General features: G+C 38.3%; 2 protein-coding genes across 9 annotated transcripts; both read left to right on the top strand.

The window, feature by feature from the left end:
* The first annotated feature begins 21,251 nt into the window (after positions 1-21,251).
* On the top strand, positions 21,252-43,715 carry LOC104223640 (aminodeoxychorismate synthase, chloroplastic). 3 transcript variants are annotated; one of them, XM_070174580.1, is made up of 14 exons: positions 21,252-21,464; positions 22,170-22,550; positions 28,912-29,043; positions 29,477-29,544; positions 32,141-32,205; positions 32,628-32,694; positions 39,209-39,463; positions 39,544-39,670; positions 39,995-40,269; positions 40,450-40,586; positions 40,703-40,802; positions 41,256-41,338; positions 41,773-42,390; positions 42,807-43,715. In XM_070174580.1, exons 2-14 carry the CDS (start codon positions 22,214-22,216, stop codon positions 43,315-43,317), a joined length of 2,775 nt encoding a protein of 924 aa, XP_070030681.1. In that variant the 5' UTR covers positions 21,252-21,464; positions 22,170-22,213; the 3' UTR covers positions 43,318-43,715. The 3 variants fall into 3 exon arrangements, with proteins under 3 accessions (XP_070030681.1, XP_070030680.1, XP_009773413.1); XM_070174579.1 differs by having other exon boundaries at positions 21,252-21,576; XM_009775111.2 differs by having other exon boundaries at positions 21,253-21,576; positions 40,507-40,586.
* Positions 43,716-45,678: 1,963 nt separating this feature from the next.
* Positions 45,679-50,592, top strand: LOC104223639 (uncharacterized). Of its 6 annotated transcripts, none has more exons than XM_009775104.2 (11): positions 45,679-45,915; positions 46,181-46,290; positions 46,412-46,507; positions 47,633-47,689; positions 47,825-47,977; positions 48,093-48,177; positions 48,443-48,533; positions 48,629-48,790; positions 49,018-49,128; positions 49,211-49,668; positions 49,800-50,592. In XM_009775104.2, exons 1-11 carry the CDS (start codon positions 45,870-45,872, stop codon positions 50,450-50,452), a joined length of 2,022 nt encoding a protein of 673 aa, XP_009773406.1. In that variant the 5' UTR covers positions 45,679-45,869; the 3' UTR covers positions 50,453-50,592. The 6 variants fall into 6 exon arrangements, with proteins under 6 accessions (XP_009773406.1, XP_009773411.1, XP_009773409.1 ...); XM_009775107.2 differs by lacking the exons at positions 45,679-45,915; positions 46,181-46,290 and adding exons at positions 46,949-47,217; positions 47,323-47,542 and having other exon boundaries at positions 46,419-46,507; XM_009775106.2 differs by lacking the exons at positions 45,679-45,915; positions 46,181-46,290 and adding exons at positions 46,949-47,217; positions 47,310-47,542 and having other exon boundaries at positions 46,419-46,507.
* Positions 50,593-72,089: the final 21,497 nt, after the last annotated feature.

Here is a 72,089-nt window from a genome sequence, read left to right as displayed (position 1 = left end):
AGCCTCTAAAAGAACATAAGTGTTGCAACATAGCCGGAACAGGGCCCCGACATACCCATAATGTCTATAACAAAAATTGCATACCAAGACCAAGGCAAGTCCGGAGAAGGGATCTCACCAATCACCGCTGAACTGGACAGTCTACTGTGGTGGGGGAGCTGCACCTGCCTGTCTATCAGGACCTGCAGCACGACATGCAGCGTCCACAAATAAAAGGACGTCAGTACGAATAAAGTACTGAGTATGTAAGGCAAGGAACCATAAATACGATCAGTAATGTAAGCAAGGATAGAGAATATACAACCTGTAACATCTTAGTACCTCTGAGGGCTACTTACATGAAATGCATGATACATATGTATAAATACATAAACCTTTAAAGCATTCGCCTCTGTGGGCATCATCATCATCATATCGTACCCGGCCATAATAGGCTCGGTAGAATCGTACCCGGCCACGTGGAGCTCGGTAAAACCCAACTGATCAGTGGTTGCACAATAGGTGCCGTACCCGGCCAACTATAGCGTGGCTCGGTAGAGTAAAATAGATACATATATATAATGCATGCTCGACTCATGGAATCACATTCTAAACCTTTCGGAGTGACGTAAGGTCGGTATCCTCTATACACGTTATTAGGACTAACTCTTCACTATGAACCTTATAAGATTTAGGAAGTACGAACAACATTGATAACATAAGAATAAGAGAAGTAACATTAACATCAATCGTTCCATAAGAGGGAAAACAATGTAAGTACTGCTAGCTTCTAAGAGTAGAGTATCTTGGAAGATCGTTCATTACATTATGTGCAATCGGAGTCGTGCAAAAGAAGGAAAGGGATAGCCTCACATACCTTGTATATACTTCCCCAATCTCAAGCTATGCAATTGTCAAAACTCCTTAGTCTACAATAAGAGAAACGATACTATCGTTATCATTTAAGCGTCATAACTATTATGTATCGACCACAACCTATTTTACGATGAAACGGACAGCACCTCCCCTATATATATGACCTCACACCATTCAAAACAATCACCAAACAGCCCAAACAACATCAATAATAAACATATTGAGCCTCCCAAAATAGTCCACACACAGCCTAATCACTCCATACATACGACGACCACCGTAGTCGTGTCAAACAACCTGGAAATGTTACGAATAACTATCAGCCCATAACCCTACATATATATGGTGTTTCTCCACACCCTTCCTCCTCCAAAACTCCACAAGATAGTAGTAAAATACGCAGCCCAACAACAACGCAAAACAGTCCACAAAACAATAACATTACTTCCAAGCCTTTCGATATATATTTCACAAGTTCTAGCTTCAATGGCTTAGCTGCAACTTGGATAATCTTAAATACATATAGAGTAAGAGGTTCCTTACCTTTATACAGAAATAACAACTCCAATTTGACCTTAAATTTCCATGAAATATCCCTCCAATGCTGCCACAACAACAAAAAAGCGAAACTAGCGATCAATTAGTGTTTTTCGGCACTAGAATCACTTTAGAAGGCTTGAAATCACCTAGGATTGATATTAAGAACATGAGGGAGTATTTACAGAACATAAACCCTTTAAAACAACCTCCCACACGAGCTGGAACGACACAAAAATGAGCAACAACAAGAAGAACAAGAGACTTACTAGCGCCACGGAATTCCCGACACTTGATTTGTGTTGTTTGCCCTTTTTTGGGTCTTGAATCTTGAGAGAACCTTGAGAGGATGTTCCTAGGGTTCTAAGGTCTGAAAATAGTGAAAAGAAATGACTTAAAACGGGTTGGAGTCATCCTATATAGGTCCAAATATCTTAAACCGACTTAGTGGGCCCCATAGAGAGGTGCTTGGCGCAGTCTCGCGAAAACGCGAATATCTCTCTACTCCGAGATCGTATCGATGAACGGTTTAATGCGTTGGAAACTAGACTCCTAGATCTTTAATTTGGTTGGTAGATCACCCCATAATTCCTTGTAAATTATGAGAAAAGATTAGAAACATTTGACCCAATGTTTAAGTAAAATTATGAACCTAAGTTGCGACAACTTTTGTCGACTTTTGTTTCATAACTCGTTTGACTTCAAGACTTATGATACAGATATTATATGATTAAAATACCTTAATAAATGACCTCTTGAGTGTATTAAGCACCGCTAGATTACCTGAAAATACGAGTTACAACATCCTTGATTCGTTTAACTTCTAATACTGGTTAATCACCCTTATACACTCTTGTATCACTTAAGACCAATAGGATTGACTTCTTATCATCTAAAAGATAATTCCTTCTTGGATTTATGTTAACTAATATATGGCATGAACTAACACATGTGGATATGGGTTGTAACATAATATCAATAACACTTCAAGTAAATAATTCTACAAATAAATTCTAAGCTAATACGCGAAATTAGGTAAAATGACCAAAACACCCCTTGGGACCACATCTCGGAATTGGGTAAAATTTACATTTTCAGAATCTTCGTACTCTCACGAGTCTATATATATCAACAACACTGAAATCGGAGTTCAATTGGCCCCTCAAATACTCATTTTAAGGTCTCTAAATCTCAAGCCCTAATTACCTATTTTGCACTGATTTTTCCTAATTTTTCACCACTAATTAGACCTTTAATCACATATAAATAAGTTATGAAATTTGAAATGTTACCTCCAAGTGATTCCCCTTTGGTTTCCTCAAAAATCTTCTTCAAAAGCTTCAATCCCGTTCAAAAATGGTGGAAAAATAAAGAAGGATCGCGGATTGGCTATTTAAATACTGCCCAGATATTCCTTCTTCGCGAACGCGGAAGGACCCTCGCGTTCGCGAAGTACAACTTCGCTTGGGTCCAGTTTCCTTCACCGCGAACACGATTACCACGCCACGAACGCGATGCAACATCTCCTCCAGCTTCGCGAACGCGGGAGAACCGTCGCGAACGTGAAGCATTAAAACTCCCCCAGCCCCAGCTCCTCTTCACGAACGTGAGACCCTACTCGCGAATGTGAAGAAGGAAACCAGAACTGTGCTGCTACAATTTTCTGCAATTTCCCCAAGTTCCAAAATGTCCCGTTGAGCACCCGAAACACACCCGAGGCCCCCAGGACCTCAACCAAACATGCCAACCAATCCTAAAACATCATTCAAACTTGTTCCAATCTTCTGAACGCTCAAAACAACATCAAAACACCAATTTTACATCGAATTCAAGCCTAAGAATTCCAAAAACTCTCAAATTATGCTTTCGATCAAAAAGTCTATCAAACCTCATCCGAATGACCTGAAATTTTGCACACACGTCATATTCAACACTACAGAGCTACTCCAACTTCTGGAATTTCATTTCGACCCTCGGATCAAAATCTCACTATCGAACTGGAAACTTCAAAAATTCAACTTTCAACATTTCAAGCCTAAATTAGCTACGAACCTCCAAAATACAATCGGAACACGCTTCTGAACCCGAAATCAACCAACGGAGCTAACGGAACCATCAGAATTTCATTCCGAGGCCGTCTTCACACTGTTCCAACTACGGTCAAATTTCTAAAACTTAAGCTCTCATTTAGGGAATAAGTTTCCCAAAATTCTTTGAAACTCAAAGCCAAGCATCCCAGCAAATCAAAATAGCAGAAACAAATACGGAAAAATCAGTTAATAGGGGATCAGAGCGTTAATTCTTAAAACGACCGGCCAACTCGTTACAAACAGAATGCCATAGTTACCGACTCAATCAAAGACAATAAACTACTAATGATATTTGTTAGTTAAAGTAATTAAGAACGTACGAGATTTTTAATTATATAAGAATATGGAAAATAATTTAACAAAGCAAAGGGAGTTTTATTGTTGTCGATGGTAAGGAGGTGACAAAGATACTATGGGTTTGAGAAAAATGGTCAGGGAATAAAGTCATGGAAATGGTTAGGTTTTTATCACGGAAAAGGTATTTAAGGGATAACAGAAAAAAATAACAATAAAATAATATAATTGTTGGTCAAATCAAAAGATTTTATAAGCGGTAAAATTCTAAGTTGGGATGACAACTTATGTCTTTAGGCTGATTTTGGCTTATAAACAATGGCGGATCTATGTATTTAGTTATGGGTGCTTGAGCACCCATTAGTTTTGCAGCCGCACACTATTACTTATATAGAAAAATTAATAATTAATATAAATATGTTAATTGAGCACTCAGTCTCAGTAGTAATTTTCAAATTAAAGATAATTAAGCACCCATAATTTAAAAAATCTGGATCCGCCACTACTTATAAACATTTGATTATAAGCACTTTTGATCTTACCAAACATGTAAATAGGCTGAAAAATGCTTATAAGATAATTTGACAAGCTTATAAGTTTAGCTAAAATACCATTTATATATACCGTATGTGCATGTATAATATCTGTGTCTAAACGCCTTTCAAAATTAAATTCAACATTTTTAGCTAGCGTTTGACCACAGATTCCCAAATTTGTTTTCTCGAACTACATTGACCTGATTCCTGTTTAGCCCAGGATATGTAGGAAACCTTTGAAGCAAAGGTTCGGTCAAATCTTTTTCAAAAAATGCTTCAACGGAGTACTCGGATGGGCAAAAATCGCTCGCTTTATCTTTGCACGAAAACCCTTCGTGTCTCCGGGCAAAGAGGGGCAGCTGTAAGCACGTGATTTTTGCCCTATATGAGAATTACTCCCAAAAAATTCAAAAATAAAATGATTTTTCTTTGGTGTGCAATTTTGTGATATTTTGTGATATTTTGAATAATTATTTGTATTTGTCTGTGCGTGTTTATTTGCTAAATTAATAAAAAATACAAAAATATGTCGCATTTTGCATGTAGGATTTAATTCTACAATTGTTAGTAATTAAATTTGTTTTACAAAAATTAAAAATTACAAAAATAGGCATCGTTTGCATTTTTAGCATTTAATGTCCAAATATACAATTTTATGCTTAATTATTACTTAATTGTGCGTTAATTGTTATTGGGAGTTAATTTGCGCTTTTATAACTTAATTTAGTTCTTAATAATAGTTTAAGTATTTTTATAATTTAGTTTTAGAGAAATAAAAGAAGAAAAGAGAGCGAAAATATAAAGAAAGTCGGAATTGGGCCTCTTCTTCGATTTCAAGCCACAGGCCCAAAAAATGGCCCAATCTTCCCAAACGACCCAGTCCATTTCGAACTGGGTCGACCCAGTCCATAACCCAACATCCTATTATCTTACATTTTACAAAACAAAACAAATAAAAAAAAAGGGAAGAAGAAAACCCTAAAAATTAATCCCATCCGCCCCTCCCCCCTCCTCTCTCTCTCGTTTTCTCCCCACACGACCCCCAACCTCAAGCAGCCATGGCTGTTCCCCCCCACACAGCCGTCCAAGCTTCCAAGCAAACCCCACTCCACGTTCGTCACCTCCGAACAACCCCTCACCGCCGGACATAACCCCAAACGACCACAGTCCTTTAACACCAAAGCTCCACCACGAAATATGACGTCGTCCGCTGCTTCATCTTCTTCAGTCACTGCCCAACAGCTTTGCTACATCCAAACAGACCCCATGGCTACTGTCTCGTCTTCTCCGGCGTCGAGCTTGAAGCTCGACACCCATGGTAGCTGCTGTCTTAGCTTCGACCTCCATCGCACATGGCTGCTGCTGTCCGTTCCTTGGTGTTGCTTCAGTCCCTTCTCTGAAACCATAGCGTCTTCCTCCTGCTTCGCTACGTCCAAACCCGCCTTGTTTTGCTGCGTTGTTGCCACGACGAGCAGCTTATTTTGTTTCAGCTATGCTGCTGCCACCATTTCGTTTGGTCGAGTTTCAGCCGAGGTCGTCAAGCTTCATTTTGAGTTCGTCAAGTTTACAAGGAAGTTGAGTTCGTCGTTGAGCCCGGACAAATTTATTCCCATTCGAGGTTCGTCAAAACAGTCCGTACATATTTCGTTTCGATCCGGTTAGTAGATTTTGAATTTTATTTTGTCCGTATTTTGTTTTGATGTTTTCGAATCTAAAATCGATAGATATTTGATTTTTTGTTTTGAAATGTTCATGTGTTTTGTTGAATTAATTTTCAGATTTCAAATGGAAATTTAATTAGTTATTTTCATGTTTATTTCATGTTTGTATTATTGTTTAAGTGAATATTTGTTAGTTTGATGTTTGTTATATTCAAATTGAAATTTAATTAACTATTTCTTCAATTTGTTTCATGTGTTTATGTATTGTTAGAAATTGTTAATATTGTTAAGTTCAAGCTTAAGTTCGTAATTGTTTATTCGTCGATCTTGTTATTTGTCTAAAAAGAATTTAGTTGTGTTAAAAGAAATATATTGATTTAATCGTTTTAATCTGTCATGTTTGTTGTGTTAAAATAGATTCATTCATGTTCATACTTTGTTTGGATGATCTTGAATCCGAAATTTGTATAGTTTGATTTCTTGTTTATCGTTTATGATTATTTCTTGAATTTGTCTCACAATCTTGTTGTTTAAAGTTTAATATAGGAATTGTTGGTTGTAATGTTGTTAGAGTTGATTTTAAGTTCAATATGATTGAATTTAGAAATCTTCATACTTTGTTTGTTGTTGTTGTTGAATCCGAAAATAGGTTTGTTGTTGCTAAAATATTGTTTAATCAAATTTTAGTTGTTCTTTGTTGTTCAATTTGTGTTCATGTAATTTGTGGTTGAAATCATGTTCATGTGATTTATTGTTGAAATGTTGAAGAAATCATGTTCATGAGATTTGTTGTTTGAATTTGTGTAGAAATTGGTCATAATGGCTATATTTTGGTTGAGTGTGATTAATTGTTTGTTATAGCTGATGGGGTAGTTTGGTAATTTGTAGTACGTTCAGGGGTAGTTTGGTAATTTTTAGTAAGGTCGGAGGGGTAATTTAGGAATTGTACATTTTGTAATTGTTTATTTGAAGCATGGGGGACAAAATAAAATGGGGTGGGTTGTGATATGGTTATTTAATATAAAGGGGGGACAAGACAAAATTTAAAGGGGGAATCTTGCATTATTTTATGTTAGGCATGGGGGACAAAATGAAATGGGGTGGTGTGATATGTTTATTTAATGTAATGGGGATGAGTGAGAAGATAATGGGTTGGGTAGAGAAAAAGTATTGATTAAAAGATTTATGGGATGAGATTATATATATGAAGTCTTGAACACAAGACAGAAAGACAGATAGAGAGATAAGAGAGAAATACACAGACAGAAAAAAAACGGGAGAGAAACAAATCTGAAAATAAGAGAGAGAAAAGGGCTGAACATTTAAGAGGGAGAAAATTCCGAAAAATATTTAAGCTTTCAAAATAAAAATAAAACTAAAAAATCTACTGCTTTCTTTCTTTGTTTGAAATTAGTATTAATGGTTGTTGTTTCATTTAAAGCTTAAAGCTTTTGTTTTTGGGATTACTACTCCACCGGTCTGTTACTGGGTTGTTACTGTTGCTGGGCAGTTGTTGCTGTTGTACTGTTATTACTGCTGCTGATTCTCATCTTCATTTTCTTTTGCTTCCAATATCAGGTATATATTTTAGACTCATGTTGTGGAAAGCTTCAACATTGCCAAATAAATGAAGTTCGGAATTATAATTATGTCTTTTACTCGTTTAAATCTATTAGTTTAAATTTCAGTTTTGTTTCAGCTGGTTAATATAGTAGCTTACATTTGATGTGAGAACTGTTAGTTAATCATCCTTTGAAATTCGCATAAGCTTTGTAATAATGTTATTTATTTCAGAATTTCATTAAGTATAGCTATATTCAAATTATAAGATAGGGAACATGGCAGAAAGCTAGCCATTAATTAAATCTTATGATATTGTTGGCTAAGTATGGAATAGTATGGAACTATCAAGAAACTACATTACTAGCATATTTTGTCACAAAAGTCCGATTTTATTTAAAACTAGATTGATGTAAGTTGTATGTTGTTCGTACATGGCATGATAACAGTTACATGTATAACCATAAGTGAAAGGTGAGTTGATATAATTCGTTACGAGGTTAGAATATTAGGAATGGTTCAGACGTACAACTATATTGCATGTGATGCAATTTTATTGAATCAATTTGTATAATAGTTCTCTTTCTTATCAACTTGATTCTTATCTACCATTGTAAACAAATTAACCAAACAATTATAACTTTGGACTAAAAACAAGTATATGAGAAGGATATGGGATTTATAAGCACAAATTGCAACATTTTATGTCAAGGATATGTAGAAATAGAGTTCGCATTAAATATAACAATAAAAATTCTTCAGAAACTATTAATTTGTTTATCAAATTAATTCTTTTTCCAGTTTTAAATGTGATTCGATTTTTTGATATATTAATGTTGTATCCACAAAAAATGTTAGTTTTAGATACATATTGTCTGTTTTCTTCTTCACGCCATTAATTCTTTAAAATTTGAGATATATGATTCATATGTGTAAAATAAGGCTCGCGGTCAACACGTAATAACAATTTGTAGAGAACCTTATCAAGAATATTTTTGTGATTAGGGATACGTTCGCGTAACCTGATTATATTTCTAAAAGCAATTCGGATTATGCGTTCGCGCAACTTCGATCGAATATTTAATAAAAGGGATTCCTCGGAGAATATCATTATTAATTTCATAAAACCCCGAGATGTGAGGTTCACTACTTAATTATACAAAAAGGGCGAATGTTTTTGATTTTATTTAAGCACAATTTCGAAAATAATTGTTTTAATAAATATATTATCTATATTATCGTGTACACGTGCGCGTGACACAATTCTGCATGTTTTAAAAATATAATCTATAACACGAATATACGTACGCGTGATTCGATTCAAAGAAGGGTCTTTAATTATAAACAATCTAAACAGAAGCGGTAACAAAATCATGCAATAAAAATGTAAAATCGAGATAATTAAGCCAAGAATAAAAACAGTTAAGCGACCGTGCTAGAACCACGGAATTCGGAAATGCCTAACACCTTCTTCCGGATTAACAGAATTCCTTACTCAGGATTTCTGGTTCGCAGAATAATAAACAGAGTCATATTCTCCTCGATTCAGGGATTAAAATTGGTGACTTGGGACGCCTTAAAATTCCCAGGTGGCGACTCTGAAATAAACAAACAAATCCCGTTTCGACTGTCCTTTAATTGGAGAAAACTCCCTACGCCCCTCGCGGGGCGGAAAAAGGAGGTGCGACAGCTCTGGCGACTCTGCTGGGGATATAAGTGCTACCCAGAATCTCTGGTTCAGGGTTCAAGAATTCGAGCTTAAAATAATTGTTATAGTTGGCTTTATTTATTATCTGATTTTTTTACATGATATATGCCCAATGTGCTAAATGACACTTTTACCGCTTTAATATTATTTGAATTATGAATATATACAACTGCTACGAAACCCCCTTCTTTCTGAGTCTTCTAAATTTATGGTGCACACGTGCGCGTGGCCCACCTTTCTGTTAAAGTCATACCAAATAAGACGAAGTTGGGACAAGTAACTAGGCCGGGTAGACTTTCGTGCTCCCGGTACGTTGCCCCCGCTTCGGCTCAAACTGTCCGTTTGGGTAAGCCAGGGCTAGATCAATATGCCTCAGGTTTTTTCACTTAGAATAACTCAGCTTCATGCCGGATCCCTAGTAGGAGCGTTTGTTTGCATCACGTGCATTTGACTTTGGAGACTCAACACAGGGGTTGGGTCTGTCTAGGACAGGTGTACCAAAAAATGAAAATGATCATCCTGATGCATCTTACTTGCTCCTACTTGCGCATTTATTTGATTCGTACTTGTGTGCTGATTGACTTTTGAATATCAGGAATAATATTTTAAAATTGAAAAAAAATAGCGGTTAGGGAATTGATTGTTTATTTTTGGAAAAAAAAAACCAATGCCCAAATAACTGTCAAAACTCTGCCGAAATTTTGAGAAAATGAAAAAAAAAATGTTTTATTAGTTTGTTTTATTAAAAGCAAAGGAAAAATAGAAAAAAAAAGAGTCGTTGTTCTGTCTTGTTTTTAAAAAAAAACAAATTAGAAAAAAAAATAGTTTGTCTTGCCATAAAAAATGAAAATGAAAAAGAGTCTTGTTTTTAAAATGGGTTTTTATTTATTTATTTGTTTAGATACCAAAATAAAAATAAAAATAATAAAATAAAAAGAGTTGGGCGTTGAAAGTGGTTTTATTATTTGTTGCAAATATATATATATATATATATATATATATATATATATATATAAATCCAAAAAGTTTTTCTTTATTTCCAAAAAATGTATATATATCTTTATTTGTTGCAAAAATATTTGTCCTGCCAAAAAATCTAGAAAAGTTTTTTTTTTAGACTCCCAATTTTCAAAACAAAAAATTCAAAAATATTTTCCATTATTGACTTCTTTAGAAAGTCTTTTTAATTATAAAAAAATATATATATAATAAAATAAAACAAATCCGAAAATATTTTCCTTCTTCTTTAAAAATTGAAAAGAAAATTCAAAATTCAAAAAAAATTTAGAAAGCATTTCTTTTATTAGAGGAAAAATTCCAAAAAAATATTTTCTTTCTTCTTTAGAATAAGAGAAAACAAATAAAAATTCAAACAAAAAAAATAAAATCTTCCTTTTACTTTTGAAATTATCAAAGTTCAAATCAAAAGAAAAGGAATTCTTAGAAGTCTTTCTTTCAAAAAGAAAATCAATCAAAAATTAAAAAAAAAAATACTTCCTTTCTTCTTTTAAAGCAGTTCTTTTACAAATTCAAAAAAATAATAATAATAATTTAAAATTAGTTTATTTACTTTATTCATGACCTGCCCGAACTACGCGGGTTTGATTCTCACCGGATGTGAGATACGTAGGCAACCCTCATCGGGTCCAACCCCACCTTTTTGCTAAAATAAGCCAAAAACCAATAAATAAATAAAAACGTGTCAAAATTTTAATTTTGTCATAAATAAGTCGGGTGGTGTCTAACCTCCCCTTTTGCTAAAAATAGCCGGAAAAAAAATATGTCAAATTTTAATTTGGTCATAAAGATGTCGGGTGACGCTGTTTTATCAAGACATAGCCGAATGTTCCCGAAAGGGACGCCGGAAGGCTGACTTTGCATAAACAGCCACCTTTGGGGCATTTTTTAAGATTTGGTCCAGTTGACCCACACAGCCTTAAAAATCTTCGTCCCCGAGACGTTGAAAGGTCGTGTTTGCAATATTGAGTTTTCTATTTTGAAAAAAAAACGATAAAAAAGAGTCATAAATAAGTCGGGTGATGCTGTCTTGTCAAAAATAGCCGAATGTTCCCGAATGGGACGCCAGAAGGCGGACTTTGCATAAACAGCCACCTTTTGGGTCATGTTTAGGATTTTGGTCCAGTTGACCCACACAGCCGTAAAAATCTTCGTCCCCGAGGCGCTGAAAGGCCGTGTTTGCAACACCCGATTTTTATTGTAATTTGAACCAAAAAAAAAACACAAAAAAACAAAGAGTCAACGGTCAGGTGAATATCGTTTGGATATTTGTTAAAATAAGTCGAGCCAGCTTCGGCCGCGTCTTAAACCGTTCTTGCCGAAATAGCCTTAGAATATCTTTCAGTTGTCGAAAGGCTATTTTCGTAAAAGAACGAACAAGTGTGTAAAGTGTATCAAAATAATCCTCTCCGGCCTCAAAATTTGGAAGGGCCACATTTGCAAAAATAACCGTTCGGTTGCATTTGTTAAACGGAGAAAGGAAGCTGACCGTTTGTTTTTGGATTTTTGTAAATCTTTTGATTAAAGTATGTGGGTTGTTTGATTTTCGAGTTTGTAGGTCATCTTCAAACCATTGAAACCCAGTTTGTTTTAATATGAAAATTGATAAAAAAATGTTTATTGTTTATCTTTTGTCGGTCCGAACTACGCAAGGTCTGATTCATGCGGGGTCATGATACGTAGGCAATCTCCATAAGATTCGACCACAACAAAAAATGAGGAAAAAAAATCGAAAACAAATAAAAAAAAAGAATGAAGGAAAAAAAATGAAAAAAAAAATGAAAAAAGATGTTATTAATAATGGGGACCGATTTAGTCCATTTTAACTTGTTGTTTCGAATCACAAAGAAAGAAGGTGGTTGGTTTGTGGTAAGCCGGACAATGACACCCAGAATATCGCGCAGAATCCTTTACTTGCACCTCATGATACACACTCGGCGGGGATCAGGCCTGATAACAGAAGCACTCGAATCCTATTGGGAATTGTTGACTAAGGTTGATGATGTGGAAGCTGATAATGGTCTTGGCAATACTAATGCAAAGCTTAGTGGCTAAGATGTCAATTTTGATAAAATGGGAGGACGCTCCGTTCCTTGGTTAGCAAGAGAGAAGCTGTTGGTGGTTTATTTTGTTGTCATTTCTGTTATCCGGATTATTCTGAGGGTTGTAATCCGAATATTGTCTTGTGTCAAACCTTCTTATCTTTCCATTTTTGTCGTATCAGTTTGTTTAAGTCTCGTTGAGGTTGTGTTAAGATTTTATTCTGGTTGTTTTGTTTGTTTTATTATTCAAACCATTTCGCCGGTAGTCTAATACAAAAGCCGGTCTTTTATTATTTCCAGTCATCTTTTTGTTTAGTCCTTTTGTCATTTTCGTTCAATGCCGATTCTAGGGACATGACATGCGCACACAGTTTGGGCCTAGTCTTAAAAGTTAATTATAAAACTCTGGAAAGGTGATCAGACCATTTAAAGGAAATAAGAACGGTGTGAGATTATTTGAAGCCCGAGTCATGCGGAACTGGGGCAAGTAAAACATAAAGAAAACCGTTAAATACATGATTCGCCAAATTGGCCAGAGGGTTGTTCATGAGTGTGAGAGTGTCGCCCAGCAGTGCTTTAGAAATGACAAATGAAAAAGCAAGTGTTTAACACAATTGTCAAGTCCAACACCATCGGAAGAGACTATAAATCTATGTTCAATTATGTTGTTTGCACTTGGCATGTTTTGAAGACTGAAATGACGAAGGCATTTTGTTCTGCTACCTAAACACTTTATCCTTCGTTAGCCCTTTTGAGCCTTATTTATTTTCTTTCATACCTCTCGTTCGGAATCAATAGCAACGACTAGGAAATACGAGCCTGGAAGGTAAAGAAAAAAAAATGAAAAAAAAGAAAAGAAAAGAAAAATGATAACAAAAAAAACAAACAAAGGAAAGTCAAATGAAAACAGAGGAATTGGGAACTACGTTTGACCTGATTCCTCAAAGAGGATACGTAGGCGCTTCACGGCTCGGTCATAGGGTGCATAATGGCCACAATGGTCACAATGTACATGGTGTAATAAAAATTAAAAAATTTAAAAAATATATATAATAATAAATAATCCCCAAGCAAGAAACTGGGGCAAGGGTTGCGCTTGTGGTAAACAAATATGATTTCGAAGGTTGTAATTTTGAACCCCAAATTTGATTTGTTTTTGAGCCTTTAATACCCTTTCTTTCTAAGCCTATCCAAAAAACCCACATTACGGTCCAAAGAAAGACCTTCTGATCAGTCTTCAAAAGATGTCAAGTCAGACAAATGAGAGTCTTACCGGCGAACATAACATTCTGTTCCACAGCAGAAAGGACTCTAATCTCCAGCAGAGAGAGTCATACCGGCAACACTCCAAATCCCCAGCTAGAAAGTGATACAAATGAGAGAGTCTTATCGGTGAAAATCTTCACGGACACCATAAGGCGATGAAAGTTGAGAGAAAAACCAAAATGAGAGAGGCTTGATAGTGAAAACCCTTCGGGCACTACAAGTTGAATAAGATTGGGAATCAGATGGGGAATTGCCAATTGAAGGTCTTGAAAGACGGTTGACGGCAGAGGATAGGCCACAGGTGCATGTCATGACCATTAGAGTCGGTATATGCGTTTGATAGGTTTTTATTGATAGTTTCTTTCAAAGAGTCATCTTTTTCCGTTGTCTTTTATTCTGTTTCCTCTTATCTTTTCCTTTCATAGAAATTTCCCCAGTAGAGTCTGTTTGGTCAGAACCAGTGGGAAATGACTTCAAAATAAGCCATCAGCTTTCCAAGATAAGATCTGACTAGTATATACAAATGGTATAGTCAGCAAGGAACAAGTGCGAGGCCAGTGTCAAGAAAGATATCTCCAGCAAAAGGGAATTGACAAAAGGATCAACGAGTGTCAAGAGGGATATCCTTGCCAAAATCAAAAGTTATTAAACCTCAAGGCCAAGGCCCGTGGACAAACAAGGAGAGCAATGAGCATGATTTGGGAAATTCATGCGAGACTAAAAGGTCGGGGGAAAAGCCAATTTCCGAGCTGTGCCACAAAAGAAGAGGGATATCCCCAGCAAATAATATCATCCCCAACAAGTTGTGGGACGCAGAGCAAAGAAGGAGAAAGAGAAAACCATCCCAGTGGAGTATCACAGCCAACTACAACGCTTTAAGCTAACAAATTTTTGATTTGAAACGGGTCAAGGAAATGGCATTGATGACGGAAAGACATGCCATAAAAAAAAAGATTATCAAACTGGGGCAGAAAATTTTCTTTTCAATTAGAAAATTTTCTGGAAATCAGGTACCCATCTGGGGAAGAATAAAGATAAAGGAAGTGGTCTTTGAACCAGAGTTGCCCCCAACATAATAAGTTTCCAATGGAGGAAGTTATCCCCAGCAGACAGAACAAAGGGATGACATTTGTGCTCAGAAAAGCAAAGAGCCATTATCATCCCCAGCAGCTTCCAAAAGAATGAAGCATCGATTTGAAGGGATAAAATTCCCCAGCAGCGTTATCCTCAACAACGTTATCCCAAGAAGATAACACTTTTATCCCCAGCAGTGTTGAAAAAAAAAACCAAAAACAAAAGAAAGGAGACTCCCACAGTGGTATTATCCCCAGCAAGCAAGAACAAAGCAGCGCAAAGGAAGGAGAAAAGAAAAGAAGAAATTACGAAGGTAAGTTTCTCAAATCATTGATCTTTACATTTTTCTCCTAGGATAAAAAGTCCTAGTCTGATGAATTTACCTCCCGATACAATCTTGGTCCGATGAAATTTTTCTCCCAAGATAAGATATCAAATCTTAGTCGGATGAATCTTTCTCCTAAGATCACAACAAAATGGACCTAGTCTGACGATTTATCTCCTAGAGTCAAAATCTTGGTCTGATGAAATTTTTCTCCCAAGATAAAATCTTAGTCGGATGAATCTTTCTCCTAAGATCACAACAAAATGGACCTAGTCTGACGATTTATCTCCTAGAGTCAAAATCTTGGTCTGATGAAATTGTTCTCCCAAGATAAAATCTTAGTCGGATGAATCTTTCTCCTAAGATCACAACAAATGGACCTAGTCTGACGATTTATCTCCTAGAGTCAAAATCTTGGTCTGATGAAATTTTTCTCCCAAGATAAAATCTTAGTCGGATGAATCTTTCTCCTAAGATCACAACAAATGGACCTAGTCTGACGATTTATCTCCTAGAGTCAAAATCTTGGTCTGATGAAATTTTTCTCCCAAGATAAAATCTTAGTCGGATGAATCTTTCTCCTAAGATCACAACAAAATGGACCTAGTCTGACGATTTATCTCCTAGAGTCAAAATCTTGGTCTGATGAAATTTTTCTCCCAAGATAAAATCTTAGTCGGATGAATCTTTCTCCTAAGATCACAACAAATGGACCTAGTCTGACGATTTATCTCCTAGAGTCAAAATCTTGGTCTGATGAAATTGTTCTCCCAAGATAAAATCTTAGTCGGATGAATCTTTCTCCTAAGATCACAACAAATGGACCTAGTCTGACGATTTATCTCCTAGAGTCAAAATCTTGGTCTGATGAAATTGTTCTCCCAAGATAAAATCTTAGTCGGATGAATCTTTCTCCTAAGATCACAACAAATGGACCTAGTCTGACGATTTATCTCCTAGAGTCAAAATCTTGGTCTGATGAAATTGTTCCCCCTGAAGAATGGAATGGCGATTATTTTCAAAGTTGTTGTTGAAGTCAGGAGCCCGCCTGAAGAGAGGAAAGGCGTTTTTAAAAGTTGTTGAAATATTGCCAACCTAAAGAAAGGAATGGCGATGTATTAGTTGAAGTCAGGAGCCCGCCTGAAGAGAGGAATGGCGATTATTTTCAAAGTTGTTGTTGAAGTCAGGAGCCCGCCTGAAGAGAGGAATGGCGCTTATTTTTAAAAGTTGTTGTTGATGTTGGGAGCCCGCCCAGATAATAGAGGCATACATTTCAGTCTTTACATTTCAGTTGTTGAAGTTCGGAGCCCGCCCATAGAACAGAGGCACACATTCAGTCTTTACATTTCAAGCATTGAAGTTGGGAGCCCGCCCAGATAACAGAGGCATACATTTCAGTCTTTATATTTCAAGCATTGAAGTTGGGAGCCCGCCCAGATAACAGAGGCATACATTTCAAGTCTTTAATTTTCAAGTATTGAAGTTGGGAGCCCGCCCAGATAACAGAGGCATACATTTCAAGATCAAGTCAGAGGACAATAAAACAGAGGGTTACAATAGGAATCCCCAGCAGGAAACAATAAAATTCCCCGGCACCGGGAAACAGAAGGTTGCAACAAGAGGTCACAGTACAAACTCAAGTACATGTGTCAAAAGAAGAAAAGCACCGGAAGAAATGCAAGCAGACAAGGAAGCAAGGCAACAAAAACAAATTGTACTCTAGCCTAGCTTCTTGTTTTCTTTTAAGCATGGTGTAACAAGGAGATCGGTAAGCAGTGGTAATAGCATGCAACAACAGTAACAATGCAGTCCCACGGTAGTCCCAGCTACCAAAATTTCCCGAACTACATTGACCTGATTCCTGTTTAGCCCAGGATATGTAGGAAACCTTTGAAGCAAAGGTTCGGTCAAATCTTTTTCAAAAAATGCTTCAACGGAGTACTCGGATGGGCAAAAATCGCTCGCTTTATCTTTGCACGAAAACCCTTCGTGTCTTCGGGCAAAGAGGGGCAGCTGTAAGCACGTGATTTTTGCCCTATATGAGAATTACTCCCAAAAAATTCAAAAATAAAATGATTTTTCTTTGGTGTGCAATTTTGTGATATTTTGTGATATTTTGAATAATTATTTGTATTTGTCTGTGCGTGTTTATTTGCTAAATTAATAAAAAATACAAAAATATGTCACATTTTGCATGTAGGATTTAATTCTACAATTGTTAGTAATTAAATTTGTTTTACAAAAATTAAAAATTACAAAAATAGGCATAGTTTGCATTTTTAGCATTTAATATCCAAATATACAATTTTATGCTTAATTATTACTTAATTGCGCGTTAATTGTTATTGGGAGTTAATATGCGCTTTTATAACTTAATTTAGTTCTTGAATAATAGTTGAAGTATTTTTATAATTTAGTTTTAGAAAAATAAAAGAAGAAAAGAGAGCAAAAATATAAAGAAAGTCGGAATTGGGCCTCTTCTTCGATTTCAAGCCACAGGCCCAAAAAATGGCCCAATCTTCCCAAACGACCCAGTCCATTTCGAACTGGGTCGACCCAGTCCATAACCCAACATCCTATTATCTTACATTTTACAAAACAAAACAAATAAAAAAAAAAGGGAAGAAGAAAACCCTAAAAATTAATCCCATCCGCCCCCCTCCTCTCTCTCTCGTCTTCTCCCCAAACGACCCCCAACCTCAAGCAGCCATGGCTGTTCCCCCCCACACAGCCGGCCAAGCTTCCAAGCAAACCCCACTCCACGTTCGTCACCTCCGAACAACCCCTCACCGCCGGACATAACCCCAAACGACCACAGTCCTTTAACACCAAAGCTCCACCACGAAATATGACGTCGTCCGCTGCTTTATCTTCTTCAGTCGCTGCCCAACAGCTTTGCTACATCCAAACAGACCCCATGGCTACTGTCTCGTCTTCTCCGGCGTCGAGCTTGAAGCTCGACACCCATGGTAGCTGCTGCCTTAGCTTCGACCTCCATCACACATGGCTGCTGCTGTCCGTTCCTTGGTGTTGCTTCAGTCCCTTCTCTGAAACCATAGCGTCTTCCTCCTGCTTCGCTACGTCCAAACCCGCCTTGTTTTGCTGCATTGTTGCCACGACGAGCAGCTTATTTTGTTTCAGCTATGCTGCTGCCACCATTTCGTTTGGTCGAGTTTCAGCCGAGGTCGTCAAGCTTCGTCTTGAGTTCGTCAAGTTTACAAGGAAGTTGAGTTCGTCGTTGAGCCCGGACAAATTTATTCCCATTCGAGGTTCGTCAAAACAGTCCGTACATATTTCGTTTCGATCCGGTTAGTAGATTTTGAATTTTATTTTGTCCGTATTTTGTTTTGATGTTTTCGAATCTAAAATCGATAGATATTTGATTTTTTGTTTTGAAATGTTCATGTGTTTTGTTGAATTAATTTTCAGATTTCAAATGGAAATTTAATTAGTTATTTTCATGTTTATTTCATGTTTGTATTATTGTTTAAGTGAATATTTGTTAGTTTGATGTTTGTTAGATTCAAATTGAAATTTAATTAACTATTTCTTCAATTTGTTTCATGTGTTTATGTATTGTTAGAAATTGTTAATATTGTTAAGTTCAAGCTTAAGTTCATAATTGTTTATTCGTCGATCTTGTTATTTGTCTAAAAAGAATTTAGTTGTGTTAAAGGAAATATATTGATTTAATCGTTTTAATCCGTCATGTTTGTTGTGTTAAAATAGATTCATTCATGTTCATACTTTGTTTGGATGATCTTGAATCCGAAATTTGTATAGTTTGATTTCTTGTTTATCGTTTATGATTATTTCTTGAATTTGTCTCACAATCTTGTTGTTTAAAGTTTAATATAGGAATTGTTGGTTGTAATGTTGTTAGAGTTGATTTTAAGTTCAATATGATTGAATCTAGAAATCTTCATACTTTGTTTGTTGTTGTTGTTGAATCCGAAAATAGGTTTGTTGTTGCTAAAATATTGTTCAATCAAATTTTAGTTGTTCTTTGTTGTTCAATTTGTGTTCATGTAATTTGTGGTTGAAATCATGTTCATGTGATTTATTGTTGAAATGTTGAAGAAATCATGTTCGTGAGATTTGTTGTTTGAATTTGTGTAGAAATTGGTCATAATTGCTATATTTTGGTTGAGTGTGATTAATTGTTTGTTATAGCTGATGGGGTAGTTTAGTAATTTGTAGTACGTTCAGGGGTAGTTTGGTAATTTTTAGTAAGGTCGGAGGGGTAATTTAGGAATTGTACATTTTGTAATTGTTTATTTGAAGCATGGGGGACAAAATGAAATGAGGTGGGTTGTGATATGGTTATTTAATATAAAGGGGGGACAAGACAAAATTTAAAGGGAGAATCTTGCATTATTTTATGTTAGGCATGGGGGACAAAATGAAATGGGGTGGTGTGATATGTTTATTTAATGTAATGAGGATGAGTGGGAAGATAATGAGTTGGGTAGAGAAAAAGTATTGATTAAAAGATTTATGGGATGTGATTATATATATGAAGTCTTGAACACAAGACAGAAAGACAGATAAAAAGATAAGAGAGAAATACACAGACAGAAAAAAAACGGGAGAGAAACAAATCTGAAAATAAGAGAGAGAAAAGGGCTGAACATTTAAGAGGGAGAAAATTCCGAAAAATATTTAAACTTTCAAAATAAATAAAAACTAAAAAATCTTCTGCTTTCTTTCTTTGTTTGAAATTAGTATTAATGGTTGTTGTTTCATTTAAAGCTTAAAGCTTTTGTTTTTGGGATTACTACTCTACCGGTCTGTTACTGGGTTGTTACTGTTGCTGGGCAGTTGTTGCTGTTGCACTGTTATTACTGCTGCTGATTCTCATCTTCATTTTCTTTTGCTTCCAATATCAGGTATATATTTTAGACTCATGTTGTGGAAAACTTCAACATTGCCAAATAAATGAAGTTCGGAATTATAATTATGTCTTTTACTCGTTTAAATCTATTAGTTTAAATTTTAGTTTTGTTTCAGCTGGTTAATATAGTAGCTTACATTTGATGTGAGAACTGTTAGTTAATCATCCTTTGAAATTCGCATAAGCTTTGTAAGGATATGGGATTTATAAGCACAAATTGCAACATTTTATGTCAAGGATATGTAGAAATAGAGTTCGCATTAAATATAACAATAAAAATTCTTCAGAAACTATTAATTTGTTTATCAAATTAATTCTTTTTCCAGTTTTAAATGCGATTCGATTTTTTGATATATTAATGTTGTATCCACAAAAAATGTTAGTTTTAGATACATATTGTCTGTTTTCTTTTTCACGTCATTAATTCTTTAAAATTTGAGGTATATGATTCATATGTGTAAAACAAGGCTCGCGGTCAACACATAATAACAATTTGTAGAGAACCTTATCAAGAATATTTTTGTGATTAGGGATACGTTCGCGTAACCTGATTATATTTCTAAAAGCAATTCGGATTATGCGTTCGCGCAACTTCGATCGAATATTTAATAAAAGGGATTCCTCGGAGAATATCATTATTAATTTCATAAAACCCCGAGATGTGAGGTTCACTACTTAATTATACAAAAAGGGCGAATGTTTTTGATTTTATTTAAGCACAATTTCGAAAATAATTGTTTTAATAAATATATTATCTATATTATCGTGTACACGTGCGCGTGACACAATTCTGCATGTTTTAAAAATATAATCTATAACACGAATATACGTACGCGTGATTCGATTCAAAGAAGGGTCTTTAATTATAAACAATCTAAACAGAAGCGGTAACAAAATCATGCAATAAAAATGTAAAATCGAGATAATTAAGCCAAGAATAAAAACAGTTAAGCGACCGTGCTAGAACCACGGAATTCGGAAATGCCTAACACCTTCTTCCGGATTAACAGAATTCCTTACTCAGGATTTCTGGTTCGCAGAATAATAAACAGAGTCATATTCTCCTCGATTCAGGGATTAAAATTGGTGACTTGGGACGCCTTAAAATTCCCAGGTGACGACTCTGAAATAAACAAACAAATCCCGTTTGTGATATTACTTTAATTGGAGAAAACTCCCTACGCCCCTCGCGGGGCGGAAAAAGGAGGTGCGACAATCCCAAATTTATTTTGACAAAACTCATGGCCAAACGGGTCCTTAGTTATCATAGCATGAGACGTACGTTACACAAAAAAATCTTATTAGCAGTTTCCAAAAAATTTTCCATTTAAAATCATAAATACGTGTGGGATATGTGTAGTTCTTTCCTTATCTAAATCTTTTTTTTCTTTTTTGTTTTGAGGGTAACGAATTTAGTGGGCACAGCGCCGCCTCAGCCTTTGAAATGTTGTGGTTGCACACTCACCAATGTCTCTCTTTCATTATTTGCTCAACCCCACCACCTCCTCCACCAACCCACCAAACCGGTAAGCGAAAAAACCAAAAAAAAACAAGAGATTTGAAAAACAAGTTATTGCTGCGGCACCATCAACATCCCAACCATAGGTATTACTTTTCCACCAAACGTTTTTGGATCTGCTAAGTCTATTGCATATCTCTGTGAGATCTACTTCTTGGGTTGATGCTGTGTATTTCAGTTGTATGCCTATGTGTGCATGTAAGTAAAAACGTCATTGTTTGGCTGATGTTAACGTTTCTATGAAAATGGTGTGTTCAGTAATGCTTCTTTTTGTCTATGTTGGGCTTAATGTGTTGTTTTTCTTATGTGTGGGAGCTTTAGTTATAGAAGATATTTGTGAACATGTAATTCATTAAATGGCTGACTCAGTTACTATTGAATTTTGCAACAGCTAGAGAAACGAAGTTGAAAAATTCTGCAGAGCTTTTTACTTTTTAGGAAAATAAAAGAAAAATGAATCAACTTTTGGCTGCTCTGTTCTTTTGAAGAGGTGGTCAAAATTGTAGACAGTTTAGAACTTAAGAGAGATCGTTTCGTTCATTAGTTTTGTTGTACTTGCTATAGCAGAATTGGAAGACTGAAAGTTATTTGGTAGTTTGCCTTTAGGGGCAGTGGGGATGCATTTTCAAGGGAGCAAGGGGAAAAAAATACATTTTTGGTTTATGTTGCCAAGGAAATTTGAACTTTGACTTAGTCATCAACCCTTTCTAACACACTGTTTATTTATCACTTGCGAAGTGACCGATTTAGGATTTTAGACATCTCTAACTGCCACATTTTATGTTTTGCAGAGGGATTTGATTGGTGAACCTGCGATTTAGTTCTACAAGCAAAAATGAATTCTGCCATGTGCTCATCATCATCGTCATCCACGATTGCCTCTTCCTGCTGGCAGAATCTTCGAAGCAGAAAACATTATCTGTTGGCACCTGAACCTTTTGCAAGGGTTGGTGACTCAAGTATGATAGATACACTGCGAAGATATAACTGTAAGGAAGGGAAGGTTGTGATTTCAAGTCATTTGGTATCTGGACATTTGGATGCATCGCGTACAAGAAAAAAGTTGTTAAACCAGCCAGTTCCGAAGTTAGAATTTGTACGCACTCTGCTAATTGACAATTATGACAGCTACACTTACAATATATTCCAGGAGCTTTCAATTATTAATGGAAGTAAGCTCCCTATAATTCTTTGCCTTGAAGTTGAAATGAGTTTTGTGCCTGTATTGGCTTGTTCATATAACTTAAATATGTACTCCTGAAAATGTGGTAGTATGTCTTTTTCTTATGCCTTCTTTGTTTTGTATGTAGCAATCACAGTAGTTGGGGGTTTACTAGCACCTCACTTAAGGCTTTAAACAGTATTCTTTCTGGTTAATTTGTTTGAACACATGCGATGTTCTTAATGTCTCTCTGCCATAGTACATTTTAAAAATTACCAATACTTGCTGAAATAAGTTGTACTTCTCTTAGACAAGAACTTTTCTTTCTGCAGTTTTAATATGTCATGAAGTGGAAATTACTATCTTGAGCAGATCTATCTATAAATTTATTGTTGACGTTCTGCCTTGACAGCCCCCCACACACAAAAAAAAAAACAAAGATCGTATCATTAGCATTGTGCGTATGCAGAAACTAGCTATCCTCAGAGATACAGTGCTTTTTTTTTTCCTTATTCTTTTCGAAGAAAACTATCCAAGGAGTAGATCTTTTTTGTGTCGAAAGTCTTGTCCACTATCCATAGAGTTTTAGCAAATGTGACGGCAAATATTATAGTAATGTCAGCTTGAAGTTGTAGGTGGCATGTTATTTCTTTTTTTGATAAGGTAAATTGTATTAATCAAAAGGGAGAGAAACTCCCGTATACAAGAAGTATACCAAAAAGTAAAGAATTTACATCAGAACATGATTCTCTACAAAAGACGCCCAATCTTCTATACAAATAGGGGCTATATGAGTGCACCAAAAAGCGATCAAAGATAAAAGACTATTCTTAAGATGTGAAAAGGGAGACTCAATCCCCTCAAAAGCTCTCCTATTTCTCTCCCCCAAACTTTCCACATGAGAGCTAACGAGGCGAACTTCCACGCCTTTTGCTTTCTTCTTCTACGAAAACCGGCCCAGCTATATAGCATTTCCTTTACAGTGCTTGGCATCACCCATTGAACACCAAAAAGGTTCAGGATCGCCCTCCACAAAGCCGAGGACACAGCGCAATGCAACAAAAGATTCTCCCCCTGAGCTTTTACACATATAGCACCAACTAACAAGTATAATTCCCCTCTTTCGAAGATTTTCAGCAGTCAAAATCACCCCCTCGACGCTAGCCATGCAAAAAAGCACACCTTCGTCGGCGCCTTAGGAATCTAGATGGAGGAGTATGGAAAAGAGGCCTCCTCTCTCACCAACATACTCTGGTAAAAGGACTTTACGGTGAACAGACCATCGCCACGTAAACCCTATCTCCAAGAATCACAAGTTAGCTGAGGCCTGTCTTGCCCATATAGTAGTGTCAGTAAATCTTGGAGCTCCGCAATCTCCCAATCTTGCATGTTCCTTCTAAATGAGAGGTCCCATACTACTCCCCCTTCATGCTCCTTATGAATCTGTTGGACCATCAATTCCATCTGATTTGAAACTCTGAAGGCGTGGGGGAAGGAGACCCTCAGAGTAACCTTTCCATACCACCTATGATTCCAAAAGCTGATTCTCCTTCCATCTCCCACCCTATAAGAGATGTTGCCACTGAAGGATTCTCAATTCTTCATGATGCTCCTCCACATGCCACACCCTAAAGGTGTTGTGATTGCCTTGGTCCTCCAACCCCCTCCCGTGAAATCGTACTTTTCTACTATGACTTCCCTTCATAGAGCACGCTCTTCTATCCCGAATCTCCACAGCCATTTCCCCAACAAAACTCTGTTGAATACCCTAAGATCTTTCACTCCAAGTCCACCCCACTTCTTTGGGGAAGTGACTGTCTGCCAATTCACTAGATTATACTTTCTAGTTTCATCCGCTGCATCCCAAAGAAAATTCCTTTGAAGCCGCTTCAGTTTTTCTGTGATGCTCACAGGAGCTTGCAACATGGATAAGTAATAGGTGGGCATACTCGATAAAGTGCTTTTAATGAGCACTTCCTTTCCGCCTTTTAGGGTTCAGAAAAGCGCCCGCTTCCTCGCTTTAAGCGAGAAGCGAAGCGGAGCGGGAGGTTGGGCACTACTTCAATTAAAAGCGGCTCAGGTAAAGAAAAGCGCCCGCTTCTCTCTAAAAAGCGAGAAGCGGTGAAGCGGATCGAAGCGGAAGAAGCGGAAGAAGCGGTCGCTTTTTGAATTAAAAGACCTAAAACCTTTTTTCAATTAAAAGACCAAATCGCTAACTTCTGTTCCAGACCCAGTAGTTTCTTCGACTTCTTCAGCAACAAACTAGGGTTCTAAACTAGCGATTTCTTCCTCACTAAAACGGTAAAACCAGCAATTTCTTCAAGCAAACTAGGGTTCTTCTTTTCTTCTTCAACACTACAACAACTTTCAAGTTTCAACAGGTATGTTTTGCTTTTGCACTTTTTATTTTCATTATTCTTTTTCCTTTTCTTTTTCTTTTTCTTTCTAAACGTCCAAAAAGCGTTGAAATGTTGGCGAATTTTTTTTAGAAAAATTCTACCCAAATTCTGCCCAGTTTCTGCCCAAATTCTGCCCAAATTCTGCCCAATGATAGTGGAATAAAAGAATTTGACAATCTTGTAGAAGAATAGGATGCTCATTTTGTGTTTTAATTGATGCTACTCTTTAGTTTTTTAATTGAAGTTTTGAACATTTGCTTACAATTACATGTGTTGTCTATGCCGTATTTATTTTAATTTTTTTTTAAAATTCCGCGTCACTTAAAAAAAGCGAGCGCTTCGCTTCTCGTGAAATGGGAGTTGTCACTTTTACTCGCTTCACGCTATTTTTAACACTGCCGCCTTTTGACAAGTACCGTTCCTGCCAGCCTGCTAATCTTTTTTCAACCCTTTCGATCATTAGATTCCAAACCGTAGTATCCTTATGTGAAACTTCCCAATGGAAGACCCAGGTAAGTAGTGGGAAGGGAGCCCACCTTACATCTGAGAACATAAGACAAAGCATCAATGTTAGCAACCTCACCCACCGGGAAAATCTCACACTTGCCGAGGTTGATTTTGAGACCTGATACTATCTAAACCACTCCAGGACCTGCTTCAGGTAGGTCAACTGATCCATATCGGCATTACAAAAAATTAGGATGTCATCCGCAAAAAGCAAATGAGAGACTCTTCGGGCACTGGGCATCCCGATCGGAGCTGAGAATCCTCTCAAGAAGCCTCCGCCCGCCGCACGATCCATCATTTTACTCAAAGCATCCATCACTAGAATGAATAGCATGGGGGATAGGGGGTCTCCTTGCCTGAGACCCCTGGAGCTGCCAAAGAAACCACACGGGCTACCATTTACCAGGACAGAGAATTTGACTGAGGAAATGCAGAACTTGATCCATCCCCTCCATCTTGCCCCAAACCCTATCCGCATCATAATGAAATCCAGGAACTCCCAATTGACATGGTCGAAAGCCTTCTCAAGGTCCAACTTGCATAGTAAGCCGGGATCTCTATTTTTCCTTCTGGATAAGTTCATTTGCCACCAAAGCGGCATCCAGGATTTGCCTACCTTCCACAAATGCATTCTGGGAGGACGAAACAGACACGTCAATAACCTTCTTGAGTCTATTGAAAAGCACTTTAGAAATAATCTTATAAATGCTCCCGACGATATTTTCGAAGAGTCTGAGCAACATAAATAGGCCTGTAGTCACTGATACAAGATGCACCTTCTTTCTTAGGCACAATAGTAATAAAAGAAGCATTGATACTTCTCTCGAAAACACCATTCAAATGGAAGTATTCAATGGCTTTCATCAACTCCCCCTTGATGGTGTCCCAACAGAGCTGGAAGAAGGCCAAAGAGAAACCATCAGGACCGGGGGCCTTATCACCAGCACAACTCGACACAGCCTCGTGCACCTCCTCCTCATCGAAAGCCTTTTCTAGCCTGTCACTGGTTCCCTCTCCTATGTGGTTGAACTCTATTCCCCCCAAAGTCGGCCTCCAACTAACTTCCTCTTTGTATAAGTTTTCATAAAACCCCACTATCGCCCCTTTTACCTCCTCCTCTCCCTCAATCCTCACCCCATCCACAACTAAGGACTCTGAAGTTTCTCTTTCGATTTGCAACCGCCACCCTATGGAAAAATTTGGTATTCGAATCCCCTTCCTTTAACCATAGCGCCCTCTATTTTTGCCGTCAACTAGTCTCCTGAGCTATTGCTAACTCGACTATTTCCTTCTTAACCCCCCAATCTCTCTTTCTCAGATTCATCTAACTCCCTCGCCCCTTCCCCTCTCTCTAGATCCCCTAATTCATACATAAGCTCCCTCATTTTAACCTCTACCCTTCCAAAAACCTCCTTATTCCGCCTAATAATATCTCCCTTGAGCAATTTGAGTTTCTTCGAAAGGCGGAATGAAGGTGTCCCTGATACCCTGTGGCTTATCCACCATTCTTTCACCTTGTCACCAAATCCTGGCACCTTCAACCACATGTTCTCGAATCGGAAGGGAGCACACACCCCCTCCCTCTGCATCCATCTAGCAAGATAGGCAAGTGATCCGAAGTCATCCTAGGTAAAGGAATTTGCAGCACGTTCAGCACCAGCTTATCTAGGAGGGCGATGTCAGAAATCTATCAAGTTTAGACCTTGAGTTGGAGTCCTCCGCCCTGGCCCAAGTAAATCTTTCCCTTAACAGAGGAAGATCAATGAGAAAGTGATCATTGATGAAGTCAGAAAACTCCTCCATGGCCCTCGAAATCATACTACACCCTAATCTCTCCTCCGGGAATCTAATAGCGTTAAAGTCTCCCCCCAGAACCCATGGAATGTCCCATTCCCCCATCATATTAGCCAGTTCCTCCCAGAAAAACACCCATAAGACACAATATCCCCCTTCTTCCCACCCCCTCTAACTGAGCTCCCTTCCTCCCTGTCACACACCCGGCCCCTTCTCTGGTACACCACTACATCCCCTAAATTATTCAGCAAATCAAGCAACATTTTACATTATTCCTGCTCCTTTGAGCTGTTTGTTCCCTAATTAAATAAAGTGAAGAAATAGAAAATTTTAAAAAGGAGCCACTCGTATAGTTCCCTTCATGTGAATACAATTTGTACTTATTGCATAAATAACTTTCGTGTAGTAAAGGTAGGATTTGAAAGAATTTCTTCCCTTTCATACCTATAAGTTGCTAAGCCTCCCTCTGACTATCTATGATAGGCCTCAATTTGGGTCCAGCTTGAACGTTTAGGACCTGTCGTTTTTCTTACAAGTTACAACATGGAAGAAAATGGTCATTTTTATCTTTCCTGAACTTTAAGATAGAAAGTTCCTAATCTCTCTCTCTCCTCTCTTTTCTCTTCTGTTTTTCCATTTTCCTTATAGAGGAAGTGAGAAAGCATGACTTGTGATTCTGTTATTCATTTTTTATTGATCTGTATGCTTTACACCTAAAGAGTATAATTTTTGGGAGTCATTTATAAGGCGTAAAACGGGAAATTTAGGATGATAAGATGAGAATAACATGAAACACTCTCACTTATAAAAAAAACATGAATGCTTAGAAAGATGAGGGTGTGGGTTTTACTTACACAGTAATAGTAAATATGTGCTTGTCAAATGCAGTGTTATCAAAGGGGAAAAACTCTAAAAGCACTTTAGGTCTATTAGGGATTTAAGCGCAAAGCGCACTTAAAGTGTGGGCTTTAGTAAAAAAAGACGCAACTATGGGAAAAAATAAAATATATATGTAATTCAAGGACAAAGTAATAAATTCATTTATAATGTTTTTCTTTACGGCTAATACATTTATTTTCTGATTATATTTGTTGTTTAGTACCTCTTGATTCCCAATAAAACTCACGGGCAATGAGGCGCATGTCTTAGTGCCTTGCCTTACACTGAAGCGCAACTTAAGCGAGGCAAAATGCCCTCCCTGAGCTTTTCTGAGCTTCAGGGCTTAAGCGCGCCTTAAATGAGCCTTTGACAACACTGGTCCAATGCCAAATTATCTGTAGGTGTCCAGTTTTTATTCTAGTCAGGTATTTGGATTCTCTTCTAAAAATAAAAGAAGTAAAAAACAACTTTTTGGATTCTCAAATTCCGATTAAGTCTCTTTTTTCTGATATGTTTTCCTGATATATGGATGCTTCTAGATTGTAACAAATTTGATAAATTGATGCCCGTTGCCGATGTGCAGTTATTAGGACAAAGTGCACGCTAAGTGTTAGATACCTTCATCTTCTATTGTATTTTTGACAATTTTGATTGGGTAGTCATTTGTATTAATCATCTAGGGCAAAGTCATCTTTGAATAGGCAGTTTCCCAGTCTTTTTCTTAATTTTACTGGATAGACATGAGTCTGTGATGTGTCGCATCTTTTAATTTTTATTTTGATACTGTGGCAGTGCCTCCGGTGGTGATTCGGAATGATGAGTGGACGTGGAAAGAAATTTATTACCACTTGTATGAAGAAAGGGCATTTGACAATATTGTGATATCACCTGGTCCTGGTTCTCCAACATGTCCAGCAGATATAGGTTTGACTTGGACTTATGAAATTTATGTGATCTAATTTCTTCTTTCCTTGTCTAAGACAACATAGATCTTCTTATTAACGTGTACTAAAATGCATTAACTTGTTCGAATCAGCATATTGGTAATTCACCCTTGCCTTAGCAATCCTGATTTTAAGTGTGTTCTACTGTTTTTTATTTTTATTTTTTAAATTCATTCTAAATCATGACTTCCCAACACGGCTCCTTTATCTGTCCTAGACGAGGATAACATACAAGAGTGTGCGTAGTTTAGCTCAGTGTTAGAGGTTGATGCTATTAACTTGGAAAACTTTCAATATGTTGGTATTCTACCATACAGGAGGGTGTTGACTATCTCATTGTCGTTTAACTTCAAATTTACTTGCTTGTTATGGTTTTTCGGAGTAGCCTTTCACGCCTTACACCTATGTTTCAGGAATTTGCCTGAGGCTCCTCCTTGAATGCATTGATATCCCTATACTAGGCGTCTGCCTTGGTCACCAGGTAATGTATCCATTTATATCTGTCTGTAATGTAATATTTTTTCATTCTTTAGCATACGATTTTACATGGGATCTGTTTGAGCAAGTTTGTACCTGCAACCTTGCGTAGCCTGTCTTGCTGTTCTGCTCTCTCCTTTGCTACTTGTCAAACCTTTACCAAAATGTGATTCTGGTCGATTTTAGTGCTGAATTCCTGTTCTTCTGTATGAGATAAGAAAAGTTTAAGTACTTGATAATTAACTGTTGTCAGGAAATAAGTTTATGGGAGACGGTATTTTGGAAATCTTTTTTTTTTTTTTTTTTTTTGGAAATCTTATTACCTTGTGTGTTACGTGGAGAAAGCAACAGTATGTACGGAATATAGAAAGTATCTTACAAAATACAAGAATTGCCTATGGTTGTTACGTGGAGAAAGAAACACTATGTACGGAATATAGAAAGTATCTTACAATATGAGGATTGGCATGGTTGCATAATATTTTTTATACAGAACACGTAGGTGCCCCCCTAAACTTGTCATTTTTTCTCTCATTTTGATACCTAAACTAAAGGTAGTACCTATTGAACATTTGAAGTGAAGACAAATTGTGTCAATTAGACATATATTTGACAGTTCCAAACTAACGTAGGTGCATGAAAACTACTCGCTTTAATGTGGCAAACAACATCAATAAGATAAATACATGTAAACCAAAAAGAGAGAGACACGTGTGAAAATAAAGTCTATATCTGCAAAAGAGAAGGTGGTGGTGTTCGGTCCCTCCAGCATGAGCATGAGCCACAAAGCACCATCAGTAATAGAGAGGTGCCAGGGTGGATTCCCGACCAATGCAGCTCCAATCGAAATTCTTAACACAACAGATCAACCTAATCAACCCACCTACTCCTTCCATGGAATGATGTAGGGTTGCGTTTCATTACTCTTGTGTAGATTCACGTATAGGTTATTGATCTTAAATTTGAGTAGGTGGAATTCAATTATTTTCTGTGAACACTTTAAGAAATGGAAAATAGGATGAGAATTGAAGAGGTGAAAACCAGAAAAAGGAAAAAAGAAAGAAAAAAATCAGATGGCCAAAATGGGCATTAATGTCTCAGAATACGAAGTTCTATTAAAAGTTTCATGACTTATATCTTAAAATTTTAAAACATATAGAGAGATTTGGTAAGGTCCTGGAGAGTGAGTGTTGAGCAGCGTGAAGCCTTTTCTGTCTGGATCTGAGGTGGCTGGATTTAAGGAGGGACAAGAGGTAGTGGGTTGTGCAGTGGTGGAGGCGCGGTGGTGGTGGAATTTTATTGGAAGGGGTGTTTGTTTGTGGTGGTTTGCATGGTGGTGGAGAAGGCATGGTGGTGGTGGTGGTGAAGCAGCAGCTATAGTGGTGGAGATGGTGGTAGCAGATTACCAAGGAGATTGCAGAAAAGACATTGAAAAAAACTAATTATTCTCGCGTTCAAAAGTGGTGTATTGCACTGACGGTGCCATGTCAGCGGTGTGTGTCTACTTGACACAATATATCTTCACTTAAGTGTTCATTGTTCAATATGTACTACCCTTAGTTTAGGTGTTAAAATAAAAAAAAATGGCAAGTTTAGGGGGCCTATCTATTCTGCCTATTTTTTTTGTCATTACACTATATTCAATTGATCTTCAAATATTCTGCTTCTTTCCTGTTATTCCAAATTTCTTCACCAACTGGCTAATAGTGTTGTCTATAACTTTAAGGTGGTTTTTGATAGCTAAAGGCCTAACAACGTGATATTATTATTGACATGTCACATGTGATAATGGCGTTTTTTCTGCAAAAGATACATTTTAAAGTAATATATTTCCAAAAACATGTTATATCTACCTTCTTTCCCAACAAATCAAGTACTAGATAAGTGGATTGACAACCCTTATAGAACTCATATAAGTCTGGCTTCTGGGTTGGCAATCCTCTTGTAAGTACTATTACATTTATGCGCTCCTTCACTTCTTTGTTTCAAATTTTCTATATCAACTAGATATAGATGCATGTTTCTGTATCTGCTCCTTCACTTCTTCGACTGGTGGGTGTACAAAATAAGGTACTCTTTTGCACCGTTTTGCTTATGTATGATTAAATGATGTAGGACATCTTGCTTTCAAATTCATTTCAGAGCAGTTGTTCATTGAAATTTCTGTGATTATTTTTTGCTTGCATATCTATGTTAATTCTCTTCAGTTTACCAAGCTAGTATTCGCAACATATTATGAACTAATTCTGAGTTGAACTAGCAACTTATGTTTTCCTACCTGTAGTTTCTGTGCTTCTTGTGTCTGTTCATACACATTGCTCTATTTTTACTTCCGCTAAATTTTTCTTCAGTCTTGGTATCAATAATCTATCATGTGTTTATACCTATCTTCTATCTTATTAATTCATTGTTAGAGATAACCCTGGGTACTTTTCTTCAGATAGTGTGGTTAATAGATCTTGTGTAAGCACCCACCCGTTCCCAGGGAAAAAAACATAGATATTCAACACTTGATGTGTAGGTACAAGCCTCTAGTAATGTCTTTGTGAATTTATCTGTAGGAGCTAAAGAGTGTACTTGATTTTCAAATGATTAAACAGGCTTTGGGATATGCGCATGGGGCTCAAGTTGTGCATGCACCTGAACCTGTCCATGGTCGTTTGAGGTATATGAACTGCGTTTTAAGTGTTCTATTTTTGTTGTCTTTTGTTTTTCTTTTTACTTTTTTTTTTTTGAAAATTTTCTCGGTATTATGATAACTAATGATCATTAGAAATAATAAGTTATTGTCTCATTGAAATATGCATCTGTATCTACTTGATAAGATAGTGATTTGATACGGCAACATTACAATTTGAAACCAAGTTATTAATAGTTAGCTTATTGGAAACACTTATAGGTTTCAAAGAGAAGGTTTCCTGATCTTCAGAATTCACAGTCAGGAGCTTAACATCTTTACTCCTCATTTTGTGGTTTCTCATGTTAGTAAAGACTTAAATATGATATTTTCTGCTGGGCAGCTGTGGTTCATTTTTGGTCACTCATACTTTTCTCGTTTTCAAAATGTCTTTCTTTCTTAATGTGCAGTGATATTGAGCACAATGGTTGTCAATTGTTCCATGAAATTCCTTCAGGAAGAAATTCAGGATTCAAGGTCTGTTTTGTATGAATTTGCTATTCAGGTTTTCTATGTTTTGGTGTTGCGATTGGACACGTAAGCACATGAACAGTACTAGCTTGCCTTTTCACTTCTTTTTCCTCAAAATTTCATTTGTGCGTTTAGATTTTAGAGACTTGAGAACATCATTTAGATGATAAACTGAAAATTATACCGTGTTTATCTGTGTTTTACCGACAACCATATGATTGGTCACCCTCCATATAAGAGAGAGTAAGAGTTTTAGTCAAGGCTTGTTTTATTGGTTTGCAATTAGACATACACTGGGAAGCACAAAAGCATCCTGCATATTCTCATGGCTGTATCAGACTGGTAGCTATGTGGGATCAGCACACATGCCTTACATGCATGAGTGGATGACTATGGTACATTTAAGGAAGGTAGAAACAAGGAGAAGGATGACTCTTAGTTTCCAACTAAAGTAGTTGGATGCACAATGTAAGAATAAGTCTCAGAGCAGCAATTTGAGTGTAGTTTCTCATCTCTGAGTGTTAGTTTGGAAATATAATCATTGTAATGACACTTAAGATTAAAAATGGAAGTGAAAAATAGAAAGCAGGGGATGCTTTTATTGGCATTGTTGGATATAGCTTGGGGGGTTAAGTTAAACTTCTACTTGAGTAAAATGGAAGTTCAGTCACTTCATATATCATTCCAATAATACCTACCTTATCTAGGGCTCGTCATTACTACTGGCATTGTCTTTTAGAGTAAAAAATAATCTTGTCATTCTCTTCGTGTATTTGTTGTAGGGGTGGCAAATGGGTTGTTTGTACTGAAGTTGGGCGGGTCAAGATGAGTTGAGTAAATAAATGGGCTAATGCCCAACCTTGCCCAAAGTTCATTTGGGTCAAGATGGGATGGGTCTAGATGGACTAAACAATGTGTTGTAACCCAACACGCCCAATTTTGACCCAAATCTTTACAATATTCTCAACTTTTAAGCAAATCAAAATCCAATATTTAAAAAAAAAATTAAAAATATATTCACAAATAATCTCCTGACTCAAATCATGATATGTTGTGATAATGTGTTTCTTCTTTATTTTTAGATTTTTTTCATGTTTGATGATTATTTTTGTCAACAACAATTAGTTAAATAAATCATTCGACATCATGAAAAGAAAGTACTCATTTTGTTGAAATGAAATAAAATACTTTTTCTACATCATGAAAAGAAAATACTCTAAATAATATTTTCATATATTTAGGGTAGGGGTAGGGGTAGGGGTAGGGGTAGGGGTGTGGCTGAGGTGAGGTGGGGTGGGGGTGGGGTGGGGTAGTGGGGTTGGTGGGGATGGGGAAGGTTGAAAAAGAGTTTTGGTATTTTTTTTTGAGAATGGTAACAAGTTTTATAAATCAATGCACAAGAACTGTCCAAAATCATATATTCATATGTACATATATCAATGCACAAAAACTGTCCAAAATCATATATTCATATGTACATATGAAGAGCAAAATAAAAGAAACAAAAAACCTATCCTTGCAATTTACAGAGCTTCCAAAATATCTAGTATAGCTTCAGTATCCACTGAGGTTTCTTCTTTACACCAAAAATGAAACAACAAAAGATAGTTCATCTTGATCTTCTGAATATTATTACCATGCCTTCAAAACATCTCAAGTTTCTTTCCTTCCAAATTGTCCACCAAATGCATGGAGGAATCATCTTCCATCTGCTCTTCTGCCTGGGCAGGCCTCCTCCCTGTTCCAACATTTTAGCAGCTCTAAAGAGCTTTTAGGCATTGCCTATCTGATGCCTCCCATGCACGAAAAGATATTCCAGATTTGGGTAGTCACCACACAATGTAAGAATAGATGAGAGTTGGTTCAGCTTTCCTCCCACAACGATAGCATCTTGAGCATATTGGTATTCCTCTCCTCATAAACTTTTCATCTGTTAGGCAAGCCTCTTTAACTACCAACCACATAACGCATGCCACCTTATCTGGAATTTTAACTTTCCATATGTGTTTCCAAGGCCACAACTCCAGCTGGTTGGGAGAATTGTTCAAGTTCCCATATGTAGATTTCAGTGTAAATAGGCCTCTGTTGTGTCCTTGCCACCAAATTCTGTCCACCGTTTGCTCCAAACCCTTGAATTGCTCAAGTGTCTTATAGAATTCGGCAATTCTTGACATCAGTCATTCAGAAGAATGTTAGGCTTTACCCCTGTTGGTTCCAGACTTCCCCAATTTTCGATCCCAGAAATTGATCTTCATACCATTCCCCACCTTGAAACCTTTTTGATTGCTGAAAATTAGCAAGAGATTTTTGATTGATTTCCACATCCCCACTCCATAAGGAGTCGTCATTTTTTTGTTGTCTAGGACCCCTCCACTCCATATTTAGTGCTGATTACTTGTTTCCAAAGTGCATTTTCTTCTGTGGTGAATCTCCAAAGCCATTTCATATGTAAGCTCTGGTTCTATCAAGTTTCTAGTACCAAGACCACCATCATACTTGGATAACAGGAGAGTTTTCCATTATACCAAATTGAAGCCCCTCTTTTCTTTGTTGCCCTGCCATAGGAACTTCCTTCTTAAAATGTCCATTCTCTTTTCCACCTTTGCTGGGATTGGAAATAAAGACATCATGTAGGTAGGTAGAAAATCTAGTACACTGTTAATCAAGATTAATCTGCCCCCCCCCCCCCCAGGGATACGTATTGATTTCTCCAGCTTGTGAGCTTTTTTTTTCCACACCTCTCTAAAACCCTATTCCAGATCTCATGTGACTTGCTTTTTGCACCCTAAGGCATCCCAAAAATACTGTTGGAAGGCTTCCCACCTAAGCTCCTAGTATTAGGGCCAAAATATCATCTCAGGGACTACATTAACAGGGAATAACAAACTCTTGCCCCAATTAATGTGAAAACCAGAATACCAGATACGCCTTCAAAGATAGTAAGTATCACCCTTATCATCCTTAGTTGATCAGTCTGAGCTTAACATAGAATAAGTGAGTCATCTGCATATTGCAAATGTGTGATCTCGAGACCTATCTCATGCATGTTTAAAACTTTGAAACCCCTGATCCAATTGTTGTGTTTTGCAGTTTATATCATGTTGTTTAGACCCTCCATAACCAGAATAAAAGAAAAAGTGATAGAGGATCACTTTGCCCGAGCGCCCCTTGTGATGGAAAGAACCTTTTTGGAGATCCATTTATAAGAACCGAAAATCTGACTTATTACTAATACAGAACTTTATCCAGCTTATCCATTTTCTACCAAATCCCATATTTTCCAGCAACTTTAGGAGAAAAATCCAATTCACATGGTCGAAAGCTTTTTCCACATCTAGTTTGCACAAAATCACAGGTGACTTATCTTTGATTCTGGAGTCCACACACATTTGCAATCAGAACTGCATCAGTAATCTGCCTAGCCTTGATGAAGGCCATTTGTTGAATGTCCACCAATTTATACATCACTTCCTTCAGCTTTTCAATTAGCACCTTAGAGATGATTTTGCAGACTGAACTTATCAGGCCTATCAGCCTGTAATTCTTTAGCTCCTTTGCTCCATTCTTCTTTGGAATCAAGGCCACATAAGTAGCATTGAAGTTTCTTTAAAAAAATTCCCTGCTATGAAAGTTTTGTATATCTCTCATGATATCCTCTTTGATTATCTCCCAGCATTTATTAAAAAAACTCATGGTTATGTCCGGGAGCTTTGTCAATAGCACACTGCTTAATGATCTGGAACACTTCCTCCTCCTCAAATGGTCTCTGTTGTCTCAGCTTCTTCAATTCTGGGGTTGTTACTCATATTGAAGCCAGGTCTCAATTCCTCTGTCTCAGTATATGGCTTTTGATAAAAGGGTAGTATCTCCCTCTTGATATCAGCAGGTTCTTTAACAATTTCTCCATCAACTTACAGTTGGTCTATGTGATTATATCTTCTGTGAGCATTAGCAGTTCTTTGGAAGAACTTTGTGTTTCTATCTCCCTGTTTTAGCCATAAAGTCCTGGACCTCTCTGCCTCCATGCTATTTCTTCATTTTTGGCCAGCTCTTCCAAATTCATACATAAGCTAGTTTTCAATAAAATTTTATCCTCAGTTAAAGGTCTTTGCTCCTGCTCCTTTTCAAGATAGAAATCTGATTCAAGATCTTGTTCTTTTGATTTTCTAAACTCCATGCTATCCCTCTTCCATATTTTCAACTTCTCTTTCACAGCTTTGAGCTTGCTTACTAGTATGAAATCAGGTCTCCCTTCAAATACAAAAGAGTCCCACCAATTAATCACTAACTCATTGAAATCCTCCACTTCCGGCCACCAATTCTCAAATTTGAAGTAGGACCTGTTAGGTTCCCAATTCCCACATTGTAACTCGATTGGGATGTGGTCTGATGTGATTCTAGGCAACATCGATTGTTTTATGTTTCTAAATTCCTCATCCCATTCTGATGAGATGAGGAATCTGTCCAATCTGCTCGAAATTTCATGTCTGTTACCCCTTGCCCAAGTGAAATTACCCCCAGAAAGAGGTAGATCAATAAGGTCCATTTCCTCAATAAATTTTGAAAAGTCTTTCATGGCTCTTGTCAACCTGTTATTGTTCTTCTTTTTTGAGATGAAGCTAGTTGTGTTGAGATCCTCACAAACTACCCAGGGACCACCAAACAAACCTCTAGAAGCTCCCACTTCCTCCCATAACCCCTTTCTCTCTCTTCTAGTAGTATTTGGACCATACACCCCGTCAAGTGCCAGGTGAAATCCTGTCCTTGAGCCTCAAAATGACAAGTTAAAGAATGAAGCCCAATATTTAAAACCTCTCCCTTCCAGATTCTCCTATCCCACGTTATTGTTATACCCCTCCCCCCCCCCCTCATGCCACTAGCCTCCAGGCAGCCAAAACTAACACCTCTGTTTGGCCAGAGTTGTTTCACTATCTCTACTATATCACCTTCTACCTTTGTTTCTTGAAAGCAAAACACATCTGCTTTCCACTTCTGAACCGTACTATTCACCTTTCTCTCTTTTTCCTCCCTATTTAATCCCCTCACATTCCATGAAATAATTTATACTTTCATGGATGATCCTCAATTATCGCTCTCCCCCTGTTTCTACACCTTGGCCCATTCTCCTTGAATTTCATATTAAAAACCAGCCCCTTTACCTCATGAATGCCTTTGAATTTTGGTGTCGTAGCAATAGCCTTCTCTGCTCCTGTTTTGCTCGGTTTTCTTCCGCTATCAATTTTCATAAAGAGTGCTAGAGCTTCCTTCTCACACCCTAAAAAATCCATCCCAAATTGATTGCTCAATTTGATGATATTACAGTGTACCCATAAAGTTGGGTTAATTTGGGCTAGCCCAAACCAGCCCATCTTCAAAATCGCTCTAGCCCAAACCCATTAAAACTTGGGCAGGGTCAAATGGGTTTGGGTTAGTTTTGCCACCCTTAATTTGTAGAAGGGGAGGGAGGTGTATCAAGAATATTATTCTTTTCCTAATAATCATAAAATATAAATTCTCCGTGCTTAAATGTTTTTGAAATAGAAGTGTTAGGCTTCCTGAGGTGGTGACTTTGTATTAGTCAGTGCTTTTTTAAAGCAAAAAGAACAAGAAATGACAAGGCTCTTGGGGCTTTAGGTGAAAAGCGAGGTGATGAAGCACCTGCTTCTTTGATGTAAAGCACACACAATATACAGAAAATACAGAAATTGTCTAGCAAGTGGGATTATAGTATGTATTATTAGCAATTACATTTCTAATTTCGATATCCAATACATCATAAACAATATTAATCAACAACTCAAATTAAATATCATTTAAGGTCAACAAGCTCACAACAAGATAACGTCAATCACTACTATGATCTTCAGTTTCAATCAATTGGTTAACTGCTTTATAAACAATATTGAAATTAGCTGTAATTTTAAAGGGATATTTTTTATTGTCCTGTATTTAGCCTATAATTAAAGAATCGGAGAATAATTAGAGAACAAACAGGAAAAGGAGAAAAATTTATCGTTGACATCAAGAAAGGGTAGGATAGAGAAGCAGAAGAAAGCCTTAAACAGAAGTAGTAGAAGTAAAAGACGCAGACGGAAGAAGAAAAAGAAGAACAAGTTATCTTGAAGACGAAATCATTAAGAAAGAAGCAAGTCAAAAGAAGTATAAGAAGAGTTGTTGTAAACTGTAGAAGGAAAAAAATAATTAAGAGAAAACTGAAACATACATCAGCAGGAATCCTAGTACTAAAATTGCAGAAGACAATATTTTATCTCTTTTGGAGTTTTAACCTTTTAAAGTCAAATTCAAAGAAGCGATTGGTTCTAACTTGGATGGCTTTGTGTGTTTGAGACAGACTGATCACTTCTAAATAAGTGCTAGTACTTGTGTAATTTTTGCTACCTGAAGCTTTACATCGATCTTTAAATTATAGAACAATTTAAATTTGTGTTTAGATAACAAAGAGAAGATGGAAATCATAGAAGTAACTTTATCTTGGTTGAACTTTCTTGACACATTTCAGGTGGTTCGGTACCATTCCCTTGTCATAGACCCAAAATCACTCCCAAAGGAACTCATTCCCATAGCTTGGACCTCTACGACTGAGACACTCCCTTTCCATGGTGTTGGACAATCCGATTCATTCTTTCATGCATCCAAAGAAGCAGAAGATATTTTTCGTGGGATGTCGGAGTTATCAAGTGAATCAAAGGATGTGCAAGGTGGAAAAGTCCTTATGGGTGTCATGCATTCTAGTAGGCCTCACTATGGATTGCAGGTGAGTTTGGTCATTCACTTTGCATGAGAATCTGCTCCTCTTTTACTAGTATGTAACATGGATTTTGCCTTTGCTATCAGTTCCACCCGGAGAGTGTTGCAACATATCATGGAAAACAGCTTTTCAAAAATTTCCGGAAAATCACAGAGGATTATTGGCTCAGGTTAACGTCAGCCTCCATCAATGAGAGAAGGGTTCATTATGCTGGTAACTGCACTATAAAATAGAGATTGGATTATGCTTATTTAGTCTCCTATACTCTTTGAGTCCTTTCCATGTGATTGGATTATTTGTTTATTATAGAACTTTACAAATGGTTGTGTCAAAAAGGTGTCTGAATTTCCTATCATTTCTCGGGTTCATTAAATGTACTTGCAAGTAATTAATTTTGATGGGTTGTCTTGTATGCATCTCATATGCTATTTACCAAGCATGTAATTCCTAAAACCAGCAGCTAAGTGCTTTCAGTTTTTCCTGCTCTGTTTCAGTAGAGTGTTCCCACATTTACTCTGAGCGGTAAATTTTACTTAGCATGCATGCAGGTTCCTATTGTAAGCCCGCTGTCCCAAGGTGCTGCAAGAAATGGGCATCTGGTGAATAAATCGGTTGAGCGGAGAACTGTCAAAATTGATGAAATCTTAAATCTATCACATCCGAAGTACAGTGTAAAATTTTTGAAGATGACATGGAAAAAACTAGATTGCTCTGCCAGCCAAGTTGGTGGAGCGGAAAATATTTTCTGTGAACTATTTGGAGATCAAAAGGCTAAAAACAGTTTCTGGCTGGATAGTTCTTCAATAGAAAAGGTCCTTTCTTCTCCAGCTTGTTGTAGTTTCAGCACCTTACATGATTCTTTTTTTGGTTGTCACCCCAAAAAAAAAAACTATTGCCACTTTTGTGTCAGTTTAAATTTTAAAAGCAAGAAAATCAGATTCAATAGTTTCTTAGGGTAGTTTTTATTGAGTGGTTTATCAAATGAAATGTAGCCGCCGCCGCCTCTTCCCGCCGCCGCCGCGTTCCTAACCATGATTCAGCTTATTCAGGGAAGGGCTAGATTTTCCTTTATGGGGGGAAAAGGAGGTTCACTCTGGAAGCAACTTACGTTTAGATTGTCAAATCGCAGGTGAAAATCTCTTCAAATATTTCCTGAGTGCCTTGCTTTAGATCTTTCCATTTCTCTATTGATCTCTGCTTGAATGCTACATCATTTTTCAGTAACACGTTGCTTTATATTTTCAGTGACATAACGTGTAAAGGAGGTGATCTATCAGTTGAAGATGCTTATGGCCATGTTAAAACTACATTTTTGGAAGATGGATTTTTTGATTATGTAAATAAGGTAGTTTCTGGCAATTTCTTTCAATATGTGTCACTGAAATTGAAAATCACCACCTCAGTCAATGTCACAGTCCTTAGTAAATTGGGGTAAGGCAAGCAGATGAAATGCTATCGTGGGATATTCCCATTAACAAGTTGACTGCGGGCAATAAAATAACATGTTTTCCAATATCTTCGGTGGCTTAGAAAATCTGTTCATCTGATGTCCTATTTAATTTATTGTAAGCAATGGCTGTTTTCTTTGTGTTTATACTTATGGTTAATTTTTATCTAAGTATAATTTCGAGCTCCTTTTTGTTCTGTGTTCAGGAGAGGCTCCGCCCTCTTTCATTAAGGATGTCGAGTTCCTTCCAAGAATTATCTAGACTAGATTGATGAATTTTGTTTGGAAGAATATTTTTGCGAATTATTTTGCGCACAAGTATCCTAATTAGGTCCTATATCTCTGCACCAGGAGCTCCTATCATTTTGTTTTGATGAGAAGGATTATGAAGGATTACCATTTGATTTCTATGGTGGTTACATTGGTTATATCGGGTATGTCATGATTTTATGTCAAATAATTTAAATCCTCCTCGTACTCTATTCTGTTAAGTACTTCTAAATGTTTCAAGGATTTACTTTGTATGTTTGGAAGTTCTCTTTCCTTTTTTTGCTTGAATCATTCACTGCTGCATGTAGGGGGTAAAAGAAGTTGTAAATTGGACGGGTGCATGAGAAATGTCATCTGCTCATGTAGTTATGGCTATGTCTGGTTTTCTGTCATTGTTAAGTTTTATGACAAATTAAGTCAAGCATAGCAGAAAGCTTCACATTCTTATCATCTGTGGTGGTTCTATGCTGGGTAGGACTCAAATATAGTTGATCTCTAGGAGGTTGGGTTGTTAAACTTAGTTCTTCATTTTTGCATGTGCATTTGGAGGAAGAATTTTTTCTCATGACTTGATCTTCTTGTGGTTTTCTCGATACAGGTATGATCTCAAAGTTGAATGTGGCATGGCATCTAATCGTCATAGATCGAAGGCACCAGATGCTTGTTTATTCTTTACGGATAATATTATTGTCATCGATCATCAGTGTGACGACATATATACTTTGTCACTACACAATGTGAGCACAAATAGTACTTCATACTTGGACGATGTGGAGAAGAGGCTGCTCGACTTGAGAGCTTCTATGACCAAAAGGTTGCAATCACGGGCATCTCGAGGATTGGCAATGGTCCAACTAAAATCAGGTTTTTCTGCTGAGAAATCAAGAGAGGAGTACATCAAAGACGTTAAGAGTTGTCAAGATTTCATAAAAGAAGGAGAAAGTTATGAGTTGTGCCTTACAACCCAGATGAGAATGAAATTGGGGGAAATAGATTCTCTGGGACTTTATCTTAATCTCAGAGAAAGAAATCCCGCACCATATGCTGCCTGGCTTAATTTTTCAAGGGAAGACCTAAGCATATGTTGTTCTTCTCCTGAAAGGTTCCTACGATTGGATAGGAATGCAATTCTGGAAGCAAAACCCATAAAAGGGACTATAGCTCGTGGTTCCACCCCTAAAGAAGATGAATTTCTGAAACTGCAATTAGAATACAGGTACAGAAATCGAAGGATCATAATAGTAGCATCTAATACTCAAATTCTCGCTGACACTTATTTTCCTCAGGAAGCTTTCTGACTATCGACTTGTGTTACCTTTTATCTTATATAGTATGTTTTCCTTTCACGTCTAAACGTCATTTCTCCCAGACGTTCTAGTCTTTTATGTTGTTAGTTCTTCTCAGCTCTGGCACTTATATACATGCTTTTTAGCCTCTAATACTGGTTGGATCATCCCGTCAGCCACCTTTACTTTGTCTGCTTAAGTTGTTTAGTTCTTTATTTAACTTCTATATTCAGTTTTGAAATTGTATTTCTGCACCATCTGGTGGCTGTATGATTGTGTCATAAGTTGTCTTGGAACAGAACTCATGCTTACTAATCCTGACCAAGTTCTGTATGCTTTGTCACAGTGAAAAGGATCAGGCGGAAAATTTGATGATTGTTGACCTGTTGAGGAATGACCTCGGGCGTGTGTGTGAGCCTGGCTCTGTTCATGTCCCACATCTCATGGAAATCGAATCCTATGCAACAGTTCACACCATGGTCAGTACGATCCGGGGGAAAAAGCGATCAGACGTAAGTGCAATTGAATGTGTTAGAGCTGCATTTCCTGGTGGGTCAATGACAGGTGCACCAAAGTTGAGATCAATGGAACTTCTTGATCATCTTGAAAATTGTTCTAGGGGCATCTACTCGGGCTGCATTGGATTTTTCTCTTATAACCAAGCATTTGATCTCAACATTGTGATAAGGACTGTTGTCATACACGAAGGAGAAGCTTCAGTAGGAGCAGGGGGAGCCATTACAGCTCTTTCAGACCCTGATGATGAGTATGAAGAAATGATTTTGAAAAGTCGAGCACCCACTAAGGCTGTTCTTGAACATCAGAGCAGCATCATCTTCTCAGACACACATAAGTGACATGACCACTTGAAAAACCCAGTGAAGAATATGGGTATAGTACTCATTCAGTTGTTTCTGAAAGGTGGGAGCAAATGCAGCTTCTTGTAGTTAAAAGGAAGAGAGGAAACCGTGGATGGAAGTAGCAGGTAGCCTATGATTCATACAAATATTGGTCAGCACAGCCTATTCATTCTTTTGATCGCGGTTATTGGAAAATATATCCATTATAGCATACAAATCTACAGTGACCTGCAGCGACTAAAATACTGTACATAGGAATCTGAAGGACCTGCAGGAATTTACAGAAATGTTTGTAAACCTGTAATAATACTGAATCGATAGTTCACATGTTTGATTCTTTATTGTAAAATTGTCGAACAATTTTTTTATTTGGCTGACTTTTCCCACTTGCACAACTTTATGACTGCTCAATATGCTTGTGATATTAATGTTTTTATATGAGGAATGGGAAACCTTTCCATTCCTCATATACAAGGTTGCTCATCACTTGAGTAACTTTCTCTTCATTATCTTGTCTTTACAGTAAAGCGGCTAATTTTTTTGAGTTTTCCACATATCATATAGCTCATTGCTCAATGGTGACAAGAGAAATGATGCAAGAAAACTATTTATTTCCTTCTTGCGTTGGCTAAGCTCCTTACTACGTAAGGGCAAAATTAGCCTAGTTTTGTAACAGGGATACAGTTGACTTCAACGATCAAGTATTAAAGGAGATCACTCATAATTCATGAGCAAATTTGAATCATATCCTTACCACTATACGTTAGGATCATATTTATCCCTGTACTCTTCAAAGAGGGTTACATTTGTCCTTCGTCATACTTTTTGACATATTTATCCTTACACTTATACTTTAGGATCATATTTGCCCTCATCCATTAAATCCCCATGTCCCACCTTTGTTTTCCTACATGGTGCCTATGTGGATTTCTTTTTCCTCTAATTTAAATATGGTCAACTATTTAAGATAATTTAATCTGCCCACCCAATTTAAATATGGTCACCTATTTAAGATAATGGCACTATTTCAGCTCCATATTTTTCGGATAGCAGCGACAACATATTGGCAAACAAGAACTTTGAACTCAAAATCACTAATCTGATACAACTTACAATTATTGCAGTAACCAAATTAAATTACGAGAAGTTGCACAACAATGGAATTAATGACAAAGGTCCGTGCTTAAAATAGAGCACTGCCAGAAGCCTAATATTGTCTAGGATGGTTTCCTCAAACATATTTTTCTCGAAAAGAAAATATTGCTCCCTCCTCTCATTTTATATGAAAGAATTCGATTACAAGGGTCAAAACATCTAGTTTTTTTGTGATTTGGGTATATAATTTTCATGTTTTTCAAAAATAAAATAAAATTACATATTTAAAAAAGTATATCTAAATAATTCAACTTTTTGGATGGCAGAGTCATGATTTAAAGTTTATGGGTTCTGATCTTGCTCATAGCTCATTTTAGTTATTAAGTTCGTAATTAAATATTTATACATATTTAATGTATTTCCTAATAGAACACAAATCTAAACAAAAGCTATAGAGTTCATTCAAACCATACCTAATACTCTAGCTCCACCCCTTATCTTCGACCTGGTTTAACATAAACCTACAATGACGAATAATATTAGAGTAATGTGAATTATCAGAATGAAGCCACTATATTTTATATATTGGCTGCCCAAAGACACAAATAAGTGCAGACAACCAAATTATGGTTTATGGTTTATGGTTAAATTAAATTATCTTAAATAGTTGACCATATTTAAATTGGAGGAAAAAGAAATCCACATAGGCACCATGTAGGAAAACAAAGGTGGGACATGGGGATTTAATGGATGAGGGCAAATATGATCATAAAGTATAAGTGTAAGGATAAATATGTCAAAAAGTATGACGAATGACAAATGTAACCCTCTTTGAAGAGTACATGGATAAATATGATCCTAAAGTATAATGATAAGGATAAATATATCAAAAAAGTATAACGAAGGACAAATATAACCATTTTTAAAGAGTACATGGATAAATATGACCCTTTTCCGAAGAATTAATATTTGTATTATAATTCCTGAATTACTAATTTTTGCATTGTAATTTAGCACAAATCAAAGGACTCCTAACTAAAATTCTTTTTCCGAATTGTTGACATTTTCAATTTGGCTAATTAGAGTGCTTTTCTTGTCAACCGAAGTCTTTTTTAAAAACCCATCAAATTTCCTCGTTCCAGTGGAGGGACCCATCGCTTTCAGAAATCATGCACATTATCCATATAATTAATCAGTTCTCGTCAAAATGGCCGGTTCTTAATCCTGCAAATGTCGGTCTGACTTAGAATTTTTTGTGTTTACACTTTTTTTTTTCCAATGGAAATGTCACACACTCACACACGCAAGTATATGTTATTACCTGCTACATTTCCATCCGTTGACGGAGAAAAAGTTGCAGAAGCAATGCAACCATATAAAGTTACATGCCATTTTATTATCTGCTTAAAATTACAACGATCCATTTTCATATTTCAGTTTTTTTATCTTGACAAATGTGGCCTTCACATCCAAAGAAACAAAACCATGTTACTTCTAGAGGTAAATGTTAAAATTCCCTATTTTTCCTTTTTTTTTTTGGGTTATTGATGTTGAAGTGTGTGATCATATTTTAGTGTCTCATTTAAAAGCTTAATTTTAGAGATAGCACCTTATTTACTTAATTATAGGACCTCAGCTGCGTGTTGTGATACCATGTTGAAGCGTGTGACCATTTAATATAAAAGATTAAGCTATTAGATAAAGCATAGTACTAATTATGTTTTCAACTTTTCAGAATTAAAAGTTGTATTTCTATTTACCTCAGGTGATGATGATCTGTATAGGGAATTATGGAAGGCCTTTGCTGGTCAATTCATGGATGTTCCTAGAGTTGGAGAACAAGTGTACTACTTTCCTGGACTTCACATTAAGCAGGTATTCTTGGTCTTTTTTCAAGTACAAACAAATCTTGGTTCTTGTGATTTTCCACTGGTTTGTTCACAATATTCAGAAAATGTTTTTCTTTTTACTATTTTCCTTGGCTGCTTTTGGGTAGCTGGAGCAATCATCAAATCAGGAACTGAACCAAGGAACACCAATTTCAGACCCATACTTAAAGATCCTTTGCCGTGTTGTTCATGTTCGTTTTCTGGTATGCTTGCTCATTTGCAGCATTTATTTTTCCTGAAAATTCATAGATTAGTTTCATCGTTAAGCATTTTGGATTATGGTTGCCTAGGCTGTAGAGAAAAGTCCATGATTGATTAATGAAAGAGTGTAATGACTTTATTTGGCATTTTTAGTATCGCAATTGTCCCCAAGATTTTGTTCTGTTATATTCTGCAAACAGGTGTAAAATTTGTTTGAAAATATGCCATTGCCTACACATGCGAAGAAAGTAGACGGATCTGAATTAGACAATATTAATAGTTAGTTGAAGTTTTTTGGACATAATATACATTGGTTCAGTCTTGGAACATAAATGATGTCTGACATGTGATTATTGGTTCACAATGGGCTCAAAATCTTAACTTTTGTATATAGTATATACTACTTATAAATGTTTCAGCTAGCTTCAGGTTTTCTTCTACAGGTGTTTTTTGACTGGTCCGTTAGCATTAGAAATGTGAATAAACCAAGTCTAGAATTGCATTTCTCGTGATAGACAGACATGTTTTTCCTGTTTTGCTGATTTATGGGAAGCTTCCAATCTTGTATTTCTGTTTTGGTGTGAATATTGGAGGATCTTGATTATGCAAATCAGCAACTATGATATTGAGGAATAGACTTTCTGCTATTATATACTGGGATCAAGTGCACATAGTCCTATGTTGGAGTCCTCCCAACGCCTGACAATTTCAGGTGAGGAGTTTTTTGGGTGGGGTATTAAATACTAACGTCTGCTGACTTTGCAAGAAAGAAACCTCAGGCTGTTATTGATCGATTTCTAATAGAAAAACAATGCAGTTCCAACTTGGAGATAAGCATTGGATGAGGAATTTGCATCATATTTTTGGTAGAAGGCGCACTCACAGTACCAGCTAGTTTAGTTTTGATTCCTTATTTTTTATAGGAGATGTTCATCTGTTATTGATATGGGAATGAGTTAAACAACAGAAAACTTGGACGGATTTTTACAGTAGTTTCCTTAAGCATGATGCATCATGGATTGATAAGGGGCAAAACGGTTCGTCAAGATTTATGTTCTTAAAGCTGAGTTTTAGATGTAAGAAGATCTGGGGCTTATTTGTTTAGTGATAATTGTTTTACTTTGTAGGTTGAGCACATCTCGGAAGAAGTTTGTGCAGAAATTAATTTGTTGCCAAAACATGATGTAAGATTATTTTCAACTTTTCTTTTCTCTTTCTAACAAGAAGAAATCCCATTTTAACAAGATCACCATGCTTGTTATTTTAAAGGGTTTATGTTAGATGAAACTTACTATTCAATCCACTGCTATACTCTGCAGCAAACAGAGCCAGTAAATCCTGATTTTTATCATTCTGAGATTCCAAGGCCCCAAATCCACTCATTCTGCAAGGTTTTAACTGCCTCGGATACAAAAAGTAATTGGGGTTTGTCTATTCCTCAAAAGGATGCTGTGAAATGCTTTCCTCTTCTGGTGGTGTTTCTTGTCTAATAGTTTTTAATTTGAAGAATTTTCTATTCATATTCCTCTAGAATCTTAATTAGTACTTGGCATTAATTTCTTTAGACTGTTATCCTTGTTCGATCAGGATATGTCTCGAGATAAACCTATCCAGGAATTAGTAGTGAAAGACCTTCCTGGCAAAGAATGGCGCTTTAAGCATGTCTTTGGAGGTAACACCTTTTCCCAACAGTACCATATAGTAGGTTTTTGGAGAATAAATAGTACCATAAACCACACATCTTAAAAAATGAAATATGAAAATACATTTAATGAACTAATGGTCGAATAAAAAGTTATTCGACTCCACAAAGTAATTAAGTGCTAATTGTGTCACAAACAATTGTTTGGGAGAATCAAATATTTGACTGGTTAAGTTAAAAGTTTGGCCCTTTCATACTTTTAAGTTAACGTCTTCTCTGAATAAAAATTGAGTAGGCCACCCGAGGAGACATCTACTCACTAATGGCTGGAGTGCATTTGTTAATGGTAAAAAATTGGTTGCTGGAGATCTAGTTGTCTTCTTAAGGTATTTTGTTCCAGGTCTCTATGTTGTGCTGCATTTTCTATAATAGCGTCTGTATACTGCCATGTGTATTTAAGTTAGTTTCATTTGCCCTGAAGGGAAGAGAATGGAGATGTACATGTGGGGTTTAGACATCTACTTTGTGAGAAGAGCTCAGTTGAAGCGCCAATAGCTTCCAGCTTAGATATCAAAGGAGTGCTTGCTGCTGCTTCTGATGCTCTTGCATCCCAGAGACCCTTTTCTGTCTACTGCAAACCCCAGTAAGTCAATTACATTTGCAGTGTGATTTCTTCACTTGAGGAATTGGAACAGCATTTAATAAAATCTAGTTAGTAGGCTCAGAAAACGTCTGCATAAGTGTTCTCCGCTATAAGAATCTACTCTTTTTGTGACGCAGTAAGCCACCAAGTCACTGCGTTAATCATCATGTGTAGATGCTATGGCTTAAGACACCTTTACCTTTCTTTTTTGTGCTTAAACCTTACAGAACAAGTCAATTTATTATAAGCTTGAACAAATACCTGGAAGCTATTAACCGTGGGCTTGGAGTTAGCATGACATTTACGATGCCATCTGAAGTTGCAAATTCTCACGAGAGGTATGGAATATTCAGGATTTACTTAACCAAAAACCTTTCTTGCTTGACTGATGTTCCATAATACTCGGCTGTGCTTTCCTAGTTTTACATGTATGACGAATGAAAAAGACCAGATGCAAATAAATCAATTTTCACAAAATACAAATGTGTTTCTTAACGAAGATGAGGAACACATGGAAGATGCGGAGGCCATAGTCTACTCTCCTCCTCAACATAGTATGACACCTTCGGGAATAGGGGAGAAGAGACACAGTGATCACACTATATACATTTCTCCTCTGGAAGGCAATGTAGAGTCAACTTGTGGCACAAGAAAACATAATGAGGTATCAAATCCTGCGGAAATAGAAAGCATCAGAGGTACGGAGGAACCTAAAGCGATCACGTCAAGTTCTTGGGATTTCAACCCGATTCAAGGACTGGAACTGGAGGACACAGAGATAATCAAGGATATCCTTCCAATAGTTTCACAGAATCTCCCTCTGGATTACACAGTCTCATCAAACACAGACAATGATCACTTCCTGCCCATTATGCAAGGTACACCTCTTTATGTTGTGTCAAATGTTTGTTTTATGGCATAATCACAAGAATTTGGAACAATCCGAGCGATTCAGCATTTATCCGTTTATTTTGAGTTTCATCAGTTGTTGACTAACTTGTCATTGTAGATTCTGAGGAGTGGCAAAACTTTCAAGGAACAGATTTTCCTCTGCATGGGCAATCTCCTTCTGAAAACCACAATATGCAAAACTTTTTCAATAAAGATCAGCAGAACTCTTCCAAAGCTATGCATCCCACATCTATTTCAAGTCAAATTCCTTATGATGGACCTGGTCATGCTGACGAGAAAGTCCATTGGGAGGGTTATCATGTGGCTCGACGATATATCCCAATACTGAACAGGATTATCTCGCAGTACCCTAGCACGCTTTCAAGTTTCAAGGCAACAAGTCCCATTTTCCAATCAATGTGCTTGGAGATTTTGGCGGAGTTAGTTTACTTGCTCGGACAGTTCACCACGGGGAACATGGACATCAAATATCATAGTGAAGCTAAACGTTACCTTCGGGACTTGAAACTGAGTGGTATTGAGATAGGCTGGCTTGAAAAACGTTTAGCAAAGGTTGAAGACATATTTAGCATGAAAAGAATAAGCATACGGAGACAAGAACTTATCCTTGGAATTGAAGACACCACGGCAACACTTAGGCTGATGAATGAAGAGCTTGGGTCATTAGAGAAGGATCTTCAGAAACTGTCATCCAATATTAACCTAAAAAACCCTGCTGAAGATCATCCCATATTAGAAGGTCTGTTGTGAATCAATAAAATGGCATTGTGCAAAACTATTGGAAAGCTCCTTGAGCTAACATTGGGGATGAGTTTTATTTAATACTTTCCTAACAGTTTCATAATAATTTACTCATCTTTTTAGCACGGCCTATGATCTGTTTTTATTTCTGGCCGATACTGTTGCTCTTTAAATACGGTTACTACTTATTAATGTTTGTAATTTTTCTTTTCTTTTTTTCTTTTAATTTGAAAACAAAAAACAAGTAGCATAATACTTTTTTTTGTAACATTCTACCTCAAAGTGTGGCCTAGAGGCCATTTCGGAAGTGAAGGTGACTTAGTAGGAATTGATTTTTAAAATCCAAGGAATTGATAGTTATATACATATATTTCCAGATTTATTAAATCATTGGAATATTCTTACCTTTTTACTCCCGCTATTCAAAAAGATTGGCATTATTTCATTATTAGTCTATTTCATAAAGATTAACATCTTTCAACATTTTCTTAATAGGAAGTGTCACACCTCCTTTTTGCGCGCCCGGCCCCGAAGGGTTAAATGCGCGAGGGGAATTTTTCCAATTTAAGTGACAATATTCGAAATGAGGTTATTTATTTAATTCAGAGTCGCCACTTGGGAAAGGTTTGGCTTTTGGTGTCCCAAGTCACCGGTTTATCTTGAATCCCAAATCGAGGAAATTTTCGACTTTTCCAAATGAAGTCTGCGAACCAGAAATTCTAAGTAAGGAATTCTGTTGACCCGAGGGAAGGTGTTAGGCACCCTCGAATCCCGTGGTTCTAGCACGGTCGCTTAAATTGTTATAATGGCTAAATATCTGATTTAAATACATGTTATGACTTACGTGCTTTTATTAAGTTTAAACCGCTTTTATCATTATCACTTATTTTTATAGAATTGCAACGTCGTGAAAATGCATCTCGAACCACGTCACAATCAATGCGCCCGTGATTGTCAACACATTTTGACTTCGTTGAGATTTGGATTTGGGTCACATCAATGTGCACCCGAATTTAAGAATATGATTTAATTAAGTCGCGCCTAAAGAGCCTAACGCGTTATTATTTTTTGAGAAGGCCGTGAGATTCACTAAACGGCCTATCCTGAATTCTAAATATTTATTATGATTATTTATCGAGGGCCCCGCAATTTTGCATTTTTTATTTGGCGAGGCTCGTCTCTATTTTAGAAAGGATATCCTAAAGTGGCTACATTTCTAATACATTTGTCCCTAAAATTAGAAGAAAAGGTACATGCTAATTTAATTATATGCTTTGGCCTGATCCGGATTCTTATGGTCAATTATTTACAAAGTTAAGAAAACGTTATACTTTAATGGAAAAATGCTTTAATCTGACAAGAAATCGCATACGAGCTAACGAAATATAACACTTAATCCGAACATTTCTTGAGTTGAACTTAACTAAACTTATTTAGGCTAGATTAAAGGATTTAGCTACTAGATATTGTTACCAATGGGACTTTGAATGTGACCCTATGTACTGCCTAATGGAACCCAAAAAAAAATAACTAAAGGAAACAGAAACAGCATTGTATAAGGTCGGAGTATACGTACCCCGTACTAACGAACAACTGACGAACTAACATGAAGGGCTAAACTCAATCGAGTATCAGTACATACTTTCACACTATTGAATTATAAACTAATCAATTTTTTACAGACTCGTTAATGTACCATGAATATTACAACAAATACTTGAACTTCTTCAACCTTTTTCATTTCATGCTTTCAAACTGTTTCAGTTACATCAATATGGGACTTGAAATGTGTACCTGGAATGCTGAAATGCAAAGAGAAAGAAGAGAATAACAGGGAAGATCAGCAGCAGCATGAATCAGAGTATCAGCAGCAATCAAAACAACACAGCAGAGCAGATTCTATTGCAAGGGATGGAACTATAGTTGAAGAGAAAGCAGCCAAATGAAGCAACACACAGTGTGGTGGAAACAGAAATCCAGACAATCCAATTCCGAGATACACCAAATGCAACAAAACACTAACAGTAATCTCGATTGAAACTTAGAAGAAGCAACACTACCTAACAAATTGACAACAGATGAACTTCAGACAAACAAAACCAAGTTTCTGATTTCCTATCTGTTTTATCTCTTTCTTACTCTCTTTCTATTTCTGTATATATGTGTATCTATGTATGTCTCCAAACCTCTCTTCTCAGATCTCTCTTGATCTCCTCTATCTTTTTCTTCACAATTCCCTCTATCTCTATGTATATCCCCTTATCTCTCAATGTGCCTCTCTTTTATAAGCCTTAACATCACCCCTTTTATAGCCTGATCGACTAACCAGATACCCCTCCCATGTGCTTTCTTCTTTTCAGTTCCACTTAGCTATTTAAGTATTAGAAACCCATCACATTCCCTGACAGACTTACCCTTTTGAAAGAGGTTTAATACTTCTTAACTAAAGCAGGGTAATGGGCAGCATAATATATCTGACAGAATGTGCTGTCGATTATTTTATTCAAAAGCCCTTATGCAGGGCACAGGCTGTGCACAAATGCACATGTTGTGCAGAAAGTGCACATGCCCTCCAATTCAGAAGTTAAACAAACATTCCTTTTACATTTCTGATTCAAATTAACAACTATAAGTAAACAAACTCAGTTCCTAATCGATTCAAACAAATGTGTCCAGAAGCAAATCGATTTGTTATTGTTCAGGCAATTGAAACTAATTGACGACACATGTCGACTCGACTATATTAATCATAACATGCACAATCGTAGCCAAAAATCAGACATTTAACAGTATCGACACATGATTTGAATTATACTGACTAAACAAAGTGGTATTCGAGGAATCCAGTTGATCAGTCAAAATTTGAAGCTCAATTATTCGCACAGCACATACATACATACGCATTATCAGAATAGGAGAGGGATTCAAACAAACACAGAGGTTCAGGTAAAGTGGACAAACAACAGTTGATAAAAATTCAAAGACACAAATTAAAACAAAACATGAACAGACCTTTAATCAATCACATGGACTAACAGAAATAAGAAAAGAAAAAGCAAAACTCACCTTAAATCTCGAAAAATCAAAAGCCTTAACTTGGACTCGGACAGACCTTTCTTAAGGCTGAACGAACTTTAATCGAAGTGTTTCTCAGATGAGAAACACTTCGATTAAGGTCCATTAGACCTTAATCTCTTCGGCTTGAACAGACACGGAACATGCACGGAGAAAACTAGGGTTCAAAAATTAGATCTGGGATTCGTGTTTCCCTGGTTAGATTCGGACCAAACCAAGCATGGTTTGGTCACGAGGGGGTCTGGGGACTGTCTGGTGTGAAGTTGAGGTCGATTGGTGTAAATCGGGTTCCGACTGGAATCTTCAAATGAAGATTCGAGAAGGTGGGAAGGGATTCGAACTAAACGGCCAACAAATCAATGTTCAGGGCGGTGAGGGGGTTCTATGGTGTTCAGGCGGAGGTCACCGGCGTTCATGCCGCCGGGTTTCTGGTGAAGGGAGATGGGGGCGGCTCTAGGGTTCCGGGGTTCTTTGTGAGGATGATGAAAGGCAGGGGTATTTGGATAGGGGGTGGGGTATGAGGGGAAGCTTATATATGGAGTGGGTGAATGGATCTCAGCTGTTGGATGAGGCACGATGAAGGGCCATGATCCTTCAGCTTGAGGGAAACGGTGTCGTTTCAGGTGTTGGGGTCAAAGTTGGTTCGGGTAACGGGTCGGGCAAATGGGGTTATGGGTGAGAGATCCGGACCGTTGGATCAGCTTGGTTTGAATGGTTGGGATGGATTGGTATTGAAACGACGTAGTTTTGGTGTTAAACTACGTCGTTTTGCTGCCTGGGGAGTGGGCTGTGCGGACTGGTGGATTGGGCCATTCATTTGGGCTTCAGATTTTATGATGTTTGTGGCCCAAATTCATTTTAAAACAAATTTTCCCCTCTTTTTTTCTTTATTTCTAATTTCCTAAATACACAACCTAATTAAATAAAACTAAACACCATTAATTAACACTTAACATATTTATTTAACGCGTATAAAATGTTAAAAGTAGGTAAACTTAAACAAAGCAACAAATCAGGACAAAAGAAATGCGTATTTTTGTGATCTCCTATTTAACAATCGGATTACGGTTCACATTACGCACGAAACATACATTTTGTATTTTGTTTTAATAAAAAAAATGGGCAAAAAATCAAAAATAATTAACAAAGTGCCATGTAAAATCCAAATTTGCATAGCAGGACCATTTGTTATTTTTTTTAATTCTCTTGGAGCGATTGTCGCGCGAAACAAAAATCACGTGCTCACAGCTGCCCCTCTTTGTTCGGAAACACGAAGAGTTTTCGTGCAAAGATAAAGTGAGCGTGTATGAGCGATTTTTGCCTATGGACTACTCCGTGTGAAGCATGTTTTTGAAAGATCTGACCGAATCTTGCTTCAAAGATTTCCTACATATCCTGGGCTAAACAGGAATCAGGTCAATGTAGTTCGGGAAGTTTTGGTAGCTGGGACTACCATGGGATTGCAATGCTTGCTGTTACTGCTGTTGCTGTTGTCACTGCTGCGTCACTGACCGCCTTATTACAACCAAAGGAAAATTGGAACTGAACTAACTACTTATATGCATGTCAACTGCGAGTTACAAGATTCCTATCTATGATTCTTTTGCGACTTGATCTTGGGTCTTAGCTGATTGTGCTTGGAGACTTTGATCCGAATCTTGATGCTTGCGAGTTGCGGCGACTTGTTCAATCTTTGGGATACTGAGTGAAACGCGACTGGTAGAGTTCAGGACCTTAGTCAAATGTTGGAGCCGATCCGCCTTCCATTTACTCTGATATTCTCGGGACATCATCTTTTTTGTCTTTTTTCTTCTTTGATTCTGAGTTGAGACTCATCTCGTGGGTCATTTCGAATCGTGTGGCTCGAGGTTAGACCTGCGGGAGAAAACAAACAAACGAACGAAATTTTCTGCCCCAGTTTCACTAGGAAAATTTCGTGAATTATTCGCCAGGAAGTTCATAAAATTGATGAAGGAAGATAAAAATGTTCAGTTCAGGGTTGGAGCCCTAATACTGACTAGCTGGGGAGAAGTTCAGTTTTAGAGTTGAAACTCTAATACTGACCAACTGGGGAAAAGTTCAGCTTAGGGTTTAAAACCCTAATGCTGACTAAGGAAAAATTCAGTTTAGGGTTTAAAACCCTAATGCTGACTGCATGGAAAAGCTCAGTTTAGGGTTTAAAATCCTAATGCTGGTTGAATGGAAAAAGTTCAGTTTAGGGTTTAAAACCCTAATGTTGACTAAAGGGAAAATTCAGTTTAAGGTTTAAAACCCTAATGCTGACTGCATGGAAAAGCTCAGTTTAGGGTTTAAAACCCTAATGCTGGCTGAATGGAAAAAATTCAGTTTAGGGTTTAAAACCCTAATGTTGACTAAGGGAAAAATTCAGTTTAGGGTTTAAAACCCTAATGCTGACTAAAGGAAAAAAAGTTCAGTTTAGGGTTTAAAACCCTAAATGCTGATTGCATGGAAAAAAGTTCAGTTTAGGGTTTAAAACCCTAATGCTGACTAAAGGGAAAAATTCAGTTTAGGGTTTAAAACCCTAATGCTGATTGCATGGAAAAGCTCAGTTTAGGGTTTAAAACCCTAATGCTGGCTGAATGGAAAAAATTCAGTTTAGGGTTTAAAACCCTAATGCTGACTAAAGGGAAAATTCAGTTTAGGGTTTAAAACCCTAATGCTGACTGCATGGAAACGCTTAGTTTAGGGTTTAAAACCCTAATGCTGGCTGAATGGAAAAAGTTCAGTTCAGGGTTTAAAACCCTAATGCTGATTAAAGGGAAAATTCAGTTTAGGGTTTAAAACCCTAATGTTGACTGCATGAAAAAGCTCAGTTTAGGGTTTAAAACCCTAATGCTGGCTGAAAGGAAAAATTCAGTTTAGGGTTTAAAACCCTAATGCTGACTAAAGGAAAAATTCAGTTTAGGGTTTAAAACCCTAATGCTGACTGCATGAAAAAGCTCAGTTTAGGGTTTAAAACCCTAATGCTGGCTGAAAGGAAAAATTCAGTTTAGGGTTTAAAACCCTAATGCTGACTAAAGAAAAAATTCAGTTTAGGGTTTAAAACCCTAATGCTGATTGCATGGAAAAGCTCAGTTTAGGGTTTAAAACCCTAATGCTGGCTGAAAGGAAAAAAGTTCAGTTTAGGGTTTAAAACCCTAATGCTGACTGGCTGGAAAAGCTCAGTTTAGGGTTTAAAACCCTAATGCTGGCTGAAAGGAAAAATTCAGTTTAGGGTTTAAAACCCTAATGCTGACTAAAGGAAAAATTCAGTTTAGGGTTTAAAACCCTAATGCTGATTGCATGGAAAAGCTCAGTTTAGGGTTTAAAACCCTAATGCTGGCTGAAAGGAAAAAAGTTCAGTTTAGGGTTTAAAACCTAAATGCTGATTGCATGGAAAAAAAAACTCAGTTTAGGGTTTAAAACCCTAATGCTGGCTGAATGAAAAAAGTTCAGTTTAGGGTTTAAAACCCTAATGCTGATTGCACGGAAAAAGCTCAGTTTAGGGTTTAAAACCCTAATGCTGGCTGAATGAAAAAGTTCAGTTTAGGGTTTAAAACCCTAATGCTGACTAGCTGGGGGCAAAATTCGAGAACAACAACTGACCTCTTTTTTTTGAATTTTCTTGTTTTAGTAAAAAAAACAAAAGAAAGTTTCGTGGAAACTTACCTTTCGAGTGAGTTCCTTATTGCCAAGATATTTCTTGTACCCATGTACCTTCTTCTTTGGGTGACACCTGCTTCTTGCACGGTTGTCTTGGATTATACCTGTTTCAACTTTTCAGACAAAGAACAATCGTTAGTTTGGAAATGACGGTCGGTTCGGTGACCTTGATCGTTCCCAGTTGCTTTGTTGCGTCCTCATTCCTATTGCGAAATCCTGCCATTGATTTGATTCAAATGGGGAAACTCTTTTGATTTCTCAGGCTTTGTATTTCCAGATTCTGTGATGATTTGCCTCGTAAGGCTCTTTTCTTTTCTCTCTTTTTTTTGTGTCCCGTTTTGCTTGGAGGTTCTCAACGGGGATTTTATTGGAGGTATTCTGTGGGGATTTGTACAAAAGGAAGCTCTGTGGGGGAATATTTACAAAGTGGATTCTTTGTGTGGATTTTTGTACAATGGGGCATGCTGGATATTTGTTTCAAAGCGGTTTTTCTAGGATTTGTTGGGGTAAGATCTTTGGGGAATTTTTACAAAGGGACTCGCTGGGGATGTGCTGGGGAGATTCCATTTTTTTTTATTGGGGAGACTCTGTGGGGGATTGTACAAGGAGAGACTCTGTGGGGATTTGTACAGAGGGAGACTCTGTGGGGATTCGTCCGAAGGCGGACTTGCTGGGGAAGATTTCTCTCTTTCCTCTTTACTTTAAACACCATCAAACATCATGATTCATCAGGCTTGGGCAATCGTACCAACGAAATGAGGCATTTTCCTTCATGAAACGGAATTCCGTGCAACCAAACCTGCCACCTGTCCTTTCCGGTACATCTAGAACTTGGGCTTAAAACATAAAAGTGATTCGAAGAAAAACAAAGAAAAGATAAAACGAATTTCAGAAAAAGGAGTGCCCCCTTCGGGACGAGAAAGACTTATCTGAGGAAGATAATGCGAGCTTTAATGACATGACATGCTCTTTGGACTGGACGCCTGACCTTCCATAGACTTGCGGCGTTTCCCTGAACCAGAACGGATCTGTGATTCCAAACCGGTAGAGCTTTGCCGAGACCTCCTTAGGGTGGAGTCATTCTTTTCGGCCAACAACGCCCTTTGCGGGTTTTCGCCGGCTGACCTCTCTCATTTCTCTTCCTGTCATCGCTTGATAGCACTCTTTGTGAGTTTTTACTAAACAAGCTCTCTCATTTTGGTTTCTCTACTCCCGTCGCCTCGTGGTGCCCGAAGGTTTTCACCGACGAGACTCTCTCATTTTATCTCTCTCAATTCAGAGTGTGCCGGTCTCCATTTGTGACGCTTATTGGTTTCCCACTATCTTTGGTAATTGATCTGAAGGCTTGTGCTTGGTAAAGAGAGGTAGATGATACTAACTTCTAAACTGCTCGACGTGCCCCGGTTTCAATTTCAGGGTGAATGGGATTTTATTGTTGGTGTGACTGAACCTCAGGGAGAGGCTGCCTACGTATCCTTTCGGAATCAAGTCAAACGTAGTTCAGGCCTCAATCAATGTTTTTTTTTTTTTTTGTAAGCGACTCAAAGGTTTGTAGAGAGAATTGGGTAGTGTTTGGGGAGTAGTGGGGAATAAAACCTTCATCATTTCAAATGTGTCAAGACTACTGGAGTATAATTCAGACGTAGTATCTCTTGACTGCATCCGCATTTACTGCTGTGTCGGGGTCATTTCCTTCGATATCACCTAAATACAATGCTCCTCTCGGCAATATCTTCCTTATGATGTATGGGCCTTTCCAATTTGGAGCAAACTTCCCTTTTGCTTCCTCATGATGCGGCAGAATACGCCTCAGTACCAGCTGACCTATTTCGAAATTCCTAGGTCGGACCTTTTTGTTGTAAGCACGGGCCATCCTTCGTTGGTACAACTGTCCGTGACAAACCGCGGCCATTCGCTTTTCATCAATCAAAGTCAATTGCTCTAACCGAGTCTTGACCCACTCGCTGTCTTCGATTTCTGCTTCGACAATGGTTCGAAGCGAAGGAATTTCTACCTCTGCCGGTATTACAGCCTCGGTCCCATAAACCAAAAGATAAGGAGTCGCTCCTACTGATGTGCGTACCGTAGTGCGATACCCCAACAATGCAAAAGGTAACTGCTCATGCCACTGTCGGGAACTTTGGATCGTTTTCCTCAAAATCTTCTTGATGTTTTTGTTTGCCGCTTCCACAGCACCATTGGCTTTCGGCCGATAAGGAGTAGAATTCCTATGCGTTATCTTGAACTGCTCGCATACATCTCCCATCAAGTGACTGTTCAAGTTTGCTGCATTATCTGTAATGATAGTCGCAGGAATACCGAAACGACAGATAAGATTTGAGTGTACAAAATCCACTACAGCTTTTTTAGTGACCGACTTGAGAGTGACAGCTTCTACCCATTTTGTGAAGTAATCGATGGCAACCAGTATAAACCTGTGTCCATTCGAAGCCTTCGGTTCGATTGGTCCAATGACGTCCATGCCCCAGGCGACAAATGGCCAAGGTGCAGACATGGGATGCAGCTCCATGGGAGGTGCATGAATCAAATCACCGTGCACCTGACATTGATGACACTTCCGAACGAAGCTAAAGCAATCCTTTTCCATGGTCATCCAGTAATAACCTGCTCGAAGGATTTTCTTTGCTAAGACATACCCGTTCATGTGAGGTCCGCACACACCTGCGTGTACTTCGTGCATGATCTTTCTTGCCTCCTCGATATCGACACATCTTAGAAGATTGAGGTCCGGGGTCCTCTTATACAACAATTCACCGCTTAGAAAGAAACCACTTGCATGTCGCCTAATGGTCCTCTTTTGATCTCCAGTAGCGTGCTCGGGGTATTCTTGTGTCTTTAGGAACCTCTTGATGTCATGGTACCACGGCTGCGTATTTGATCCTGCCTCGATTACATTGCAGTAACCGTGTCTTTCCTTGATTTGGATTTCCAAAGGATCGACGTGGGCGTTGCCCAGGTAGGGTAGCATTGAAGCCAAAGTAGCAAGCGCATCTGCCAGTTCATTGTGACACCTCGGGATATACCTGAACTCTATTGAGGTAAAGCGCTTGCTGAGGTCCTCCACATGCTATCGGTAAGGGATAAGTTTGACATCCCGAGTTTCCCATTCGCCTTGAGCTTGCCGGATAATCAGGTCAGAATCTCCCATAATCAGTAAGTCTTCGACATCCTGATCGATTGCCATATGCATGCCCATGATGCAGGCTTCATACTCAGCTGTATTATTTGTGCAAAAGAAACGAAGTCTAGCTGTGGCGGGATAATGCTGACCAGAAGGCGAGATCAAAATTGCCCCAATCCCTACACCCTTGGCGTTCACGGCTCCATCAAAGAACATCTTCCAAACATGAGCTTCCTCCGAGACCACTTCTACGGTGTTTACTTCTTCATCTGGAAAGTAGGTATCCAATGGCTGGTATTCCTCATCGACCGGATTTTCGGCCAAATGATCTGCTAACGCCTGGGCTTTCATTGCCGTGCGAGTGACATAGACTATGTCGAATTCCGTAAGCAAGATTTGCCATTTAGCCAGTCTCCCAGTAGGCATTGGTTTCTGAAATATATACTTCAAAGGATCCAACCTGCTTATGAGGAACGTAGTGTGGGCTTGGAGATAATGTCTCAACTTTTGAGCAACCCATGTGAGAGCGCAGTATGTCCTTTCCAGCAGAGTGTATTTGGCTTCGTAGCCGGTGAATTTCTTGCTCAAGTAGTAGATTGCTTGCTCATTCTTTCCGGTTACGTCGTGTTGCCCGAGGACGCAACCGAAAGAGTTCTCCAAGACTGTCAGATACAAGAAAAGTGGCCTTCCCGGTTCTGGAGGGACCAAGACCGGGGGATTCGAAAGGTATTCTTTGACTTTATCAAAGGCTTCTTGACACTCAGTTGTCCATTTAATCGCCGCATCTTTCCTTAACAGCTTGAATATGGGCTCACACGTGCTTGTCAGCTGGGCAATAAACCGACTGATGTAGTTCAACCTGCCCAACAGACTCATCACGTCTTTCTTTGTTCTCGGGGGAGGCAGATCTCTGATGGATTTTATCTTAGTTGGATCTAGCTCGATACCTCTCCTGCTTACGATGAAGCCCAAAAGTTTGCCCGACGGAACTCCGAAAGCGCATTTGGCTGGGTTTAGCTTCAAGTCATACTTCCTTAATCTCTCGAAGAATTTCCTCAAGTCTTGGATGTGATTATCCTGTGTCCTGGACTTGACTATCACGTCGTCCACGTACACCTCTATTTCCTGATGCATCATGTCATGGAAAATGGCAGTCATGGCCCTCATGTAAGTAGCCCCAGCATTCTTCAAACCAAATGGCATGACCCGGTAACAGTAGGTGCCCCAAGGCGTGGTGAAGGCAGTTTTCTCGGCGTCCTCTTCATCCATCAATACCTGATGATACCCAGCGTAACAATCTACGAAAGACTGTATCTCGTGTTTGGCGCAATTATCAATGAGGATGTGGATGTTGGGCATCGGGAAATTATCTTTAGGACTTGCTTTGTTCAGATCTCGGTAATCTACACATACCCGAGTTTTCCCGTCCTTTTTTGGTACTGGAACCACATTCGCCAACCATGTTGTATATTGGACTACCCGAATCACTCCCGTTTTCAGTTGTTTGGTGATCTCCTCTTTAATCTTGTCGCTGACCTCAGTTTTGAACTTTCGTTGCTTTTGTTGAACTGGAGGACAATCAGAATGAATCGACAATTTATGAACCACTAGATCAACACCTAGCCCCGGCATGTCATCATATGACCAAGCAAACACGTCTTTAAATTCAAAAAGAAGTTGCTCTCGCGTTTTCTTGTCCGTGTGAATGCTTATCTTGGTCTCCCGGATTTCTTTCGGGGTTCCTAAATTTACCGGTTAGTGTCATTTAGATTTGGCTTAGGTTTATTCTCGAAGTATTCCAACTCTCAGTTTATCTCCCTAAAAGCCTTTTCCGCATCATATTCTGGTTCTGGGTTCATTAATTCGCAGTTAAATAGCTCATTGTGATCTGGGCGTGAAGTCCGCAAGCATGTCATACTTAAAGCCGCATTATTATGACTGAAAAGAAAGATAAAAAGGAAAAATAACAAAAATCAGAACAAGAGAAGAATGGGAAAGCAATGATGATTTCTTTTTATTTTTCTTTGGAAAGTTGGAAGACAACAATGTTTACAACTTAGGAATTCAAAACAACAATTGAAAAGAAGAAAACGTTATGTCCTGGAGATAACTTGTGACACAGGAAAGGTGGCAGGACAGGTCTACCCGGACTTCCGTCTAGTCGGGAATGGTGTAGCCTCCCAGTTTTGAAGTTTGGCATTCGGCCCCATGTACATCATCTCATCAATGCTTGTGCCTTCACCTGATTGAACCATGTGGACCTCGTAGAGCATATTTCTCATCGCCCCACATATCTCCTTGATTTCCTCAGCTGTGAAGACCTCATCATCTTCTTCTTCAGCGTACCTTGGCCTGATGAAAGTTGCATATAAATTCGGCAGTGGTCGAGGTAACTTCCAACCCTCATTTTTCCTTTTCTTTGCCCACTCTTCGTCTGCTGGAGTAGGTATGAAACCTAGTCCAAAAGGTTTCTTGGCGACTGGCAAGGTAATGGGTTCTGTTATTCCCTGAAGGGTTCGTCCAAGCCCCTTCCCTGGCCTAAATCCGTGCCGGATCATCTCTTTGGCCACCATAACCGAGGCGTTAGACAAGAAAGGCTGGGGGCAGGGTATTCCCTCTTCGTGCTGCTCTGCCAGTACAATCTCAAAAGCTTGATAGACCGTATGTTCGCTCCCTTCTCTCGGTTCCAGATATGGGGTGGATGGGTCCCGATAAATAGCATGCTCATCTTCCCCATGGACCACGATCTCTCTGTCTTCGTACTCGAACTTCACCATCTGGTGAAGAGTGGAAGGCACGGCTCCTGCCGCATGGATCCAAGGTCTGCCAAGGAGAAAATTGTAGGATGTATCCATGTCGAGCACCTGGAAGGTTACTTGAAATTCGACTGGTCCTATGACCAACAACAGGTCTATTTCTCCCATGGTATCTCTCTTGATGCCGTCGAAAGCTCTTACGCAGACATTGTTGGGTCGGATTCTTCCGGTCCCAATTTCCATTCTTTGCAGCGTGGAGAGCGGGCAAATGTCAACACCTGAACCCCCATCCAACATTACCCGCTTGACATAATAGTCTTCGCATTTAACTGTTAGATGCAAAGGCTTGTTGTGTGTCGCTCCTTCCGGGGGTAAATCATTCTTGCTGAAAGAGATTTGGTTGACGGCGAAGAATCTTTCTGTCATCCGCTCTAGTTGTTCAACCGAGGTTTCAACTGGCACATATGCTTCATTCAGGGTCTTCAGTAAGATCTTTTGATGCTCGGCCGACCTCATCAATAATGATAGCATGGACACTTGCTCGGGGTACTTGCGCAGTTGATCTATCACTTCGTAATCCGGCATTTTCATTTGTTGGAAGAACACTTCCGCTTCTTCAACACTTACGGGCTTCTTTGGCGGGAAGCGCCTTTGTGTGGCGTTGTTCAGTTCTTGGGTATTTGAATACCTTCCAATGAAAGTATTTTCTGGAAGTTCTCCCATGACCTCTTTACCTTTGTACATTACCAAAGTCTTTTGATAATTCCACGACACTGTGGACGGGTTGGTCATTGGCTTTTGTGGCACGCGTCCGATAACCACTGGCTCATTCAGCCGAGGTGGTTGAATCGTCCCCCGGACCACATAGGCCCCTTTCGGCACGTACATAGGTTTTGTCTTTTTGATTGCGAAGTTCTGCGTCTTCTCAGCTCGACCTCGTGGTATGTAAAGAACTCCATCCCCTACCGGTACCACTTTCTTCTCCACCTTCTTTTCAAGTTCTTTCTTTATAGCCTTAGCCTCCTCCCCCTTTCCTGGTTTCTGGTCTGTTTCGGGCCTCTTCCCCGTGTCGACAATGACAATTATGGTTTTCAGAGCTGGGTCGAATTCTTTGTCTTCGCAAATCATTCCGATCAGCGGCCCATTATTGTGAGCAGGCAATGGATTGTTAGTCACATTTGGGATCTCTTCGTCCCTTAGCACTATTTTTCCTTGCTCTATCAAATTCTCGACCACTCTTTTCAACGACCAGCAATCATTTGTATTATGTCCCTCGGCCCCTGAATGATAGGCGCATCTGACTCCAGCTTTGTAAGAAGGTGACGTCGGGTTTTGCCTTGTTTGAGGGATTGGTTGCAAGAAACCCAATTGGAATAGCTTAGGGAACAAAGTAGAGTATTGCTCACCGATGGGCGTGAAAGTCCGCCTTCTGGGTGGCTCCTGAGGGCGGAAGTTATTCTGCGGGGGTTGTGGGTTATAGTGGTTGCGGTAAGGAAGCTGATTTCTGGGAGGTGGAGCTGGGCCTCGGTTGGCTTGTTGTGGTGGATGGGTATAAGGTTGGGCATTCATGACCATATAAGGTTGATGAGCATATGCCAAATTTGAGTGGGGGTAGTAGTGTTGTGGGGTTCTTTCCGGAAAACGGGGCCTGGGATGACGATACTCCCTTGTTTCTGAGGCTGCCATAGTCGTTTCTTCCTTCTTTTTCACTCTTGTCGTTCCTCCGGACCCGCTTTGGACGGCCTGGGAGGTCGCTCTTATGGCTGCTTGACTCAGAATCCTACCTGTTTTCAAACCATTTTCCACCATCTCTCCAATCTTGATCGCTTCCGCGAATGGCTTACCCATGGCTGACATCATGTTTTGGAAATAGTCAGACTCTTGAGCCTGGAGAAAGGTAGTGACCATTTCCACTTCATCCATGGGAGGCTTTACTCTTGACGCCTGTTCACGCCACTTAATAGCATATTCTCTAAAGCTTTCTGAAGGTTTCTTCTTCAAATTTGATAGAGAATTTCGGTCTGACGCAATGTCGATGTTATACTGGAATTGTTTCACAAAATCTCTAGCGAGATCATCCCATATATGCCATCGGGACATTTCCTGGTCCATATACCATTCCGAGGCTATCCCTACTAGACTTTCCCCAAAATATGCCATTAGCAGTTCTTCTTTTCCGCCGGCTCCCCGCAATTGGTTGCAGTATTTCTTAAGATGTGCAATGGGGTCACCGTGCCCATCGTATTTCTCGAACTTTGGGGTCTTGAAACCCGTTGGCAGGTGCACGTGAGGGAACATGCACAGGTCGGCGTAAGAGACGCTCTTCTGTCCGCTCAATCCTTGCATATTCTTCAAACTTTGTTCAAGGCTTCTCATTCTCTTGGCAATCTCATTTTGTTCTGCAATTCTGGGGTTCTGATCCTACCCGGGTGCAAGCTCACACTGAGGCGGTAGAGGATTAGTGCTGGTAGCGAACCTAGTTGGTTCCATTGAGAACGATGGTGCTTGGAATGTAAAAGAGGATGAGTCAAAGCTTGGCTTGTACGTGGTAGGCTGTGCCGTAATCGGGCAAGGCGATGCAGTAAAGATGTTCATGCTTGCATCAGTGGATGACATTCGGGGATGAGGCTCAGAAGGCGATCCAGCAGAGAAGGCTGAGGTGGCTGGGTACCCGAATGGGGTAGCAGGATAATTTATGGGGACATTAGAAGTCCCACTTGACCTGGAGAATAATTCAGGGAATCCGGGGACGACACTTGGCGGCTCTTTCCCATTATTCCAATCGTCCAGCATTTCCAACATGCGGAGCCGTAGGATTCTATTTTCCTCCGCAGTTGCGGATTCAGGTGTGAGGACGGCTGAGATCGAGCTCTCCTCGGAAACAGGGATTGTTTGCAATGGAATTTCTGAAGACATTTCCACACTTCCTTTTGACCTGGTGAAGTAAGTGTGAGTACTGCTTCTGGTCCTAACAACAGGTAGTTGAACACTTCTCCTTGACCTCGTGAAGTATGAGTGCGAGGCCAGACTTTCACCAAACCAACCATCTTTCCAAAAAAAAAACCCTGGAAACTCATCGACAAATGCACGGTTAATTTGCAGCAAATAACAGATAGTTAATCTCACGTTGGGCATGATGCACCTATACAGTTAAGTAGATTACTATATGTTTGCTACGGGAGCATGCGTCATTCCGGCATTTTTCCTCTTATTAGTTTTTCCCCTTCTTTTCTTTTTTCCTTTTTCTCTTTTTTTGTTTTTCTTTTATGTTTTTTTATTTTGCAGTAAAAGAAATGCGACCGGATCCGATGAGGATTGCCTACGTATCACGATGCCTACGTGAATCAGATCATTACGTAGTTCGAAAAACATAAATGATCGTAAAAGAAGCAACCTCTTTATTGTTGAAATGGTCTATTACAAACTACATTTTGCAAAAGAAAAAGCGAACATTGAAAATAAACCTAGACTCAAAATAGACTAAAAATCACCCTGATGGAAAAACAAGCAGAAGATGCTAAGATACAGATTTGACCTATGAGTGCATTATGGTTTTGAAAATTGGTGTCCGCGGGGCATCGTTCGGCCTCACCGCGGTCCTAGGCGTGAGATCCCTCTCAAGTTGCTCCAGCTCATGCATAGTCTGCTTGACATAACCCATTACTGCCGAGAGGACGGTAACGCTGGACATGTTCTCACATCGTAGACATCGTCTGGTGATGGCATGGGCAATGGCCTTGATCCTATCTCTGGTTTGCTTCTTCTCTACGAGTAGGCGTTTTATCTGATCGCTGCATATCTTGAAGACTTGAGCATCCTGTACATGCTGATGCTTCAGTCACCGTACTTCCACCTTCATCTGGGCTATTGAGTCGTACCAGTATCTGCTCTCAATTTGGAAATCCTTGGCCTGATTAACTGCTTTGATCTCAAGTGCAGCCATTTCTCTCTTTATTTTAACAACAGTTTTCTCGTGGTCGCCTTCCAATTGATTCAGGTATCGGCGATGCTTATCTACTTTTGTATCCCACTGTGCCCTGAGCTCGGCTATGACGTTTTCAGATTTCTCCAAACCATCTCGCCATTCCCTGATTTCACTTTTTAACCTTTTTATCAGCTGCTCGTCTGATCGACGCCTTGGCTGTTTATCTGCATCCGCCCTTATCTGTTTGACCTGGGCTCTGAGCATTTCGTTTTCCTGAATTAACCTGTTCCGCTCTCCCAAATTGGTAGCAGCTTGCACGTTGTGCTCATATTTCAAGCCTTCTACTTGTTGCTTTATCCTGCTGATTTCGGCGCAATAGCCTCTTTCCTTCGCTAACCAATCCCACTGCCTTTGCGATGATTCGGTGAAATTCCGGATGTGGGGTCTCTTAGCTGGCCTTTCATGCTCAAGTTCCCTTCTATACCATGCAAGGTAACCTGGCGCCGTCTCTCCTTTGGCTCGATCCCGCACGCAAGTATCTGATTTCAAATATTGACACTCACTCCAGATTTGGCGAATCTTCGCTTCTGGGAATTGTCTGTTAGGACTTATCTCAACTGCTTGAGTGCTAAGATCTTCCTCATGAGGTACTGTCTGGCATCTTCCGAACTGCCTCAAAACTCGGCAGGGTGCATAAGGTTGAATGCTCTTAAGCCCCATCAGTAAGAAATGAGTTTTAGCTGCCGACATATATAGGATCTCATCAACAGGCAACCATCCTAGCGTCCATTGTATTTGGCTGGCCGTAAGAGCTTGAAAGAACGAGGTCCATGCCAGGACTCCTTTGGGCAAACTGATCTCTTTGGTTCTCGTGTAAGATTCTTTTATGCAGGTCTTTTCCGGGGAACCATGGCTCAAAATCTCGGAATGATGGCAGAGGTGCTCGGTCATCCATATCTGTAGGAGCAAGTTACAACCTTCGAAGAAACCTTCCCCAGCTTTACAAACTGTGAGAGCTCGAAAAATGTCAGATACCACCATAGGCGCGAGAGTGCTGTCACTTTGCGTGAGTAAAGTGCTGACGACCCCGGATATCTTCAAATCAATGTTTCCGTCTTTCCTTGGAAATACCAGAAGGCCCAGGAACATTATCATGAAAGCTACCCGTCTGTGTTTGTCCCACTTCTGACGAACACCTTTGCTGCACAGTTTGTTGATTGGATTATTGAATCCCCCCTCATGACCGTACCTATCATATATGAAGCATGGAGTACAAAATCCGGCTGCCAGATCCGGGTTGTGGACTGTTCTAGGTATCTTCAATGAATCTAGGAACCGATGTACCGTGACGACTCTTGGGGCGACCAAGTATTTTTCCCTCAAGGGAAGTTCAGTATTCCCGATGTATCCGGCCATTTCTTCCAAAGTCGGGGTGAGTTCAAAATCAGAGAAATGGAAAACATTGTGCGCCGGGTCCCAATAGGTAACCAAAGCTCTTATGATATCTCCCCGAGGCTGGATTTCCAACAAACCCACAAGACCTTTCAGATATTTCTTAACCTCATTTTGTCCTTCAACACCTAGATCATTCCACCATAGTCGTAACTTGACAGGGATTTTGGTCATTATTGAAAAATGTTCATTTTGCATCGTGCTCATCCTGCACATTTATTAAGGTGATTTTAACAAAAATGACTTGACTCAAAATATTTTACAGAGGGGATCAAGTTTTGAACACGGCCTTTAAACACTTCAGAGACGAAGATTTTAAGGCTGTGTGGGTCAACTGGACAAAAATGCTAAACAAGACCCAAAGGTGGCTGTTTATGCAAAGTCAGCCTTCCGGCGTCCCTTTTCGGAATAATTCGGCTATTTATGACAAAACAGCGTCACCTGACTTATTTATGACTCTTTAAAAATTTGACACATCTCTTTTTTTTTATTTATTTATTTATTGATTTTGGCTATTTTAGCAAAATGGGGTTGAACCCGACGAGGGTTGCCTACGTATCTAACATCCGGTGAGAATCAAACCGGCATAGTTCGGGCTATCGTGAATAGAGAAAATCAAATAAACCTAGAAAACAAGAATGTATATTTTTATACTACTTTTGAAAAGAAATAAAGACTAAAGAAAATATTTATTATTATTATTTTTTTAGGAAATATTTGGACTATTAGTCTGAATTTATAAAAGGGGTACTATAAAAGAAAAAACATTTTTTTTTGAATTATGAATTTTCCGTTTTTTTTTACTTTTAAATAAATACCTTCTCTTTTTTTTTGATTTTGAAAATGATAAAAGGAAAATTTTTATATATATATATTTTTTAAAATCAAACCAGAAGACAGTCTCTTTTTTTTTATATATATTTTAGAAGAAATTCCGGCGAGGTTTCGACACTACTTGGACATTGGTTTTTCCAAAAGAAGTAATTATCTCCCTACGCTGCTATTTTCCTTCTTTTTTTTTAATTTTTTTTTAAAACCGGTCAGCATGCGGAACTGAAGCAAATAAATGCGCAAAACAAATAGGATGCAACATGATGGTCTTTTCATTTCAGGTTGCTAGTCCTAGACGGACCCAACCCCTATGTTGAGCCCCCTAAGTCAAATGCAACATGATGCAAATAAACGTTCCTACTAGGGATCCGGCATGAAGTTTCGTTATACTAGGTTTATAACCTAGGCATTTGTTCTAGACTGTTTACCCGAGCGGACAACTCGAATCGAGGAGAGGGCTACGTACCGGGGACCCGCGAGATCGTCCGGCTTTGTAACTTGTCCGACTTCTTTCTTATTTCAGGTATCGACACTAACAGAATAGGGAGTCTCGACCAGCGAGCTTCTCCCCGGAGGTAAGAAGAGAAGGGTTTCGGCACAGTTTATATACAGTTCAGATAATATCAAAGCGGTAGAAGACAAAATTTAGCACGTTATGCAAAAACATGTAATAAAGATCAGATAATAAAGCCAAATATAACAATTATTCTAAGCTCGAATTCTTAAACCCTGAACCAGTGGTTCTGGGTTAATTTTCCTAAAAAGGTTTTTAACTTTTTGTCACACCTCCTTTTGCGCGCCCGCCCCGAAGGGTTAAATGCGCGAGGGAGTTTTTCCAATTTAAGTGACAATATTCGAAATGGGATTATTTATTTAATTCAGAGTCGCCACTTGGGAAAGGTTTGGCTTTTGGTGTCCCAAGTCACCGGTTTATCTTGAATCCCAAATCGAGGAAATTTTTGACTTTTCCAAATGAAGTCTGCGAACCAGAAATTCTAAGTAAGGAATTCTGTTGACCCGAGGGAAGGTGTTAGGCACCCTCGAATCCCGTGGTTCTAGCACGGTCGCTTAAATTGTTATAATGGCTAAATATCTGATTTAAATACAATGTTATGACTTACATGCTTTTATTAAGTTTAAACCGCTTTTATCATTATCACTTATTTTATAGAATTGCAACGTCGTGAAAATGCATCTCGAACCACGTCACAATCAATGCGCCCGTGATTGTCAACACATTTTGACTTCGTTGAGATTTGGATTTGGGTCACATCAATGTGCACCCGAATTTAAGAATATGATTTAATTAAGTCGCGCCTAAAGAGCCTAACGCGTTATTATTTTTTGAGAAGGCCGTGAGATTCACTAAACGGCCTATCCTGAATTCTAAATATTTATTATGATTATTTATCGAGGGCCCCGCAATTTTGCATTTTTTATTTGGCGAGGCTCGTCTCTATTTTAGAAAGGATATCCTAAGTGGCTACATTTCTAATACATTTGTCCCTAAAATTAGAAGAAAAGGTACATGCTAATTTAATTATATGCTTTGGCCTGATCCGGATTCTTATGGTCAATTATTTACAAAGTTAAGAAAACGTTATACTTTAATGGAAAAATGCTTTAATCTGACAAGAAATCGCATACGAGCTAACGAAATATAACACTTAATCCGAACATTTCTTGAGTTGAACTTAACTAAACTTATTTAGGCTAGATTAAAGGATTTAGCTACTAGATATTGTTACCAATGGGACTTTGAATGTGACCCTATGTACTGCCTAATGGAACCCAAAAAAAATAACTAAAGGAAACAGAAACAGCATTGTATAAGGTCGGAGTATACGTACCCCGTACTAACGAACAACTGACGAACTAACATGAAGGGCTAAACTCAATCGAGTATCAGTACATACTTTCACACTATTGAATTATAAACTAATCAATTTTTTACAGACTCGTTAATGTACCATGAATATTACAACAAATACTTGAACTTCTTCAACCTTTTTCATTTCATGCTTTCAAACTGTTTCAGTTACATCAATATGGGACTTGAAATGTGTACCTGGAATGCTGAAATGCAAAGAGGAAGAAGAGAATAACAGGGAAGATCAGCAGCAGCAGGAATCAGAGTATCAGCAGCAATCAAAACAACACAGCAGAGCAGATTCTATTGCAAGGGATGGAACTATAGTTGAAGAGAAAGTAGCCAAATGAAGCAACACACAGTGTGGTGGAAACAGAAATCCAGACAATCCAATTCCGAGATACACCAAATGCAACAAAACACTAACAGTAATCTCGATTGAAACTTAGAAGAAGCAACACTACCTAACAAATTGACAACAGATGAACTTCAGACAAACAAAACCAAGTTTCTGATTTCCTATCTGTTTTATCTCTTTCTTACTCTCTTTCTATTTCTGTATATATGTGTATCTATGTATGTCTCCAAACCTCTCTTCTCAGATCTCTCTTGATCTTCTCTATCTTTTTCTTCACAATTCCCTCTGTCTCTATGTATATCCCCTTATCTCTCAATGTGCCTCTCTTTTATAAGCCTTAACATCACCCCTTTTACAGCCTGCTCGACTAACCAGATACCCCTCCCATGTGCTTTCTTCTTTTCAGTTCCACTTAGCTATTTAAGTATTAGAAACCCATCACATTCCCTGACAGACTTACCCTTTTGAAAAAGGTTTAATACTTCTTAACTAAAGCAGGGTAATGGGCAGCAGAATATATCTGACAGCATGTGCTGTCGATTATTTTATTCAAAAGCCCTTATGCAGGGCACAG

Source organism: Nicotiana sylvestris, chromosome 5 (assembly GCF_000393655.2).
Source record: "Nicotiana sylvestris chromosome 5, ASM39365v2, whole genome shotgun sequence".
Classification (NCBI taxonomy): domain Eukaryota; kingdom Viridiplantae; phylum Streptophyta; class Magnoliopsida; order Solanales; family Solanaceae; genus Nicotiana; species Nicotiana sylvestris.
This window is presented reverse-complemented; position numbering and strand designations above follow the sequence as displayed.

What these genes read in the sequence shown, in the direction of transcription:
- LOC104223640 (XM_070174580.1), top strand. Translation starts at nt 22,214, where the DNA reads ATGAATTCTGCCATGTGCTCATCATCATCGTCATCCACGATTGCCTCT. An exon ending in AACATGTCCAGCAGATATAG is followed by an intron (nt 29,044 to 29,476) that starts GTTTGACTTGGA and finishes CCTATGTTTCAG; the next exon opens with GAATTTGCCTGAGGCTCCTC. An exon ending in ATAGTTCTTCAATAGAAAAG is followed by an intron (nt 40,270 to 40,449) that starts GTCCTTTCTTCT and finishes AATGAAATGTAG; the next exon opens with CCGCCGCCGCCTCTTCCCGC.
- LOC104223639 (XM_009775104.2), top strand. Translation starts at nt 45,870, where the DNA reads ATGTGGCCTTCACATCCAAAGAAACAAAACCATGTTACTTCTAGAG. An exon ending in CTGGACTTCACATTAAGCAG is followed by an intron (nt 46,291 to 46,411) that starts GTATTCTTGGTC and finishes GCTTTTGGGTAG; the next exon opens with CTGGAGCAATCATCAAATCA. An exon ending in CTTTAAGCATGTCTTTGGAG is followed by an intron (nt 48,178 to 48,442) that starts GTAACACCTTTT and finishes AAAATTGAGTAG; the next exon opens with GCCACCCGAGGAGACATCTA.